The sequence below is a fragment of the Oratosquilla oratoria genome, chromosome 18, assembly GCF_046742065.1.
Source record: "Oratosquilla oratoria isolate Oo_2021 chromosome 18, ASM4674206v1, whole genome shotgun sequence".
In the NCBI taxonomy this organism is placed as follows: domain Eukaryota; kingdom Metazoa; phylum Arthropoda; class Malacostraca; order Stomatopoda; family Squillidae; genus Oratosquilla; species Oratosquilla oratoria.
Genome location: NC_134794.1, coordinates 7,647,741 through 7,719,829, shown reverse-complemented (window position 1 = coordinate 7,719,829; position 72,089 = coordinate 7,647,741). Strand labels below are relative to the sequence as shown.

The 72,089-nt window shown below is 41.2% G+C and overlaps 4 protein-coding genes across 9 annotated transcripts in view; 3 read left to right on the top strand and 1 right to left on the bottom strand.

The window, feature by feature from the left end:
• The window catches only part of neur (E3 ubiquitin-protein ligase neur), a 214,795-nt gene extending 201,974 nt beyond the window's left edge, over positions 1-12,821 (top strand). The window contains exons 1-3 of one of the 3 annotated variants that reach the window (XM_076201464.1): positions 4,617-4,743; positions 10,037-11,284; positions 11,416-12,821. In XM_076201464.1, coding sequence (XP_076057579.1) covers positions 4,740-4,743; positions 10,037-11,284; positions 11,416-11,954 — 1,791 coding nt within the window. In that variant the 5' untranslated portion in view covers positions 4,617-4,739 and the 3' untranslated portion in view covers positions 11,955-12,821. Of the gene's footprint in view, positions 1-4,616; positions 4,744-5,866; positions 6,375-10,036; positions 11,285-11,415 lie in introns of those variants that run through there. The other 2 variants (XM_076201462.1, XM_076201463.1) reach the window with 2 other exon arrangements.
• A 21,685-nt stretch (positions 12,822-34,506) lies between these two features.
• Positions 34,507-42,629, bottom strand: LOC143035035 (small ribosomal subunit protein eS28-like). Its single transcript, XM_076201450.1, has 3 exons — positions 42,494-42,629; positions 36,767-36,956; positions 34,507-34,556 (listed from the first exon to the last, which is right to left on the bottom strand). The coding sequence occupies exons 1-2, from the start codon at positions 42,614-42,616 to the stop codon at positions 36,786-36,788; spliced, it is 294 nt and encodes a 97-aa protein (XP_076057565.1). The 5' UTR covers positions 42,617-42,629; the 3' UTR covers positions 34,507-34,556; positions 36,767-36,785.
• Positions 42,630-51,101: 8,472 nt separating this feature from the next.
• On the top strand, positions 51,102-59,681 carry ATPsyndelta (ATP synthase, delta subunit). The gene is made up of 4 exons (XM_076201449.1): positions 51,102-51,228; positions 56,462-56,567; positions 57,030-57,222; positions 59,271-59,681. The coding sequence occupies exons 2-4, from the start codon at positions 56,463-56,465 to the stop codon at positions 59,447-59,449; spliced, it is 477 nt and encodes a 158-aa protein (XP_076057564.1). The 5' UTR covers positions 51,102-51,228; position 56,462; the 3' UTR covers positions 59,450-59,681.
• Positions 59,682-66,848: 7,167 nt separating this feature from the next.
• Positions 66,849-72,089, top strand: part of LOC143035032 (uncharacterized) — a 38,854-nt gene continuing 33,613 nt past the window's right edge. For 3 of the 4 annotated variants that reach the window (XM_076201447.1, XM_076201446.1, XM_076201445.1), the window contains exons 1-2: positions 68,844-69,336; positions 72,070-72,089. The exon at positions 72,070-72,089 is cut by the window's right edge and continues 113 nt beyond it. In XM_076201447.1, coding sequence (XP_076057562.1) covers positions 69,310-69,336; positions 72,070-72,089 — 47 coding nt within the window. In that variant the 5' untranslated portion in view covers positions 68,844-69,309. Of the gene's footprint in view, positions 68,574-68,843; positions 69,337-72,069 lie in introns of those variants that run through there. The other variant, XM_076201448.1, reaches the window with a different exon arrangement.

The following is a 72,089-nucleotide window of genomic DNA, read 5'->3' as shown; positions in this document are numbered from 1 at the left end:
GCGTGGCGGCAGCTAGAATAAATGCACAAGTTATAAGCACTGTAGAGATCTGAATTATACGTATATATTTTCCGCTGGATTATTGACATATATACATCAGTTTCTCTCTGTCCTCTCTCTCTCTCTCTCTCTCTCTCTCTCTCTCTCTCTCTCTCTCTCTCTCTCTCTCTCTCTCTCTCTCTCTTTAGAAAAAGGAAAAAAACAGCAACAACAACGGAAGATACGTGTGCCCATCGTTCTGGCACGTGATGGACGGGTGTCAGGATCAGGTGTCGACAGCGGTACGCTGCGTGCCAGTGAAGGTTACATGTAGCGGCCTCTTCCCGCTACTGCCAGTCTATTTCAATCACCTTCGTGGCGACCACTTCGGTAGAGATGGACGAGTTGACACATCGGACTGAATCGTGTTAGATGATGGTGATGATGATGATAATGATGATGATGATGATGATAACCCTCTCGATACGGTAAATAAACTCGCCCGGCATTAGCCATAAAAAAGTATTAAAGTACGTCGCTATGTCGAAGGAATTCATCTAAAATAATCATAGCACATCATTCCATTAATTAAATCGTTTGAATAGACAATGGCGAGGCCAGGGGTGACAAAAAAAACGGATAAATAAATAAATAAATTTATGTTCGAGAACAGATTGTGAATCTTATATGTCGAATACTTGTTTTACCCATGGTATCTGGAGAACTGGAAGAATGTGCAATTCTGCGTATAAAGTCTTCAGTAACATTTGCTTTACCTTGAACACAAGGTGGATTTTTTCGATTTTATTCACGGAGAAACTTTGTGACCACACCCTCACCCAATTGGTGTTCTGGCTGCGCCCGTGTATAGAACACATCACAGTTCATCGTGGTAGTTTGAACTCAAAACCGTACCGCCACTGAATGATCTCCTAATACAGTGTTTCCCGAACGTTTCCACTACGTTACCCCTTTCAGTAGTACCAAACCTACCATGATCCCCACCTTTATAAGCCTTCTGAAAAGATAGTATTTTTTTTATATTGCAGATACATTACTTTAAATTTTATTAATCACAGCAGAGAGAGAAATAACAATATACACTCGTATATATTATTGTTTATCAGTGTTTATTAACAAGGATTGATCTGGTAATATATTTTAATGAGAAAGATGGGATCTTTTCCATTTTACGACATGTAGTTGATGTCAACAACTTAAGAAAGGTAAGAAATAGATATTAATCTGAAACCTAACCTGACCTAACCTGACCTGACCTGCCCTGGCCTGACCTAACCTAACCTGACCTAACCTAACCTAACCTGACCTAACCTAACGTAACCTAACCTAAAAAGTCTGCATGCCATAAAATGGAAGAGACCCAAAGGATGTATTTGCTTTTTTTATCCAAGCAAATCAATACGAGGGTCTTTGTAGGTGAATATACATACAGTTTGACCTTCCATGACCCCTGAGATGAAAGGTTCATGACCCTTTTTGGGGTCGCGACCCACAGTTTGGGAACTCCCGACCGAATCCGAATGTGTGTCTCTGAAGGGAAGTGGACCTGTCGAACTCCCTCTCGAGCTGCCGAGTGCTGCTTGAGCTTATTCGGGAGAAGCTTTATTGATTTTCCTCTGGCTGACGCCGGACGATCCTGTTCAGCAGAGAGGAACAACCCGCAGGGTTGACATGGGTGGGGTGAGAGTGGTTCTCAGTCAGGAACGCCCTTGTGTCCCGTTTCACACATTTGTTGCAGAGTGTGGCGGACACCTGCAGAGAGAGAGAGAGAGAGAGAGAGAGAGAGAGAGAGAGAGAGAGAGAGAGATTGTGTTCAGGGGAAGAAAGCTCCTGAACTGGGTATCATTCCAACATAATTCGTTTAGACCCGCGTGGTACTTCGCAGACTTGTTTGTGCCCAATTCATGACCATTTCATTCACAAGGGGGACATCCCCCCCCTCCCCCTCTCCCCCTCCCCAAGGACGAGAGGGCCGTTCATCTACCAAGTTCCGACCATCTCCCCTGGCTGAGTATGCCAGGTCCACTCTCATTTACCCCGTCAGACAGCAGTAACGCTATACCAAATCGTGGGCGACAAAGCACGAATACCCCAATTACTTTTCCACAATTCCATACAGAAAACAGGACTATTAACCAGGCTAATTAAAAAAAAAACTCAGCCAATTAAACCTCAAGGATAGAAGCGTTGGTAAATAGCAGTTCATAACTACAGCAACATCAGCTTGCTAGTGCCTTCCTTCACCACCACTTCGGCCTTTCTCGTAATAGGTTCCTGCTTGAAGCCGCAGCAGAGTCTAGTTTTCAGTCGAATGAAATCGCTTGACGGCTTTTTCTAGGCCGTGGCTCCGTTTGTCTGGACCTGACACCCGGCCTGACCTCCTGAGCTGCAGTCAACTAACACGGATTCCTAAGCCAGTTTATGGATGACCACTGCTAAGAACCTGGTAAAAATAACAGTTTAGTGGGGGAGAGTTGGGGATTCCGTTGCCCGGCTGAAACCACCAGGAGGCCGCCCAGCGACAAACAAATATAATAAATAGATTAATAAATTACAAGATCAAAATCGTCACCACCTTCAGGTTGATTGAGGACTTAATTAACCCTAAAAAAAACAGCGGTGAGTAGGTTCCCCTTGATGGAATAAAATCGCCTGGCGACAACTGGGCGATTTAAAAGAAAAATAGATAATCGCCACTGTCTACAGATTATTCTTAACCTCTTCACTACGTCGACACACACTTTTTCTTAATTTCCTTATAGCGATTTCATTTGACTGTTGAGGAACCAGCTTGGGACAATGGTGTCTTGGTTGACGCCCATGTGTATGTGTGTGTGTGTGTGTGTGTGTGTGTGTGTGTGTGTTTGCGTGTATGTGTGTGTGTGTGTGTGTGTGTGTGTGTGTGTGTGTGTGTATGCATGTGATCGTCTAGCATTAGCCAGTTTGTACAACCAGAAGGTGTTGTCATACTGAAGCCGTAGAAAGACCAGCAGGAAGAAAAGGTGACCCAATTGCATAACCCCGTCCCTACCGAGTGCCACTTTCCCTTCTTCTCGTGGTTGGCCCTGTGCCACTCTGCTTTATTCATCTCCGTGGCACCCCCTCGATTGAGTTTAATTTTTGCAACATTTTTTTTTTTTTACTTGAGTCTTACGGAAGCCGACAATCCAAATATGGACGAATTAGTAGTGAATGCATGTAAGAACCATTTGCTGTTAATGAACAGTTTGATGTTTTGGATCAAAGGAACAAGGCACTAGCCTAAATAGAATCTCGCGCGGAGGACGCATAACTAGACCCAGATTCGATCCTCCCTAACGGCCACCGGTGACTGTCCTTTGCCGTGGCTATCTGAGCACATAGGGTAATACATACTGAGTCACGTGATGGAAATCCGGAATGTGATAAATGGATAACGCGATTTTTTTTGGACATTTCCCCCCTTGCCTACCTCTTTCAATGAAGCAACCTTGCTGTGGATGTGCTGTGTCCTGCTACATTGCTTCTGACCCACGGCAGTGGGCAAGATGCAGGTATGACAATTCATTCAGGAGGGGCCAAGGAAATAGGGAGAGGGGTAGTGAATGGAAGTGGAGTATGTGGGGATGAAATGGGTGGGAGTGGATTTATGCCTTTGAATTTGGCTGCCCCCCTTGTAAGGGGATAAAAGCCCTTGGTATGAGTATATGTACCTCTTTCAACATGGTGAGGCGTGTAACTAGTATTTACTTGTCACTCCAGTCTGCTCTTTTACCCAAACCAGATTGGATTGAAGGATATTGTGGAGGCGATATAGTAGCGGAAATTAAATTAGGCAGGGCAAGTAGCCAAAAGGAAAGGTATCAGAAGGAGCGTGTTACTGATTGGATGCCGTGACATGGGAAGCGGGGAAAAGACGAGGTAGAGAAGTTTGCAGGAGTGACGTGGCAGAGGTAGGGACCATCTCGGAAATCGTGAAAAGGTTGGGAGAACAGTAGAAAGATTGTGGTTTCAGAGTCGGGTAAATAAATTTCATCCACGCTGCCATCATCCTCATAAATAATTATGGTACTATAATAACTTATTTGTTGTTATTCAAAATGTTTCAGAACATAATACCAATGTTTCATGTAAGAATAACAAGTCAATGATATACTATTGAAAAGTTCACTTAATTTTACTGGACGTTGTGTATATACCGGTACCACCCCTTGTAAACATTGTATTACTTTTATTATTGTCAGATAGGTAAAAAATTGGGCACTAGAAAAATTACATGTGTTGCATCAGGATAAGACAAATATCAATTGGATTCTATCTGCAATTTAGGGTCTGGGACAACCCGAAAGAAACTGACAGAAATTTAACATGAACAGAAACATTGAGTTCAACGCATCCAATCACAACAGGGGTCTACGATTGCTCTTAACTCTTTTTCTTTTCTTTTTGTTTTGTTGTTTTTGCAGCTTAGGTTTAAATTCTTAAAGTGGTGCTGCAGTTAGGGATTACTGGTGTAGTTAGAATAAGTCTTGGAGCTTGAAAAGTTCTTTATTAGGAGGGAAATTTTTACCGTCAGCAGCAGCAGCAGAAGCGGTTCTCATGTCATCCTACCCACTCCCTCCCCCAGCACGAGCCATTCAAACAACCTTCATTGCCACCACGTACCACTCAGGCATACCGTCACTTCTATTCCATTGAGATTACGACCATTTATGTGCCTGTGAAGTAACTTCGTTTGATTTTCACTTGTGCATACAAATATGAGTACGTAAAAGTGAGTTTGGTATGGTATAAAAAGATTTTTTTTTATTAATTAGATGTTTGAATAGTCGGATGGATGGGTGCACTAGCATGGCCTTTCCCGCTACGCGGATACCGACATATAACCATAAGTGCTACACTTTTAACGTAAACGCAAATCATGTTATTCCTCAGTCTTACCCTTGCGCAATCTCCTTGGCTTAATATATATTTTTTTAGATACAACCAAATTAAGGTCAAAGTTAAGTTTAAAAATAACCATAATTGGAAACTGCACCTTGGACTCGTGCGGTACTGACTGAACATCTGTCTTTCTCCCCCGACCCTACCCTCACTGTTTACCCCTGGCTCAGCCCTCCCTCCTGCTCCCCCCCACCCCACACTCACACCGCCTTCCACTGCCATAACGCTTTCCGGTTTCAAACTTGGGTTTAGCATTTTCTTCAAGTTGGAATGTGCAAGATTTATCACTTGCACGAAGGGAAATTTTTCAGTGAGATATGTAAACAACTGTTTACGAAACAAAGTAGCAAAGCATTTTATCATAGATGTCGTCTGGAAACATTTGTCTTTGTTTACGCGTGTGCCCATGTAAGTAAAAAGATTGTTCATGACTTGTTCACTTTGAGCACATATATGTGCAAGTGACGTACATCTGTGGGGTTCAAGTGTTACACTACATATCTGTAGTGATAATAGCCTTCCCTCAGATTAATCGAATAATAAAATCTCGTATCATGAGATAATAGGCAAGTATGTAAACGTGTCACGCACTGACGCAGCTGTAAGCTTTGAACCGTTGCCGATTCTGCCATGCGCTCTGCAGTCTGCACTTGTGTTTAATTACCTTTGCCTTCACGAAGAGGTGAGGAGGAGGCGGGAAACAACTGAGGAAGAGGTGAAGTGGAAAGGGAGGGAGGGAGGATGAAGTGGGGGGTGTCGGTTTGCGGATGGCGTGTTTCCGTTCTCCTCCTCCCTTCTACCACCCTCCCCCACCTCACTTTACCTCCCACCTCCTTCCCCCATCCTCTTTCTTCCCTGCTCCCTCGTTTCCTACCGCCCTGCCGCGGGTTGGGGGGTTGGGGGGTACGGGGGTGTCGGTTGGGGAAGGAGAGGAGGAGGGAGGCAGCTGGTGTGGCGCGCCGATTCAGCCGCGACTGTCAGTATCCAGTCGAAGGCGGTAGGGGATTGCTGCCCGTCTTCCTGCTCGTTCTTGGTGACTAAGAGCGACCCATAATTGGGTCTTGCTACGATACGAACGTATAATTAGTGTTTACTATTGAACTAGAACAAGTCTATGTTATTGCATACAGATTTGTGCCTTTTACAAGTACTCGATAGCAATGAGTAATTATTGAGATAACCGATGAACAACACTTATCATCGTTTGTGTGTACGAGTGAAAGTGCGAACGAACGGAGGGCTTTTAGCTGAAGACCGCAGATCAGTTAGAAGCTGTTGTTAGACAAATCCACACGGAAGAAGTGGCAGTAGAAGGAAACTGGGGACGGTAATGCCGGCCCTGTTTATTGAAGACCTGCCAGCACCCGAGCCCACTGTCTCGTGTGTAACGGCTGGGCCCATCTTCAAGAAAATGAAAGTCCTCAAGAAGTTCAAGAGGCGGATGGGACTTGGTTAGTATTATTTTTTCAACTTAGCTTGATTTCGTTGGGTTGCTTAAAGGGGAACGTTTGGTTCTAACTTGGAAAGGGGGGCAGCAGACCACCTCAAGATGGTGTACCAGCCGATGGTGGCGTAGGTAATGTTGTGGGTGAATAGTGGTTTTATAGTCTCAACGTTACTGATGTGCCTGGTAAACTAGGCAGGCGCTGTAAGAATTTGTAATGTAACATGAAGGGGTGTTTGTCAATTTTTAAAGCGCTTAATAATAAATGCGAGATTCGGTCATTGTGATGTTGCCAAAAAAATGCGAATAGTTATGGCATCAAAGAAGGTCTTGATATTGAAATGATTATTTGTTTGTCTTAGCGTGGAAATACTTTGCATGAGAAATATTAATGGTATTGAAAGTACAAATATTCATAGGAAATTGTTCGTGTGCTGTTTGTAAAACTTTTAACAATTAGTGTAATTCATACTACTTCACGGTTGTCAGATTTTGTGAATAAATCATAAATGGTTGTTTACCATCGTAGTCCCCCCCCCCATTATAAATGTTGCAAGGGACATAATAGTATTTAATCTCGTTCCTTATTTAATGTTGGTGTACGTTAGTAGTTACAAGTTGCAAGCAAACCTTTCATGCAAGCTATTAAGAAAAAACTATTATTAAATTTGTGTTCTTTTGTTGGTAATGGTTTATATTACACATTGAACACGGTTTATTGACATAGTTTGCATACAAGTTTGCGTTTGAAGGTACTGAAAATGGTTTAACAAAGGAAATTGATGTGTTTGTTGGTGCTCGATGTTTTTAGTTAGTGGCCAAGTAGTTTACAATCCAAAGTCGAAGAGACACTGGGATATAATTACTGTTTTATATCCACATTCCCGTGATGAGCAGTTGACATAACGGGTCTGAATTTCAGGAACAAATTTAAAAGTTCAGCAACGGTTTTTTGTTTGACGTGGTTCTTATTTTCTCCTTTATTAAATGGAGTTTTCTCATCCGCAGATACTGTTCTTTGATACAAGTATATGTAGGTGGTATGTCTTGACGACATGTGTATTGAAACAAGTCTTATCCTTAAAGATGAAGTGTTAATTCCGTAGTGCATGTGACGTGCCACCAGAAGGATGCATGGTAGCATGTTCTGTTTGTCGATCTCACGGATTCCATTTCTGCTTTACTGTTTGAAGTGCACGACCTCGGTGCATGGGTGGGTGATATTGGAACCTTCCCAAGGAACCCTCCGTGACAGCTATCGATTGTATTGAGTAGAAGTCACGACCTTGTTTGTTTTTCCGCTTGAACCCCGTTCTCTCTCCTGCCGATACACACAATACATCGGGCTGTGGCATACCAGTGCATCTGTCAGTGTTGTGCAGATCGTGAACATCTGGTGGTGGAGATTAAAGGGGGGGGGGTGAAAATGCCATTATAGTGTGCTTGATTTTCACACGACTTCCAACAATGTGTTGGCAGTGACAACCAGGGAGTGTCACACAGTCTACCCGAGCAAATAGGTCAAAGGCTCCAGTTAACTGCCAAGCGTGGGCTTGCCATTTTTAGTTGCTAGAGGAGGGTCGGGGTATTTTTGTATTCCTGTGTTTTGTCGACTTCGTGCAAGTTGTATGTTGCACACGACCGGATTGGTTGTTCTTGCAAATGCGTCGAAGACTCGATTACCTCGAAATGTTGCGTTTCAACTATCGTCATGCCTGTAAAGTTTTAATTTGTTGAGCTGTCTCAGTTTTGCAATGTGTTGTCTACGCATTTCTGACGCGACTTATTTTGTAAACATGTTTAGACTGTCGCTTCAATGTTTCCCCGTTTGATCGTTCTCGAATCTATTGTCCCCATGGATGATGATCTTGTCATCGGGGAGTGCACATTAAAGTAGGAACCGTTGCTAATAGTTGCCATGGGTCGCCAGCGAAACGTTTATCTTTATATATTGTTCTTTGGTGTCCCTTGCATTTTTGTAGCAAGTCTTTTCAGAACTTCGTTATGGGGATTACTGGCCTTAGGAAACATCCTTGGTTATCGCATTTACATAATTTAAAGAATATATTAGAACGTTTAAGACAATTATATCCCCGCAGTTTCTAAAGGAGTTCATGTTTCACTAAGTGCCTGAAATTAAATCTGCCCTAACTGTTCAATCCGAATAAATGATTAAACTTGGTACAGACACTGTGAAAAGGTACGTCATAACAAGCTAGCGACATCTGCATCGGCTTCCATTGCCATATTGAATGTTTTGTACAAGGTATTGTTTCGAGTGCTCGCTTGCTAGGCGATTTTGAACGTCGCTGCTTGTGGGCAGGAAGATCGGAATAAAAAACGGAATCACCTATGCATTGTATTTTGTCACAGATAACCAGCACCTCCATCCTTGGGTACAGTATCACCCCAAAGTTTCCTTAGCAAAGGGAAAGATAGGGAATTAAACTACCACTATTAGTTAAGATGTCTTTAACTGTAAAGGAATGTTGTGCGACTGGCCCGTAATCACAAACGCCAGACGTTGAGTTGTGAAATATAAACAGCAGTTGAGTTGTGCTAATGGAATGCACAAATATCCCGTTGGAATTTTGATTGGTGTATTGTGAATAGAATAAGCGTATTGCGTTAGTCATGGAAGCGTTGCTGTAATGCCACCCCACCCCCACAGAACCATTAGTTAGGATTACCAGTAGGTTGTCAGCATCACACTACCTGGAGGATCTAAACTGTACAATGTTCTTAGAGGAACCTTGTCTTGTTATTGGGTTTCAAGCTTCCTTCTTAGCTACGTAGACTGCTCAACACCCCCCACCCACCCCTGGCTGTCGGTGATTACCACTCGCCCTGGCATTTAAAAAATGTGGCGGGGGGGGCGTGGTTCCCCGAAATATCCCCACCATAATCTAATCGACCCCCTCCCCTTGCTACTTACACGAGTCCAACTCGTGATCCAAAGACCAAGTGAATACACACACACACATGTATTTATGCCCACGGGATCCCCAACCCAGATAAAAGTCCGTCGGCGGCACAACGAGAGTGAATTGCAGGTAATGAATGGCAAGTTTTCAACAGATCGCGTGTCTCGTAGCGCGGTATGGGACTTGTTCGGGAGTGACATGACCTTGCTTATTTTCGTGGGTGTCACCGCCAGGTGGCTTTATTCAGCTGGGAGAAGCTCCTCATTCCAAAGTATTTATGAAGTAAAAAGGGTGGCGTTTGGTGTACGGGTTGTTTATATGCATGAACTCGTTAACCGTCTTTGTTGTTGTGTGTGGGCGGATGCCCAGTGAGAAGAGAGATTTTCTCAGTTCTGAAGGGTAAGAAAATTTTGTATCTATATGCCCAAAGACTCCTTCCCCCTTATAAGGGAGGCACCCAGCCAAGGCATGCACCCGCCCTCCACCCATTCCACACCCAATTGTTTACCTTTTATGAATTTCTTTATCTCCTTGTGGGTAAAGGGCCATCCTTGACCCCGCCCACTGCCTGGGTCAGAAGCATTGTGGCAAACAGCGCCACATAGGACTAGACATTCCATTTACATGATGCTCCTTCCCCTCGTATGTGTATGTACATACATTTACATAGGTTTCAGATTGAAGTTCAGATGTTTCCCCTCCCTCGTTTCTCCCAGACACTAACGTTCGATTTTTCTCCTTTCAGGTGTGCGGAGCTCGTGCACCAACAACCTTCCCCCGCTCCTCTTCAACAGCGTCTGCGGCGATAACGTCAGGATCAGCGCCGATGGCAAGATCGCGCGTCGAACTGAGAGTTTCTGCAAGGGCATCGCCTTCTCGAACAGGCCAGTGCGCGTGGGCGAGCGTGTGTGCCTTCGCCTAGTCGAAGTCTCCACGAACTGGTCCGGGGTTATACGGTTCGGGTTCACATCCCAAGACCCAGCAGGTCTCCGAGACGCCTTGCCCAAATACGCGTGCCCCGACCTGACCAACAAGCCCGGGTACTGGGCCAAAGCGCTCAGCGAGCGTTTTGCTGAACAGGACATAGTTATCTTTTATTACGTCACCCCCACCGGGGATGTCCACTTCGGCATCAACGGCGAGGAGCGCGGAGTTTTCTTCGGCGGCGTGGACACGCGGTCTCAGTTGTGGTGCTTGGTTGACGTGTACGGTAACAGCACAGCAGTAGAGCTCTTGGATCCGCTATCACAGCTCAACAATCGTGTTCGTATTGTGAACGACTTGAGCCCAGGTGGCACAGCGTCATCGCGCTCCGTCCAGCCACCACCACAGCAGCAGACGCAACAACAACAACAGCAACCGCAGCAGCAGCAGCAACAACAACGTGCTGATCAAGGCGTAGAGCGTCTTCAGCCGTCCCTAGCACAACTGGCCCTCACTCCTCGAGCCCCGGACTCCCTACCGCTTCGTTACCATGCCCACCACGCCTTCACGCCTTTGCCCCTTCACCGCGTACGAGGTCGCAACGTTCGCTTCAACAACGACCGCACGGTGGCCACAAGGAGCGAAACCGAATACGCACATGGCTACGTCTTCACGAGTCGACCTCTCCGTCCTGGCGAGAAACTGGTCGCCCAGGTACTCCATACGGAGGCGATGTATGTGGGCGCCCTTGCCTTCGGGCTGACGGCGGCCAACCCTGCAGGCCTCGAGCCCGCAGACCTTCCTGAGGACTGCGACATGTTGCTCGACCGCCCCGAGTACTGGGTCGTCAGCAAGGACGTGGCCTCCTCCCCGCAAGCAGGGGACGAACTCGCCTTCTCTCTCACGCACAACGGCGAGGTCACCTTCTCTCGCAACGGCGCCAACCCGCAGGTGTTCATGCACGTGGACCATACGTTGCAGCTGTGGGCTTTCTTCGACGTCTACGGCAACACGAGCAAGATCCGTTGCCTGGGCGTAACGCACGATCCCACGCCGCCACCCCAGCCTCGTAAGTATACTGACAACGGTTTTCCCGTCTCTGTACATTGCTTGCAAACATTCGAACAACGTCCGAGCTCCCGTGGCTCCGCGGAAGTTCGTGAGTAATTAGATGATGCTAACGTTGATTCTCTCTTGTAGCTACCTCCTCGTCACCGCCCCGCCGCCCGGAGCCGATCGGCCGTGCATCTCACGTTCCTCTCCCCCGAGCTGCTCCTCTGGTCGTCAACCTCCCACCACAGGATCCTCCTTCTCCTCCTGGTTCGCATCACCACACACCCCACCACGCCCCCGTGCCACCACCGCCGCCTCCTGCTCATCACGCACCGGCGCCTCCGCCTCGGGTGGTGACGCCCGTGCACCACCAGAGTGGCAGCGGAAGCTCCCCCTCGCCTCCCCCGATGAGCGGACACAACACGCTCTCCTCCGTCTACAGCGGCGCCTACGTGGAGCCTGTGTCGGGCACGTCGACCCTCTCTTTGCCCTTGTCGGACCAGCCCGGACAGCACCACGAGTGCACAGTGTGCTACGAGAAACCTGTGGATTCGGTGCTGTACATGTGCGGTCACATGTGTATGTGCTACGAGTGTGCTCTCCAGCAGTGGCGAGGACGGGGTGGCGGTCAGTGCCCCATCTGTCGCGCTGTCATCCGGGACGTTATTCGCACATACCGCTCCTGACGCGAGTCCCAGCCCTAACCTGCCCACGGGTTGGTGCTGGCCGCGCCTCGGCCCCATGACGACTACTTGCCTCCAGGGGCCTCCCTCGCCCCGCAGGCGGTTCGCAGTGATATTTGCTCTTACCAAAGTTGGTCTGGCGCCGGCCAGGGCCCAGTCTAGTCCCGCCCTGCCGCGCATAACCTGCGTATGTGCTGCGCCCCGACCCGACTTCCCCCCCCCGATGATCCGCGTCCTGGCCCAGCAGTTAGCGCCCCATCCCGTCAGCAGGAGGGAGAGGTGCCTGCTCGCTTGCTTGATGTGGAGAGCACTACTCCACACAAGGACCGCTGCACCGGTTACCTCCAGTCTAAGTCAGCTGTAGTCAGTTGCACGTATAGCAGCTGACTGCAGCAACATGATGAGCATATGTTACCATGACAACCGAAAGATCGGCTGTGAGATTGTATAGCCAGACACAACCCAATCAAAATGAACCATTGTTGCCCCCGATTTGCCTTCGAGGATGATTGCTTGTCGGGACGAGCGAGCGGGCGAGTGGGCAGGAAGGAGGAAAAAGGAAAGATAGGACCAGTGCTTGTATGCTTGCTTCTGGTCGACTCGCTCACTCGCGCTTGCCAGACAGACACTTGGCCTGGACCCTCGAGTCCTTCTAGTCAGGAGGTTCCCTCTGTATAAAGCCCTAATTTAAAGTTGTGTGCTCTTGTCCAAATCTTTATAGTCTTATTGTTTTTATACAGTTCTTACTCATCTATGTTGATGTAATAAATGTTTTAATCATTATCATAATGGATAAGGCTAAATGTCTCCTTCCAGCAATTTCATCTCATAATCCATTGTCTTCATATTTCAAATAAAACGAGAAAATTATGTAGACCTTTATTATCATTTTTTTGTAAGATGGATGATACTAGTTGTACAAGTGATTTTTATGCCCTCGCTTCCTCCTGCAGAGAGCTCTTTGTGCTTTGCCCTTCCTCTCATGGTTCCCAATTTTATTGGGATCAAACTAGTGGCTCTCATATATGGGTGATTAATCACATTTTGCAATAAAAATAATTTATCTGTAATTAATGCTACTCTGATCTATGTACATGCATACACATACCAAGGGCTTTTTTCCCCCCATACAAGGGTGGAAACCAGTCAAAGGTATAAATCCATCCCCACCCACTTCATCGTCACATACTCCACTCCCATTCATCACCCTCTATCCCTCTTTTTGTGGCTCCTGGATGACTGGTCATCTCTGCATTTTGCCCACTGCCTTGGATGAGAAGCAATGCAGCAAGACACGGCACATCCATAACAAGGCTGCTTCATTTAATTGGCGACATCCTCTCCATCCCCTCGTGCAGAAAAAGTGAAGACCAGAAGAAATCCCTTCAGACTGTCAAAATATCATTCACACATACTCCTCACCTCAACCACTCCCATGCTTCGCAGCATCATCCAAACAAAACCATTCTCCACTTCAACACATTCCCCTTATTCCAAATGCCCCTTTGACCCCATCCATCCATCTATACCTTGGTTGCCCCCTCATGTTCACTTCTACCTCTGCCTTCCACGCCTTTCTTTACATGTCCAAATCATCCCAATACTCTCGTCAACCTTATCTCCCAACTCCATTTCCAGTCCCGCTCTCCTCATTTCGCACTCTATTCAGCCTAGTAACTCTTACCATATTTTCAGACATTTCGCCTCAAACACATTTAAACTCTTCCTCTCTTATGTTTCATGTCTACCCCATACAGTGCTGTCAGCACAATCACCCCTTCATACAATCTCAACATCCATTCCCAAATGTATATTTCTCATTATACTTTTTAATCCAAGGCATTTACTTCTCTCAATCTACATTCTACCTCCACTCTCCGATTTTCTTGCCACATCTGCTCCCAAGAGTCTGAAGCTATCCACTTCCTCCAGTCTCTCTCCCTTTATACTCGCTTCCAACTTGCTGCCATCCTCTCCCCTTGTACACCTCACTTTTACCCACATTTATCTTTAACAACATAGCTATGAATTGTTTCAAGGTCTTGCAGCCTATTTTATCACCTAAGAGAAGGGAGGCAAGATTTCCCAACTACCTCACCATCTTCAAGTGGTGCTCTTGGATAATGCCAAGATTAAGGAAGTGAGAATGACATTCACTTAGTCTGTCCCATTAACTAACAATAACTTACTTCATATTTTCTATTAACAACTATAAGGGATGGAATGGGTGGGAATGATTTTATGCCTTTTTCTTTTTGGCTACCCCCCTTGTAAGGGGGAGAAGGCCTTAGTATATGTATGTAACAACTATAAGTCCTGGCGATGGTTTTTATATACCAAGGGGTTCTTCCCTCTTGTAAGGGAGGTGGTCAAGGCATGCACCCACTCCCATCTACCACCACTCTCCCCTTTACTTTTTGTCTTGGCTCCTCGTGGATGATGGGTCATCCTGGTCTCCCACCCACCACCCAGGTTAGAAGCATTGCAGCAAAACGTAGAACATCCACAGTAGGGCTGCTTCACTTAATGGTAACCCTCCCTCCCGGGAGAAATTACTTAGGTTGTGCCAAAATATCATTCATACACAACCATTCTCCACTCACCCCTATCCCCTGCCCTTTCCCTTTCCTGCTCAACAGACATTCCCCTCTTGCTTAAATTCCCTTTCAGCTCATCCATTCTTCTCATCCTCAGTCATCCCCTCAAGTTCACTCCACCATGGCTTTGCACATGCTTTTTGCCAATCTTTCTTCATCCCAGCAATCTTCCATCAGCCCTATCATCTAGCTCCCTGTCCACTCCAGCACTCCTCACCTCGTTTCTGGTGATGATGTGGACAGGAAATTGTGATCTCTGGGAGTACTTAGTCACAGACTATATGACAGACCTTGTAGTCCGAGTATTTCATCTGTGTAAGGGTGGGGAGTAGTGTAGCTTGGCAGCAGCCTACATAGCCCCATTCAATATCTGCTCTGTTCACACCACATGAGGAAGGGGTTAAAGAAGATATCCTAAGGGAGAAATTCGCTAGTAACAGCGACATCAATCCGATAATTTTTATGACAGTCACATGCAGGATTCGAACCTACTGCTATCGGCCTCCCGTAAGATCACCTTCGCAGAGCCTTAGACCACTACACCATCAGACACTTAAAAGCTTTGAAACCTGGAATCGAACTGATTCCCAAGGGTAGGAAAGATCACTAATCTGTGACCCCAATTCCTGTTTTACACAAGGCCCAAGTGCACCAGATAGTAAGGGGTAAGGGTCGGAACAAATCCCTTTCACGATTTTCGCCATTGTAACTGTGAGAGAAATTCGCTAGTAACAGAGACATCAATCCAATAATTTTTATGACAGTCTGATGGTGTAGTGGTCTAAGGCTCTGCGAAGGTAATCTTACGGGAGGCCGATAGCAGTAGGTTCAAATCCTGCATGCGACTGTCATAAAAATTATCGGATTGATGTCACTGTTACTAGCGAATTTCTCTCATAGTTACAATGGCGAAAAGCGTGAAAGGGATTTGTTCCGATCCTTACCCCTTACTATCGGGTGCACTTGGTCGTTGTGTAAAACAGGAATTGGGGTCGCAGATTAGTGATCTTTCCTACCCTCGGGAATCAGTTCGATTCCAGGTTTCAAGGCTTTTAAGTGTCTGATGGTGTAGTGGTCTAAGGCTCTGCAAAGGAAATCTTACGGGAGGCCGATAGCAGTAGGTTCGAATCCTGCATGCAACTGTCATAAAAATTATCGAAGATATCCTAAATATAGCCTCCCCATACCTAACCAGGTTGGAGGATCACCCCAGCATGTTCACCCATAATGTGCCATGAATATTAATAATGATAAACAAAATGACAATGGAGTAACATCCCTCCCAAATCTTAAGTCCCTCAGTTACACTCCTGACTTGCCCTGCAATATTTCACAATGAATGAAGCAGACCTACCCTGAAATGGTAACACAAGCGCATTTACTTGCCCTTATTAGATAGGGTAATATTTGTTGCCACCTGCGATATCAACAGACTCCAGTACCACAATGAACTATTATAATCTTGATCCCATTAAGCGATACTGCACTACCAAGTTTACAAATAAGTCAATCGTTGCCTTGTGTTTCATTAAATGGATGTGTGGTTGGCATTGGTCCTCATAATCTCCCACAGACCTAGAAAGTAACATTGTACTTTGTCTTGTATCAGTCTGGGACTTTGTCACCAGCTGAATGTTGTAGAGAAAGAAGAGCAGTTGCTAGCTGTCAGTTCTTCACATGTGCAAAAGTGTAAAGCCGGGTCCACAGTTGTTGCATTTCCACGTATCATATCATCTTTGCGTACCACCTAGTGATACGATACGGTGCAACAGCGTATTGTACCCACTTGTTGCGTATCTGTACACAGCAGGCAGATACACAACAAGTGGGTACAATACCCTGTTGCACCGTATCGTATCACTATGTGGTATGCAAAGATGATACGATACGTGGAAATGCAACAAGTGTGGACCCAGCTTAAGACAGCCGAAGTTGATGAGAGATCTTGGGGCTCAGTCCAGAGACTGTCCGCTCCTCAGAGTTGCACCTCCTGATGGAGTTGAGGGGATTGACAGGGTTAGCAAACTTGCAGCTCTGCTGTCCATCTTGTAGGACCACCATATACAGGTATCATTGGTCCCCCAAGCACACACAGCCCTGCTAATCAACTTGACCCATACCAAGAGAGTGGACCCTGACTTGACTACCAAGATTCATGGCACTGAAGTCTAATAACAATGAAATGATAAATGCCCTACAATTACAACAAATTTTAGAATAAATTTAGAATTCCCCAAGGAGAACTCTTATAGAACTAAAATCAAAAGCTCTATATGAGAAACGTTCTTGCGTGACTAACTTACTCAAATTCTACAACACAGTTATCTCGAATTATGACAAAAGAAACAATATAGATTTAATATATCTAGACTTTGCAAAAGCTTTTGATACCGTCCCACACAAAAGACTACTTACTAAACTAGCTTTGCATGGAATAAGTGGTAGCCTATTAGGTTGGACTAGTAATTGGTTGAATGGTCGAAAACAGAGTTGTTTTAAATGGAAAAACTTCTGGATGGAAAAGTGTTGCAAGTGGAGTTCCTCAGGGTTCCGTTCTTGGGCCACTTCTATTCATAGTATATATAAATGATATAGACCAGGGACTAAAATCTACTGTTTCCAAATTTGCTGATGATACAAAACTGTGCGGAGTGGCAAATGATCACTCAAACCAATTAGATATTCAAGAAGATTTAGATCAATTACAGCAATGGTCTGAAAAGTGGCTAATGAAATTTAACACAAGTAAATGCAAGGTAATGCACATAGGTAAAAATAACTAAGTACGATTACAAGTTATTTGGAAATTTGTTAACAAAAGTGGATAGTGAAAAAGATCTCGGCATAATTATCAGTAACGACCTCAAATCATCCAAGCAATGTATTTCAGCCTCTGAGAAAGCAAATAAGATTCTAGGACTGATTGCGCGATCTTTTGATTTCAAAAGTCCATCACTCATTAACAAGCTATATAAATCGTTAGTTCGTCCACATTTGGAATATGCTGTTTCCGTATGGTCACTGAATCTCATTAAAGACATTGACAGACTGGAAAAAGTACAACGGCGAGCCACAAAACTGATTCCAAATATCAAAAATAAATCATACGAAAATCGACTAAAGCACATGAATCTGTTTTCCCTAAAAAAGCGTAGACTCAGAGGTGACTTGATACAGGTCTTTAAGATTTTAAAGGGAATTGACAACATCAAAAGTGACAAAATTTTCACATTGAATGAGAATCCGACAAGAAACAATGGTCTCAAAGTGTCCGGAAATAGATTCAATTTGGAAGTAGGTAGAAACAACTTTGCCAACCGTGTAGTTAATGAATGGAATAAACTTCCTGCACAGGTAGTGCAATGTAGTTCAGTTCGAAGCTTTAAGAATCATTTAGATAAATACTTAAGTAAGATGCTGTAATGATTATAATTTATCTTATATTATTTGTTTTTGTTTTGTTATCATTTGTCTGTCTGATTTTCATTTATTATTAGTTATATGTTAATTTATTATTTACTATTTACCTGTTTATTATTTTAACTATACCTATGCATTTATTTATGTATTTTATTTGTTATTTACATTATTATTTTATTATTAATATAATTTTTTTTTTTTTTGCATCCGACCTAGATATGGATCAAAAGGTCTCCTGTCGGCATGCTCCGCCTTTGTAATCCTTTGTAAGACTCAATCCTGGCAGATACCCTATTTCGAATGTCACAAAACATTTAACACCACTTTACACCTCTTAAGATACCACAGAAAAATAATGGGAGGAATAGTGAGACAAAGTGATAGAAATACTGTACAAAGATTGGTACCTCAACAATGATAGTGCCTTTCAATCAACTGTGACATCCAGCCTGCTTGACTAGGTTATAAGACATGAAGTAGAGAAGTGCTACCCATACCTTAATTGTTGTTTCAACTGCCAGTGCTTAGGGCACACTAGATAATGATGTTCTTAGGTGTTAAGTAAACATTCCTCAGCCTCTGTATACTGTATTGATAGCCTTGGAGCATAATTTGCTTAGTTAAGCATTAAATGCAGCTTTTTATGAATCGGAAACGATGTGGAATGTAATTTTTCCATAATTCCTGTGGTGGGTGTTCATAAAGATGTGAACTTCTCTCCTGTAAAGTTTGGTGACGGATCTCCACTGGTTAGTTACGCTAATCAACGGATAAGTAAGCCGAGACAATTCTGCCACTATGCTCCGAGGCTATCATTATGGTACCTCATGCTCAAATTCATCCAAATGTATATACTGCAATCAAGACCACCCTGCTTCATCCTCAGATTGCACAGTATACCAGTATGAAAAGGAAGTCAGAGACTGAAGACATCAATTTCAGAGAGAAACCTAAAAATGAGTGCAATCCAGGATGATCATACCAGACATATCAGAAGTACTAGTCTGTCAGATAACCCATCTCCCCAATGGGTCCACTCAGTTACACCAAGAGAGAGAGACCAACCATACACTATAACAACCCCCTGCACAAACCCTAAATCTGTCACCAATGTTGCAAGAGCCTGTAATCCAACCCCTCACTTTGAACCTACTTGAAGTACAGGAACCTCCTTTACAACCCCAAACTATCCAGCCAACTAAAATCCACACTCTGAAACCCATTTGTCACCTCCTGTCATCCACCCTAACAGCCACAGTCCCTTCACCCCAAGAAAAGTGTACAAGAACAGTCTACAAACTCCATCCTTCTCCATTCCACTACAAGTCCCCATAAGAAACTATAGTAGATGTAATGGAGTACAGTACAGATGTAATGGAGTACAGTACATCAATAGTGATGTTAGTAAATTTGCGGACAACACTAAAATAGGACGCCTAATTAGGTCAGGAGATGACAGAGATTCTGCAGGATGATCTTAACAAATTGTTCACATGGTCAGTGAAATGGTAAATGAGCTTCAATATCTCTAAGTGTATCATGTTAAATGTAGGGCTACACAACCCTGAAAATAGATACAGCTTAGATAACATGCTTTTAGAGAAAACTGGGTGCGAGACAGACTTGGGAGTTCTAGTGAGTCCAGACCTTAAAACCAGGAAACAGTGCATTAGCACCAGGAATAAACCTAACAAAGCATTAGGTTTCATTGCTAGGATGGTAACGAATAGAAGTGCAGAGGTAATTATTAAACTCTATCTAGCTATAGTTAGACCCATCCTTGACTATGCGGTACAGTTTTGGTCTCAGTCCTACAGAATGGACATCAATTCACCAGAATCAGTACAGAGAAGAATGACCAAAACAATACATGGACTCAGAAATTTGCCTTACGAAGAGAGGGTTGGGCACCTTAACTTATACTCTCTGGAAAGATGCAGAGTGCAGAGTGATCTAATAGAGGTGTTCAAGTGGATCAAAGGTTTTAACAAGGGTGATGCAAACAAGGTCATCATATTAAAACAACAGGACAGGACTCGCAGTAATGGTTATAAACTGGACAAATTTAGATTTCAGAAGGAAATAGGCAAGAATTGGTTTACTAATAGGGTGGTTGATGAATGGAATAAACTTCAGTAACCATGTAGTAAGTGCTGAAACTGTCAGTTGCTTTAAGAAATGATTAGACAACTTTATGGATGGGGATGACAGGTGGTGATGGTTACATGTATATGTAACCATGTAGTAAGCGCTGAAACTATCAGTTGTTTTAAGAAATTATTAGACAACTTTATGGATGGGGATGACAGGTGGTGATGGATAAGGAGCTGCCTAGTGTAGGTCTTATGTTCTCTTGCCGTCTCCTTCATTCTTATGTAATTGTACCACATCAATGAATTTTCCACCCCAGACATGTCAATTAACCATTCCCTCTACAAATATCAAATAAATCTCCCCCATGCACATACCCTCTAGAGCATGGGTTCTCAGCCTTACTCGGCCCATTCACCCCTTTCACCATTTGTCTGAATGTCATTCCCCCCTCCTTTCCAAGATTGCCTGTTTCAAAAAGTGCATTCTAAATAATATGCAAATATTACTAAAAACCCTTTTACTTTTTCCAAATTAGTATATATTTTTCCCATATTAGTATAATTCCAGCCCAGGTGACAGGCCAAAACCTATAATTGCTTTCCTCACCGCGTAAACTGACTGTGGTCACAAATCACCCCCCAGAAAACCCAAAATTCCCCCCTGGGGGTGAATTTCACCCCTAATGAGAACCCCTGCTCTAGAGCACTTGCAGCTTCTAAACCAGTGTTTCCCAACCTGGAGTGCTGAAATAAATTATAAGGAGTGCAGGGAAGTGATGCATACCTACACTTTCCTATATCCTTCAAGTAATGAAATAGTAATTAGTGGGTGCTGGACTGCTTAGATCTGGCTACAGGGGGTGCTAGTGTTGGAAAAGGTTGGGAGATGCTGCTAAAAGAACAAGCTGAAATCCATCCTATCTCCAGACACTACACACACCAAACTCTATGCAAGTCTCAGACCTTACAATGTCCCCACATGACCCAACCAGAATAAATGTGTACTTTAAGTTCTCACTCAAATGAACCCCCAACCATGCATAAACAATGCCCAAGTACATTGGAAATATCCCAAATGTAGTGACCAACAAATCTTTCACCAGTCCACAAGGGAGCATGACTAAAAACAACCACCACATCGCATGAGACCAAACAATAATGCACTCCTTATACGGTAGGTAGCAAAGTCAAAAGGCATGTACCCACTTCCATCCACCACCCTCTCCTCCCTCTTTGTTCCTCATAGATGACAGGTCATCCCTGTATCCTGCCCACTGCCCTGGGTCAGAAACAATGCAGCAAAACAAAGTACATCCATAGCAAGGCTGCTTCACTTAATTGGTGACCCCTACCTCTCTGTTGTCACATCATGCAGAAAAAGAGAAGACTGGGATATATACCGGTGGGTTGCATCAAAATATCACTCACAAATAACCAATCCCTACTAATCCGCACAGGCAACAAATCAACACTGACAATAGTTAACATGTACACCCCCCCAATCATCCCCCACAGTTCCAAACACCTTCAAGCCTCAATTTAGCCAACTAGCCTCAATCCCCAACCTGATCATGGGTGGTGACTTCAACGCCAAGTTGTCTGCCTGGTATGTCGACAACCCTGACACAGACAGAAGGCTTGATATACAGACTCAGTTTGACTCATTGACTATGAACAACACACATAATCATACACATATCCCACACCAAGCCCTCTACACTCCCTCCTCTCCTGATATCACCTTCTGCTCCCCCTGCCTAACCCCAACAACATCATGGAGAGTGGTTGGAACCCTTGGTTCTGACCACCTTCCAATCATCATCACCACCAAAACAAGATGCACCCCAGTTGGCCACAGACACACATATACCAATTACAAGAGAGCTAACTGGGAAGCTTTTACTGAAGAGACAAAACAACATTTTGAAACACTTAACAGTACACCAATCACAAACATAAACAATGCTGTGCACACTTTCAATACAATCATACAAAACGCAGACAAGAGATACATCCCTAGAGGCAACAGAAAATCACACAACCCCAACTTCACACAAGAAATCCAAGACCTCATCAGACAACGTGACACACTTAAACACAATACCCCCACACCTATCCCTCAAAACATAGCAGACCAAATACAAACACTAAACACTGTGATTGTTAATAAAATACACGAACAAAAAACACAAAATTGGCAAAACTTTATCAATACACTAGATCACAAAACAAACACCAGCAAATTGTACAAAACACTCAACAGCATCACACTATCCAACAGTAACACTACACGCTCTCACGCAGCAATAATCACAACAACAGATAATCTACCCTCAAAGAGACAACAAGCAAACGCATTCATACGTCATTTTGCACAGACAAGCCATCTCACTTCTCACCCTGACGACCGACGCACCATTCGATGTAAGAAAGACTTCCCCACAGACTCAGACTATTCACCCTTCATAGACAGTCAGACAAAACTCATAATACATAATCTAAAGCACTCATCTGCCTGTGGCCCTGATAACATAAGCAACATCCACCTAAAACACATTGGACCACAAGGTATACATGCACTCACAAACATTGCAAACTACAGCTATTCACACAACACTATACCCGACATCTGGAAGCATGGTAAAATAATCACCATTCCAAAACCGAACAATCCCAACATCGCACCTCCCAATCACACTTCTCTGCACCCCCTCTAGTCATTGAATGCCTAATACTTAAACTTGTCACACCACATATTCCCCTTGCTGACTCACAACACGGTTTTAGGCCACTACACTCCACAAACACTCTTCTGATAAACCTCACACAAAGAATTTTAGATGGCATCAATTCAAATAGGCCCCACCACAGAACACTTCTCATGACATTAGACATTAATAAAGCTTTTGATGCTATCCCCCGCCACAACCTAACAAATAAAATATATAACACAGACATGCACAATAACACCAAAAGATGGCTGGCCAATTATCTGGCAGGTAGGAATGCTTACGTGTCATGTAATGGCCAATCATCGCAAATCAGAAACATTAAGAATGGAGTACCACAGGGCTCAGTTCTATCCCCCACACTATTTAATCTATACATGCATGACTTACCCACGCCAGACACCTCAGAAATACAAATCTCTTCCTACGCAGACGACATAACAATCACATGCACACTTCGTAACACAAAGCTGCAGAAATAATCCAGCCATACCTTGATACACTCAACACATGGTTCATCACAAACAGACTCAAAATAGCTCCAACCAATTCTACAGCAACACTTCTCACCAACTGGACAATAGAACACAAATACATACCTCATCTCTACATCAACAACACTATTACCACACACAAACACACCGAAAATTCTTGGTGTAACATACGATACATCCATGTCTTTCAAACAACACATCACAAACATAAAAAACAAATACACACCTAGACTTAAGGGGGTACGCGACACCTGGAGGTCATTTTCTAAAATATTTAGAGTAAAGAGCTGAAACTTCTCAGGTAAATAGGTATCCATATTGCCTACATTTTAGGTGAAGCAGAATGATGTATGTACATATGTACACATGTACGTATACCAGTAGCGACATTTAAAAGTGCACAGCACCATAATACGTGGACCAATTTGTTTTATATTTTGGCTATGATTAGTCAGTAGGCACACCTAGGGCCGGTCATTGAGTAATTGAACAATTTCCTTTATACTTTTGCATACAGGCATTTCAATTTTAATGGCTGGCAAAAATCATGAAAAATACAATTTTTTTGCTCGTTTCCATTATTACTCCGAACTCTTTCATCCTATTCAAAATATTCGAACGATCGGCCCTAGCAGTTACTAAAAGTAATATTCCCTGTAAGTTTCATTTAAATCTAATGTATATTAGATTTTTTATGATTAAAAAAAAGTAGAAAAATATCGAACGGAGATATGGCAACTTGAAATATGAATATATCTGTAACTTGCTTATAGTTTCACCAATTTGACTGATTTTTTCATGGCTTAATTCTTATTATATAATAAGTAAGTACAGTAAAAATTATCAACATATTTTAATTATAAGTACTTTAAATACTGAAAAACTAAAGTATAAGTATGTCACAGTAGTGACGACGCACAGACGACAACATCATATAATTTGCTTTTTTGCACCTTTGGCGGTTTCTTCATATGAAACCTCTCTGCTGGGGGTCTTCAGGGTATCTAAATCATTGGAAAGAGGTTTATTTTCCAGTAGTGGGCACCTTCTCTTTCCTCATCAGATTCCCCTCGCCAATCTATGTTGGTAGGGCACCCCCTCCAGCATCATATGATGTCCCTTCTTCTTTCTTCTTCCTGTATAGCCTTGATCTTTTTCCTCTTGCTTTCTTCTTTGGATTTAATCTTCCTCTTTGAATTGTTTAGTCTAATGTTGTCCTTTACCTCTGTCACCGTCACAGAGGTGCAGGTGAGGGCGGTGGTGGAGTGAGAGGTGGTGAGATCTTTAGTCGTCTTTGACTGCTTGCCATCTTTAACTGCTGTTTTTTGTCATTGTGATGTTCTTTTGTTCTTTTTGCTACCCATGATGACTGTACTAAAGAGTAATATGTACTAGCTAAAGTAATAGATTGCAATGAGAGCTCATGAGACATGCGTACTTCCCTTTTCGGAGTTAGCCGGTAACTAACGCTTAGTTTCGCACAAAGTTGGCAAAATATTCTCCCTCCACCTTCCTCCCTTCCCCTCCACAATCGTATTGGCCGTTGATACACTGGGCGAGTGTAAATTCAATCAAATTTCAACGTTATTCGCTGCGCCTGAAGGTCCTAAGTGGCACGCCTCCTTCTAGTGTGGGTTGCGCCTTTAAATCTGTCCCTTTAATCCTCACCCAGGACCTTTAAATTGCGCGCGGCTGGAAAATTATTTGTCGGGATTTATTTCTAAGTGGTATACGAACATTTTGAACACAGTTTTGAAAAATGCCATATCTTGACCAAATTCACCCCCCAGGTGTCGCGTACCCCCTTAAGTCAATCACTGGAACGACATTTGGACAAAACAAAAAAACTAATATAACAATATACAAACAATGCATACGCTCAGTGATGACTTATGCAAGTCCTTAATGGGCTCTTAATCTCAGTGAGACACCACAACACCCTTCAAATCATACAAAACAAAGCCCTAAAAACAATTACAGGCTGCACAAATACAACACCAACAGACCATTTACACCATGAAACAAAAGTCCTCAAAGTCAAGGACCACCTCGACATGAGAGCCACACAAACACTTGCCGCAGCCACCACAAACACATCACACCTGCTACACTACATAGCAGAACACCCACTCACACCAAGAAACATTAAAACAACACCCAAAGACCTTTATTATGCACAAATACTCTCTTCTCTTCCTCCACAACCACCAAATACCAGCCTCCGGAAACATATTCATAATCATATCACTCACCGCTCCATTAACACACTGAAAGACAACACACTGCTGCATGCCAGACCCCCTGATATCCACCCTTCTGAATCCTCTCTCCCACGAAAGGACAGAGTCCACTTGGCCAGACTGCGGTGCGGCCACCACCCAGCACTTCTAAGTTACCAGAAGAGGCTGGATGACCACATTGTGAACAGCTGCCCAGGATGTAACACTTCACCCCATACCATACAACACATAATGGAAGACTGCATTATACACAATCATGCACGCAAACAACACAACATACACTCTATAAAGGATTTGTGGGAAAACCCAGTTTCGGCTGTGGCATTCCTTGGGGAGACGGGACTGCTTGGACAGACAGTCTAGGGAACAGGAACAACAACAACCAATCCCTACTTACCCATCCCATCCTTGCATCAGTTTCATCAATACACAGCCATTCTCCACTCACCCCATCTCCTGCCTCCTCCCTTCCCTGCTCAACAGCCATTCCTCTCTTGCTCAAAGCACCTTTTGCCCCATCTATCCATCTCATCCTTGGTTGTCCCCTCAAGTTCACTCCATCCACCTCTGCCTTCCCCACCTCTTTTACTAGTCTTTTTCATTCTTTCCATGTGTCTAAACCATCTCTAATAGTCATCCTAAATTAGGAAAATGTACAGTACTCATCAAAAGTATGTGGACCATACCCCATGAGGCTGCATGGTTATGACAAAAATAGGATGGCATTTTCTGAGGTAAAATGATGTAGATAAAAATTACTTGGTAACTCCTTCCTGTCATGCTGGACCAGTAGTCTGTGAGGGAGAACCCAGCCAGTTACTCTCACACTGCCGTGGGAAGGGGATGCACAGTAACCCCTCTCTTCGGGACTGCCTTTTATCACACTGGTTTTCTTCATTTCTCTAGGAAAGGAAATTGTAACCCCCTTGATACTCAAAGGGGGTTGTCCAATTACTGCGTACATGATTTTACCATGAGAGGGACCTGTGCCGAGGCAGCCACAAAAGTGTACAGGTTCTAGCATTTGAAGGGTTGCAAGTGTAGCAGATGTAGGTCTGACACCCACATCATCTACTCCCCATCTTATATGGGATTGTAGTTTCAGATCACAGGATACATTCTGGGCTATACACAATCTAATACATTATATTTCATATGCTGGTTCAGTTAGTTGAGGATATTTATCTGTCTGGAAGGTAAATTGAGAGTGAAGGATAGACCGAGAAAGAGGAAAAGGACAGAAGGTAGGGAGGTGCTTAGAGTGAACTGCTTAAATGAGAAAGAAAAGGAAAAGGAGCACAAGAAGAAGCTGAGGAGTGGGAGGGAGTGAAAGATAGAGTAGAACTAGGAGTGGAGGAGGAATGGGGATGGTTCAAGGAGGGAGTCACAAGGTGTGCAAAGATGGTGTGTGGAACAAGGAGGACAGGAGGAAGTAGAAGGAAGGGTAGTGAGTGGTGGGATGAGGAAGCAAAAAGGTTGTAGAAGAGAAGCGAGCTTCTACAGATTGGTTACAAAATAGGATGAGAGAATCATATAAGAGGTACAAAGAAAAGAGAAGTAAAGTATTAGAGAAAGGAGGCAAAGAGGAGAGCAGATGTGAAATGGGGTAAGAGTATGACAAATTTATGAAAGTAATAAAAAGAGAGGAAGAGGATCAAGTAGAAGAAAAGGTAAATGGTGCAGATGGAGAGATGATAATGGAAGAGAAGGCAGTAAGAGGAAAATGGGCAGAGTATTTTAGGGAGTTGCTAAATGTGAAGGAGGATAAGGAGGAAAAGTTGTTGCAGTGGGATGTGCTTAGAAAATTACCATGATAAGCGAGGAAAACAGAGGAGAAAGAAGGAAAGATGAAGTTAAGGCAGTGATGATGGGAGCAGGTAAGGCATCTGGATTGGATGGAAGTCATGCAGAATGTCAGAAAAAAGGAGGAACAGTAATGGTGGACTGGCTGGTAAGGTTATTTAATGTTTGTTTCAGCGAGGGTAGAGTGCCAGAGGACTGGAGGAGTACCTGTATAGTTCAACTTTACAAAGGAAAAGGGAACAAGTGAGAGTGTAGTAGTTTCAGAGGATCAGCTTGTCAAGTGTAATTGGGAAGACTTATGGGAGGGTCTTGATTGAGAGGATTAGGAGAGGAACAGAGGGTGTAATTGGTGAGGAACACTGGATTTAGGACAAGTAGGGATTGTGTTGTTCAGATTTTTGTGGTAAGATAGATGTGTGAAAGCTTTGGGAAAAGGCAAGGATGTTTTTTGGGCTTTTATGGATTTGGAGGTTTATGACAGGGTAGACAGGAAGGCACTGTGGGAGGTATTGCAGATATATGGGATAGGGGGGAAACTGTTAAGATCAGTCAAGAGCTTTTACAAGAGTAGTAGAGCTTGTGTTAGGATTAGAAATGGAGAGCGAGTGGTTTGAGGTGAAGGTGGACTTCATCTGGGATGTGTTATGTCACCTTGGCTGTTCAATTTATACATGGGTGGGGTGGTGTGAGAGGTAAATGGAAGGGTAGAGTCGGAGATTGGATATGGTTAATGAAAATGGAGAAAAGTGGGAGATATGCCAGTTGTTGTTTGTTGAAGACACTGCACTTGTAGCAGGATCAGAGGAGGGACTGAAGAACTTAGAGTTTGGGAAGGTGTGCGAAAGAAGTCGAAGATAAATGTGGGTGAAAGTAAGGTGATGAGATGTACAAGGGGAGAGTGTCAGCAGACTGGAAGGGAGTATTAAGGGAGAGAGACTGGAAGTGGATAGTTTTAGATATTTGGGTGCCAATGTGGCAGGAAAGGAAGGTGGAGGTAGAATGTAGATTAAGAGAAGCAGGTAAATGCCTTGGGGGATTAAAAAGTGTAACAAGAAATAGACATTTGGGAATGGATTCTAAGAGGAGATTGTGTGAAGGAGTGATTGTACAGACAGCACTGTATGGGGCAGAAACATGGAATATTAAGAGAGGAGTTTGAATGTATTCAAGATGAGGTGTCTGAGAAATATGATAGGAGTTACTATGCTGGATAGAGAAACAAGGCCAGGAGGTGAATGGGGTTGGAAAGGGAGTTGTTGTTGTTGTTCCCTAGACTGTCTGTCCGAGCAGTCCCGTCTCCCCAAGGAATGCCACAGCCAAAATTGGGTTCTCCCACAAATCCTTTATAGAGTGTATGTTGTGTTGTTTGCGTGCATGATTGTGTATAATGCAGTCTTCCATTATGTGTTGTATGGTATGGGGTGAAGTGTTACATCCTGGGCAGCTGGAAAGGGAGTTGGTAGGTAGGGTTGATGAAAGAGCATTGGGATGGTTTGGACACATGGAAAGAATGAGTGAGGAAAGATTAGTAAAAGAGGTGTGGAAGGCAGAGGTGGAAGGAGTCAACATGAGGGGGCGACCTAGGATGAGATGGATGAATGGGGTAAAAGGGGCATTAGGAAAGAGAGGAATGTCTGTTGAGGAAGGATTGGAGAGGACAGAAGATAGGGGTGAATAGAGAATGGTTGTGTATGGATGATGCTGTGATGCATGTGGGGGAATGGGTTGGGGTTGGGGGTACGTGTGAAAAATAAATTAAAAGCCTGAAAGAATTTCTCCCTGCCTTCTCCTCTTCTACATGAGGGGACTGAGAGGTTTTTTTTTTTTTTTTTGCCGATTTAATGAAGCAGCCTTGCTGTGAATGTGCTGTATCTTTCAACACTGCTTCTGACCCAAGACAGTAGGCAAAATGCAGGGATGACCCATCATCCAGGAGGTGCCAAGCTAAGAGGGAGGGAAGGGGGTGGATGGGAGTGGAGTATGTTGGGGATGGAATGAGTGGGAGTGTTTTTTATGCCTTTGTTTTTTGGCTACCACCCTTGTAAGGAAGGAAAAACCTTTGGTATATGTATATACCAAGGAAGAAATAGCAGTAAAAGGAAGATGGCTAGTGTTTTAAGGAGTTGCTAAATGTGAAGGAGGATGGGGAGGGAAAGGTAGTTGCAGTGGGATACACTAAGAGAATGACAGTGATGAATGAGGAAAATGAAGAAGCAAGAGATGAGGTGAAACCAGATATTAAAGTGAAGAGAGCAGGTAAGGCACCTGGGTTAGATGGGTGTCATGCAGTGTCTAAAAAAGGGAGGGACAGTGATAGTGAACTTGCTGGTGAGGTTGTTTAATGTTCATCTGAAAGAGGATAGTGCTGGAGGAATGCCTGTATAGTTCCGCTTTACAAGGGAAAAGGGGACAAGTGTGAATGTACTAGTTTCAGAGGGAGCAGTTTGTTGAGTAATTGGGAAGGCTTATGGGAGGGTTTTGATTGAGAGGATTATAAGTGAGGAACAGAGGGAATAATTGGTGTGGATCAGTGTGGGTTTAGGGCAGGTAGAAGTTGTATGGATCAGTTTTGTGGTAAGGCAGATATGTGAGAAAGCTTTAGGAAATGGTAAGGATGTTTTTTGCTTGGGCCTTTAACCCCTTGAGTACCGTTTGTGTGTTTTGCGACACCTGCGTGTCACGGATGAGTGCACCCGCCAGGAGCCGAGCGTGCTCCCTGTGACACGCACGTGTCACAGTTATAAGCTGTGTGTATTGAGGGCTCTCAAGGCCTCGGTTTCTGGGTTATTTCTACCCACATGGTGGCAAGTGTCTGTTTACAAACATAAGGCTCCAGCCATTCGTGGGACGGTTTGAAACATTTGTTTACGTACGTTTGACGGGTCGGTAACGAAGGGGTTAAGGATTTGGAAAAGGCTTATGACAGGATACATAGGCACTGTGGGAGATACTGCAGATATATGAGATAGGAGGAAAGCTGTTAAGAGCAGTCAAGAGTTTTTACGAGAGTAGTAGAGCCTGTGTTAAGGCCTGTCTACACGAGCGGGCCTGATCGGCGGGTTTGCCCGTTAACGGGCAAATTCTCGCGGGCCTGCCCGTGAATGTTGTCCACACGACCGAAGTGATGAACAGCTGGGCCTGCCCGATGTTGCCAGTAGCGGGTGGAGTGCTGTACGAGAACCATGGTGCCTAGCATTGTCAAGAAAAAGATTTTGTGCTCTATCCTGGGCTGCCATCGTTAAATGTTCACTGTGCTACTATGCCGTGGAATGTGGGATGAAGGCCCGCTGTGGGTTCACGATATTATCTTGCGTCTGGCAGGGTAGAAACTCCAGCTACCGGGCACCAGCTCAGTGATTTCGCTCGGCAGCCTTTCGGGCAATTTGATCGTTTGCCCATCAAATATGCCCGTTAACGGGCAAGCCCGCCGATCAGGCCCGCTCGTGTAGACAGGCCTTTAGAACTAGAAATAGAGTGTGGTTTGAGGTGAAGGTGGGACTTCACCAGGGATGTGTCATGCTGCCATAGATGTTCAATTTATACATGGATGGGGTGGTGCAAGGGTAATGGGGCAGGGATTGGAGACAGTTTTAGAAAATGAAGAAAAATGAGAGATAAGCATGTTGTATTTTGCACTTGTAGCAGGATCAGAGGAAGGATTAACCACTTCCATACGGTAACGCCTACGTAGGCAGCATGAGGAGCAAGTGGGTACTCGATGATGCTGACGTCGGCATTTTGATATTTATTGTTGTCGTACCTACGTAACCTCCATTCTCTCTAAACTGGCTTCATCATATTTCCTATGGTTATCAAAATACACGGGTGAAAGAGAACGAACGATTGAGCACTGACTTTATTTTTTATAATGCGATTGTGACGCAACATCGCACAGCTGCTGCTGCCAGACGTGCGATGTGCCCCGGAGTGAAGAGGTTAAGGAATTTAGTAGTGGAGTTTGGGAAAGGTAGGCAAAAGGTGAATATATGTACAAAGGGAGATGATGACAGCAAATTGGGAGTATTAACCCCTTCCATACGATGATGCCTAAGTAGGCGTCATGAGGAGCAAGTGGGTACGCGATGATGCCAATGTCGGCGTCTTGATTATATTTATTTTAGTTGTACCTACGTGACCCCCATACTCTGTAAACTGGCTTCATCATATTTTCTATGGTTATCAAAATTCACGGGTGAAAGAGAGAACGAGCAATACAGCGGTGAATTTATTTTTTATAATGCAAGTATTATGTTGCAACATCGCACGTCTGGCAGCTAATGCTGCCCGCGAGATTTTGGCCTAGAGTGAAGGGGTTAAGGGGACTGGAGGAAGTGGATAGCTTTGGATACTTAGGAGCGAACATGGCAGGAAAGGGAAAAGTGGTGGTGGAGATAGAATACAGATCAAGAGAAGCAAGTATATGACTTGGGAGATTAAAAATGGTAACAAGAAACAGACATTTGGCAATGGATACTAACAGGAGATTGTATGAAGGGATGATAGTGCCGGCATCACTGTATGGGGCAGAAACATGGAGTATAAGAGAGGAGTTACTATGCTGGATAGAGTGAGAAATGAGGTAAGGAGAGCAGAGGTGGAAAGGTAGTTGGGAGATAGGGTTGATGAGTTTTGAGATGGTTTGAACACATGCAAAGAATGAAGATTAATAAAAGAGGTGCAGAAGGCAGAGGTGGAGGTGGTGAACATGAGGGGGCGACCATGGACAAGACGGATGAATGGGGTAAAAAGGGAATTAGGGAAAAGGGGAATCTGTTGAAGAAGACAGAATATATGGGTGAGTGGAGAATGGTTGTGTATGGATAATGCTATGATGCATAGGAGTGGGTGGGGGATGGGGGAATACTTGCGAATGATATTTTGACACAGCCTAAAGGGGGGTGAGGTAGAATGTGTGAGCAAAATTTGACGCAGCCCAAAGGAATTTCTCCCCGTCTTCTCCTTTTATGCATGGGGGGACGGAGAGGGGGGTCGCCGATTTAATGAAGCGGCCTTGCTGTGGATGTGCTGTGCCTTGCAACACTGCTTCCGACCCAGGGCAGTAGACAAGGTGCAGGGATGACCCGTCATCCAGGAGGTGCTAAGATGGGAGGGAGGGTGGAGGGGAGTGGAGTGTATTTAGGGATGGAATGGGTGAGAATGATTTTATCCCTTTTTCTTTTTGGCTACCTCCCTTATATGGGGGAAAAAGCCTTGTTATATGTATATGTATGCTAAAGGGATCTCCCTAACTTCTCTTTTTATGCACGAGGGGATAGATGTAGGAAGGACACCAATTGAACAAAGTTGCCTTGCTGCATTGCTTCTGACCCAAGGCAGTGGGTGAGATACAGGGATGACCCACTATCCAGGAGCCAAGAAAAATGGGAAGGAAAGGTGGTGAATGGGAGTGGAGTACAAGGATGAAATGGGTGACAGTGGATTTATACCCTTGATTTTGGCTACCTCCCTTGTATGGGAATAAAAGCCCTTGGTATTTATATCAGAGCTGGGCACATTCCTTGATACATTCTGCTTTACTTTGGCCACGTTTAGTGCTCCCAAACTATTAAAGCTTAAGAGACAGATGCATACTAAAATAAAAAGTCTGGTAGGCCACGTACTATTCCAATGAAAAATTTTGTAGGCCACATACTATACCAACACCTATATCGATTTAATAATTCAGGAGCACTAACCGTGGCCAAACTATAGAGGAATGCACTGAGGAATGTGCCCAGCTCCGATATATATGTATATACATACATATACCAAAGGCTTTTTCCCCCTTACAAGGGAGGTAGCCAGAAAGAAAAAGGCATTAATACCATTCCCACCCATTCCATCCCTAAATACACTCCACTCCCCTCCCCTCCACCCTCTACCAAGGGCATTTTTCACCCTAATAAGGGAGGTAAAGTCAAAAGGCAGGAACCCACTCCCACTCCTCATAAATGGGTCACCCACACTTCCCACCCACTGCTCTGGGTCAGATGCAATGCAGCAAGACAGTACATTTGGCTATCCCCATTTTCTGTTGGAATATGTGACGAGATAATGAGAAATTAGCGCTGTGCTGCCCAGGATTTGTTACAAATCAGTGCTGCTTGAGAGATGAATCAGTAGGTCATTGTTGGTCCAAATAACTTCAAAACGAGTTAAAAGATAAAAAGGAAACAAATAGGTGCATACATTGCCTAGTTACCTTCCTTAGTAGCAAGGTAGGTGGTTAGCAAATTCAACTTGATATTGTACATGACCTTACAAAACCACATGGGTAGTTTCCAGTCATGAAATGGTCATCCAGTCATGGTCAGTGCAAGATAGGAACATCTTGTTCTTAGGCATAATAGTCAATCATCTATATGCCATAAGGCTTTTTCCCCACCTAGCCCATTCTCATCTCATCTTAGCTCCTTATGGATGAAGGGTTGTGCCTGCAAACATGTGGCAAGGACACTGAACTAGGTAATAATCTGCTACTGGTAGTTTTTCATGTGCCATGGCTTAGCAGCACTCCTCTCCTCACGAACAACCAAGTGTCACACATTATATTTCCTATGATGTTGTCAAATAATCCAGTTTTTCTGTAGGAAGTTCTGGAACAGTGACGAGGTATTAGAGTTTAGTTGCCTAGGGTTTGGTGCAGTCACTGCCACCCTGCCCCATTCATGAAGTGTTGTGGGGTAGGGTGGGGGGGGGATGTAACAGGACTGGTTTTAAAAGGGCCACTGTCCCCTCATTTTATTATTCATATCACATGTGTGACCATGATGGGGGGGTAAGCTCCTCAACCTGGTTTGATTCAAGGATGTCTATATTTAAGGTACTTTCTCTAGCTCTTTCCCCATGTGGAGTGAGCGAGTGAATCCATAAGATTAAGTTATATAGGCTGCTGCAAAGTTGTACTGCTAAAGAGAGAAAGAGAAAAAACAGGATGGATGGAAACAGGGCTTTGGATACATGTGAATATTCTGACAAGTTATTAAAGAGTGGAGAGAAAAAAAACTGGCCATTTTTTATAAAACAATGAAGGAAAATTAGCTCTAGTTCAGGCCTTAATGATACCTCTTCAGTTCTTGTAACATCCTCTACGATTTTACCATTTTCTCACAATAACATTTCAAATATACCTTCAAAACATAGATCACATTTCAGCATCAGGTACAAAGCAAAGACAAGTGATTACGACCTCATTTTATTGATCTTATACGGAGTCGCCAAAATCACACCTGAAAAGAAAAACAAGTCTAAATACCACGAAAGACAAATTCACATTAGGGTTGTTGTTATGGACTATAGTTTACCAGCACTTGTATCTTTTTTCACATTACTGCAAGAATACAAGGTCTGTCCAAAAATTATCCAGCCATTATGAATATTTACAAAACAGGTAGTGGAAAAGGTGCAGGGATGACCCGTCATCCAGGAGGTGCTAAGATAAGAGGGAGGGTGGAGGGGAGTGGAGTGTATTCAGGGATGGAATGGGTGGGAATGATTTTATGCCTTTCTCTTTTTGGCTACCTCCCTTGTAAGGGGGAAAAAGCCTTAGTATATATATGTACAAAATAGGTTGCGAGATTCCAACAGAACTTGACAGACACTGACGGGAGACCCTACTGCACATGCATGAGCAACTATACTCCCATGTAACACTTCAATTACCTGCCAGACATTGCTGAGTGAAGGTGTGTGCTATTTGACCATTGTATTTATAATGAGCGAGTAGATCACCGAATCAAGTTTAGTTGCAAACTTCAACATTTGTCAGCAGAAATTATTTGAAAGATTAAGGCAGCATTCCAGGATGATTCCATGAGCAAAGCACATAAAAATGTGGTACAAACACTTCAAAGAAGGCAAAAAATCTGTCGTAACTCATCCACGATCTGGAGGGCCTTAACCACTTCAGTACGGGACTTAAATCTCGCGGGCAGCAGCCAATGCCAGCCATATGACGTGTCGTAATAATACTCGCATCATAAAATATAGTCACCGCTTATATCGATCGTTCTCTCTTTCACCCGCGAATTTTGAAAACCACAGAGAATGGGATTCAGGGCGCATTTGGGAGAATGTAAAAACACGGGCGACTACAATAAATATAATCAAGACGCCGATATGGCAGTGTCGCAAATCCACTTGCTCCTTATGCCGCCTACGTGTGCGGCACCGTATGGAAGGGGTTAAACAAGAACAACTAAAAATGTTAGATGTGTAAAGACTGCAACCAGTGAAAATCGGCAATTGACAATCCACGAATTAAAAGATGAACTTGGTATCACGTGGACAAGAGTTTCAAAGATTTTGATGCAAGATCTTGTCATGACACATGGCTGTACAATTTGTCCCACATCTCCTGACCTGTGAGCAAAATTAATTTCATGCTGAATATTCATGCAAAATTAATTTCATGATGAATATTCACAGGCCTTAAGCTGCTATTAATGACTAAAATTTCCTAAAACAAGTTATAACTGGAGTCATGGATCGCTTATAACCCAGAAACAAAACCCCAGCCTAACCAATAGAAGTCACCTGTTTCTCCACATCCAAAATCAGCAAGGGAGAGTCAAAGCAGTGTCAAAGTCACGTTAATGGTGTTTTTGATTATCAGGGTGTTATCCACCACAAGTATACTCCTCAAGGCCAAACAATAATGGAGCATTAAGTTTTTCACAGTCTGAAGGATGCAGAGAAGAAACAACAGCAGTTGTGGGCTAGTGAAAAATAGATCTTTCATGTTAATACACCTGCCCATTTTTCATGTGTCATGCAGGTATTTTTGGCAAAATATCCCATCACTCAGCCCCAATACAGTCCAGATCTAGTCCCCTACAACTTCTGGATTTTCACAAAGCTAAAATAGTCATTAAAAGGGAGATTTCATTACATCGATGAGATTAAGAAGAATGTGATGAACCAGCTGATGAAGATCCCAAAAGAGGAATTTGCAAATTGTTTTCAAATGTGGAAGAGGTGCTGATAGAAGTGCAAGAGGTCCAAAGGAGGTTACATTAACCCCTTCCATACGGTGCCGCACACGTAGGCGTCATGGGGAGCGAGTGTATTCGCGAGGCTGCCATATCGGCGTCTTGATTATATTTATTGTAGTCGCCCCTCCATAATGACATTCTTTCTAATTCTTTTGTAATCGCATTTTCTATGGTTATCAAAATTCACGGGTGAAGAGAGAACGATCGATATAAGCGGTGACTATATTTTATGATGCGAGTATTATTACGACACGTCGTACGGCTGGCATTGGCTGCTGCCACCGAGATCTAAGTCCATGACGCCTACGTGTGCGGCACCGTATGGAAGGGGTTAAGGAGTAGGGCACTATTGGGTTAGTAGCATTTCTTGAAATCATAAATGGCTGGATACTTTCCAGATAACCCTTGTATGTCATCATGGACACCTTAACTGCATTAAAACTTACCATCATTAAAATAAGGCCATCACCTAAGTCTTCTTGCTTCACGTTCAGATTCTAGTAGAGTGAGGATATCTCCTTCTCTGACAGGTCCTTTTACATTGCGAATAATTGAACGCTGCGACTCGTCCAAGAACTCAACTCGCACCTGCGTACACTGTCCCTGGGATCCAGTGCGGCCCAAAACCTTGGTAACCTGAAATTCACGTTAACTTAAGAAAACAGCCAATCTATACATGTACATTGGTACTTATCAATCAACCATGTATAAAAATTTCTAAACTACATATAAATTATATCAACTAATCAAGTAAATGCCCATACAGTAATTTCCTTTCAATACTTAAGCTTGTAGTTTGTTATGGAACCCCTTACAAGGTAATCTTCTTATACCAAAGAGCTACACTAACATTGCCATGTTATACAGATATCTCACCACGAATATCTGCACCACACTAGCGTTCACTGTATGCACAGTCATAATAGAATACCTTATCCCATCTAAATGGCTCATGATGATTGCTTACTACCAGCTCTTCATCAGTGACAACATATGCCAGTGTAGAACTGAATGAATTTCAACTGTGAGGCAAGTTACCATCATCTCGAGCAGAAATAATGAATGAAAATGTCTTCACAAAGGAAAGCAATAAAATGGGTTTGAAAAGATATAAACATAGAAGTGGGGGAATCCTTTGGGACCACTGGAAGTGAGAGAAGCTTCAGAGCATGATGGTCATCTCAAAATGGATAATCATAAATTATGGAGAGCACACGACTTGAAAAGAGCCACCACAGTACCAATTCATGGTTAGAAGTAAAAAGAAACCACTGAAGTACTGGCTGGTGTCTGACCAGCACAACTGAGAAAATATGAGAAAAGATTGTGAAAGACTTATTGGTTACACATCTTAAGATGAACATTTTGATAGTTTGGAGCCAAGAATGGAAAATTAATTAATTAATTAATAAATAAATAAATAAATAAAAAAGTACTGGAAATGGACAACAGCTCAAGAAGACCATCACTAAATTATTCCCTTTGGAGACAATTTAAATGCAAAAAAAGGTCTAGAAGTGTTGATGAAAGACAACTTAACACCTGAAATGTGTCAGTAGGTTTTTGAGACATACGGAGACTGCTGCAGAATTGCAAGATCATCAATACATGGAGATGATGAAATAACTCATAGAAACCCTAATCCATTTATGACTGGTCCCCAGAGTCAAAGATACATGCAAGAGCATAGGATACCAAGAACAGCAACTAAAATGTTTCCTGATCTGGAAAAAAACTCACAATGCATGACTAAAACAATTTCATCAGCCCACACTGAAAACTTACAGACACAGAAATGACTGTTCAGGTTAATAATGTGGGGTGGACTACACTTGCATACCTTAATTCAGGATACAAGGGCTTCACAAGGTTACAATAATAAAATGAAGATCTGATGCAGATTCTAGTTTTGCATTTGCTCTACCCCTTTCTCATATCGTGAAACCTACACAACCCCTAGCTACCAGTATTTCTAAATCTTTTGAATATTACATCTGACTTTTTTTTTCCAAGCAATCAGAAAATGACTGACGCTCCCCAACCTAAAAACCTAAATTTTCCAATAGCACCCCATTCACAAATGATCAAAGGTAGCTGCAGCCAAAGCCATCACCTTTGCCCAGCAAGCATGTATTGAGGACCACAATGGAAATAAGCTTACATGCTTTTTTGTGTTATCCTCAGCAATTGTAATTGTTACTTTGAACTATGCGTTCTTTTCATTATCTGCACTTCTTGTACATTGATTAAATGCCAAAGAACCTTACTTATATTGTTGAGGCAGATAAGAGTCTGATAGGAATCTGAGGAGTGTGGGATATGAACCCACAATTAAGCACATGCATGACCAGCAAGTTTTTGATTATGCCCAGTGTGCGTGGGTGGGCTCGAAACACTTATTGTAATTACACCAAAGGCCACTAGACAATTCCTTGTCTAATAGTCAACTGCCTTGAGGCTAAGTTTCCCATTCTCTATCTCAGTGTTAGGAATGAAATTCTTATATTATAAATATATATAAACACGTATAAAAAATCAAATTAAGACAAATGTTACTCATTCATCCCCCAAAAATCTGTAAAATTTTAGAAATAAACACCTACACAATACAGCAATAGAAAATAAAATAATTTTGCAAATTGTATTACATCAATGTAATACATGTTATTCTTGTCAGAAATCAATAAAAGAAAGTTGCCAAAACCTATAATCAAATAAATATAGGTGCTTTGATTGCTTAAGACACCTTTGTTTTGGTAGAAGCTAAGACCAAAGAAATTAAAGTATGATCCAATTCGTCTATTCTAACCTAACCTACCAACCTAACCTGCATTAAGTAATGCAGTACCTGTAATTCTAGAGGTCATCGGGGTTGTTGTCTCCGACCTCCGAATCTATCAAAACAAAGATGGCGTCTAAAGGAGTCAAAGCGACCATTCATTTCTGTATAGGTTTTAGCAACATTTTCTGGTATTTATTTCTGCCAAGAAAAAATTTATTATATTGATGTATTATAATTTACAAAATTAAGTAAACCAAATATGTGAAGACTACATTTTTTATAAAGAAAATTTTCCCAAGATGAGGGGAAGTAAGGATAAATTTTTAGCACATGTACACGATATAGCAATAGAAAATTAATTAATTTTCTAAACTAAATACATAAACATAATATGCAATTTTCTTGGCAGAAATCAATAACAAAAAATTTACTAAAACTGATTTACTAATGAAGTCGTGGCAGTTGAGTGATACACCATATTTTGAAAGTTGCCGAGATTGAAGAAATGAAAGGATAAATTCATCTATTCTAACCTAAGTCCTAACCTATATTTCATAATTTGGTACCTCAAATTCTGAAGATCATCCGGATTGCCGCCACAGATGCTGATGGCCTGATTATTATTGTACCTCAGACAATTAATAAATGACGGCAGAACCCCATGTTCTCTCAAAGTCCAAGGAAGCCCTATTGTCTATGTAACTGCTTATTACCATTACCTGAGTTGGAGTACACCCTGTCCACAACATGAAAGCCATCATCTAATTGAGTTTCTGGACCTTATCCTAGCTGCTTCATTCATTAGATTTGCTTGTAGCAAAGTTTTTTTTATAATTTCCGCCAACAAAATTGTAATTAAGTTCAGGTTTTATAGTTTACAAAATTAGTATTCAATTTTCCAATGCTTTATCATGTAGGTGTGCACAACTAAAATACCTAAACAAGGTTTAGATCAGAATTCCTGTATGATCATTATGATTTGACAGGAAAAGTTTTTGCTGCACTGTGTTACATATATCATCATGCATTGCACCAGCTATACTATGAAGCTCAATACAGACATATTAGTAGATATTAATGTGAGGCCTGTTCAAGGTTCACCTAAAAACATCGATCACATAAGGATTAAAATAATTAAACGCAACTTAGCTGATAGTATTTTAGATACAATGCTTAAATGACGTACCAAAACACTACCACCGAAAAAAAAGCATGCAGGACAAAACAGATATTTCCCACCTCCAATCCATCCTCCTTCAACATTTATTATTTGAAACCTAAAAACACTGATCACATAAGGATTAAAATAATTAAAGACTTAGTTGATGGTATTTTAGATACAATTCTTGAAAGACGTACCAAAACACGTGATCAGAAAAAAAGCCTGCAGGATAAACAAGTTATTTCCCACCTCTAATTCATCCGTCCTATCAGTATCACTGCTTCACATTATTAACATTAATTCTGACAACCATGTATGAAGAATACATTTCATGCAAATCCTCAGAACCATTCACAACTGGGTAAAATTCCAGAATCATGCATGTCCAGTAGCTCCTAAACTAGCTAGGTCAACATGAAAATGGAATTCATGATATTTGAGCTGAAGTAGTTCTCATGGGATGCAAAAAGTCGCTATGAGTATAATGCAATTTGAATTATCCATCTAGCTGTCCTTGTTCTCGAGATATTGCATTTTGAATGGAATTAAATCGGGCCTATTTTCTCCCCGGAAATCGGGCCGAAACGTGCGGTCTGACGAATCGACGATCGAACGTAAACAATGACGGTTTTTGTTGACAGGCACAATTTTATATAAAAAAATAGCATATTGTTGCATTATTTGACATATTTTCTTTAAGATGTGTGATTTCCATGTAACTTGATCATAAAATTACGTTTTTATCCTCTGCAAAATTACCCACCACAGCTACGAATACCTTCAAATTACATGAAAATCACACATTTTAAAGAAAATAGTTTGAATAATTCAACTATATGCAAGCTATTACACTAATAACACAATAGTAACAAACTTAATAGTGTAGTTTGATCCATACCACCAGTGATCATAGATAGCGGGCAGGACGAATCGTAGCTGTGGTCCGTAACATTACGGAGGATAAAAACGTAACTTCTCTTTGATCAAATTACATGAAAATCACACATTTTAAAGAAAATAGTTCAAATAATTCAACTATAAGTCTATTACGCTAATAACATAATAGTAAGAAACTTAATAGAGTGAAGTTTGATAAGATGGCGGGTTGATGTTGATGTTGTTATCCGATAATCCGACCCGATAGAAAAAAAAAACTAATTAATACCTCCGATTTCTCAGCTCTACCGTAACACGCTGCCTTTATTTTGGTATTAGAATAATCCGCGATACTAGTAGTTTTTCATTATTATAGTCAATTGCCACAACCGTAAATATGTTAGCTCATCTTTTACGTTGAAACATATGCCAATTTTCGATTTACTGCTGAATGCAGGCCGCCATGTTTATCTTATGTTTTTATTGACCGACATGTAACTGATGATGTGAATGTTTGAAATTTACTACGATCGTAGTAAATACACTCACACAACATTTTTATTAATTAACTTTCCCGCGGTATATAAATTTGGCCGTTTGAATGGCGTGCGCATAAAATGACGCGCTATTGTGCTCGTCATCGACGGTGGCGCCTCTGGTGGTGTTTGACCTACCTACATTATTAACATTAATTCTGACAACCATGTATGAAGAATACATTTCATGCAAATCCTCAGAACCATTCACAACTGGGTAAAATTCCAGAATCATGCATGTCCAGTAGCTCCTAAACTAACCATTCCATAGGATCAATTAGATCTTTCCAGTGCAAACCTGACAAAAAAGTGAAAGTTCCATTTGGGTTTACTGGAACAGTACCGGCACGTGAGTATACACTGCCAGAATCAAGATTATCAGGAAACGCTTGCAATCTATGCTGTTTAGCGAAGGATCATAACTTGAAGGAACAAACACAAGTATCATAGTATGGTTCCCTCCTAAACTACACATGATTAGCCGATTAGGGGCGATAAAGGCATAACGTCTTAGCTGCAACTAGCTTAATGCTTATTTCAAACAAAACACCTGAAAATTATAAGAATAATGCAATTTATTGTAGCAAGGTACAACCCAACATCAATAACCGCTCCTCTCCCTCCAATGTTTACTAAGGCCTCGTTCCGCACATGCATGCTTTGCCGTCACTAACATTTACGGTTCGTATATTCCCTTTCATTCTAATTAAAGACAACAGATAACATTTAGCATATTGAGAAAAATGCTAACTACTACTCCCCACCCTTTGTTTTCTTGTATTTATATCTAGATTAACGTAAAATAAACAAAACTTACACGAGCGAGCTTGACTGGCTTGTCCATGGTGCCTATCACAACGAAGAGAGAATAGTTGTAAACACATGAAGAAATATTTCTGTTCAGTAAATATGTAAGTAAATCATATACATTTTTATTCATAAATCTTAATATAGAAAATAATATAAATTACATAAATTAAAATAATATATTTTTCATTTCTTGCAAAACTATTACAGATAACAATATTTTTTCATTTTATAGATGCACTAGCAACAGTGTATCAAATCTAATGACAGAGTAAAAGTTGATACTGCAAAACTATGACCACAACTATAATGATACATGTATTATACTGTACTGCAATGTATCTGGAACAAAGATGAACAAAAGAATACGATGAAATGTATCCTATAGTCCGTGGGTCAGGTATGCCCACATGCACCCCTCCATCATCAGATGTGTCCATCATTCATCAAAAAAAAATTCCAGTCCAAAGGTTTCTTGGTTGCTGGATCTCTTTGTAGGAGTTTCTCTGATACCCCTTGTCTTTCTTTCCTTGGACTTCACAGAGTTTTCCACGTAGTCATTGCTAAAGACAACGTCACCTTTAATCATGATAAATACCTTACTAGCTAGGGAGTTTCTTGGGTTATCTCCTAGGCTGTGGGCTGTTGCATTTCTATCATAGATGTTAACTGTCTCACTGACCAGCATTCCATACGGCATCGGCCTTCCTGGACACTTTATGAAGACTGGCGAAGCCAAGCTTTTCAACAAGCTGCGTGGTGGTATTGATGATGCAGGTACATTACCAGTCAATGTCAATGTTGTATGCTTTATGAAAATTTATGAAGAACTCTAGAGCAATATGAGGTTAAGGTGAACTATATCAGGAGGCAATATGGAAAAGATTGCACATTCCTAATCCAAAATCCCCAAGCCCCACCAATCATGGATGATTGGTTGAAGATCTACTATAACCACACTGGTTTGATGGAAACGAGTTGCTTGATCACTTGGTAGATAGAAACCAGAAACGAAAAAGATGGCGAGGAAAATGCTGAATCTAATGTTGAGTTGGATGCAATCTGATGTGAATACTTAATAGCTTAACTTCCTGAAGATTTGTGTCGACAAATTTGGTGTCAAAAGAAGCGTCTTGGGTTCCATAATGCATTAAAAGACTCTAACAGCAGATATATTCACCACAGTTAAAAAAAAAAACATAGAATAAGAATTTTTCCTGTTATTTTTCTTATCCTTTTTATTTTTTGAGTAGTGTTGTCACATGACATGAGATAGTAAACTAATGATAATTCTTACTACCCATTTGTATTACTTTTCAAATGATAGATTAAAATATCTTTCAGATGATACCTTATTTGTTATGGTTCCTCATGGTTAAGCACATAAAAAATGAAATATGCTCAAATATATGCTCGGTGTCAGTCGAAAATTGGCTTCAAATGGTTTATACTCATAAATAGGGTGAGAACACCCTGTGTATCCCAGTTTATTTGTTACCTCTCCATTTCATTATCCAGATATAATAAGTGTCCAGAAAAATATAGTGAAGTCAAATTGTAGCGGGACGGGGGTGCATGCGGAGCATACCAAGCCCACTGACCACTATGATAAGCAGCAAATGCACAACTACTAAGATATGCTTTATATACGAAAAACAGATGTTTAGTAATGCAGACCATTACATCCTGATAGCAAATTTCACGACAACAACTAGAGACCTGAGAAAATACGAGAATGGGAAACAGTTTAAAAATAGAACGGATGATGCTGTTTTGCAAGATTGTGCGGCAGAGTTAGAATAAAAAAAAATATCAAAAAGAACTATAGCATATAGGATTTAAATAATGCTACACTTAATGCCATGTGAGATTTAAGAAAGATTTCGAGGAGAAAGTTATTCTGGGAAAGGAAGGAGCTAATGAAATAATCTTGGATGGCAAGTGTCATGACATTAAATAAAAACAAGAAGAGCGCTAAATAGATATAGATGAAATGTACTAATAGAAGAGAAATACAAAATGCATGAGCATTACGTGACAGAAACATTGTACAAAACATTACTGTTAGGCTATACTCTTGCTCCACGTTGAGCGCCAAATGTTTGGCTGGTAATCTTGCCGCACCTTGGACAACTAAATGTTAGGCTGGTTTGAAGGCAAAATATGATGGAGAGAAAGTTTGTTTATTTAAAAAAGGAATGTTGGGCGCCAGTAATGATAGCTCGCTCTAAATGCGAGAAAATATGGGGGAGACGGTGAGAGAGGTGACGATTGTGTGTATCGTGTAGCAATTGTTCTGCTTGCGGGGGAGAGGGATGTTAAAAAGCAAGGAGACAGCGATCCAGGCTCATTGTGTGATGCTCCGAGGCGATCTGAATCTTCGCCGTTCGTCCAGTCTTTACATACACGGGTCGGGTCATGACCCGTGCTCCTAATTGGCGCGAGGTCAAATTCAATGCTTGGGAAGTAGGACGCAAAACGTTCTTACGCTGCTGACTCACGAAGAGGGTATGCATTCCTCAATGAATCCACTGTTTATCATCACGTTGGGACTGATGCTGCACGTGAGTTTCTCAAGAGGGGTTTGTCCCACCCGTGGGCCTCAAGGAAGCTTTGGTCGATCCGAAGCAGCCGGGTGGCACATGAGTCACACGGCTGGCCCCACGAGCGATTGCCTTAGGGGGCCTTGGGGCTCAAAGGTCGTTGGACGGTGAGGTTAGGGAGGAGGACCGAGGAGTGAAGACTAGAAGCGAGGACAACTTCCTGACACGCCGCTACGGAAGTCGAGAATAAGAGTGAGGTCGTGTGGAGCCTCGACAAGAAATTGTCAAGGGAGTTATCCTCACAACGGGGCCGGAACTTGAAGACGGGGGTAGATCTGGTCATCAGACTGCAGGGGCAGCAGCAGGCGACAGTCCGTTTGCCACAGGGTAGCAAACATCGGGCGTTTGGCTACTCCCGTGGGATCGGAGTCGTCCTGTATGTCTTGAAGAAGTTGGTGTATCTCGGGAGGCTGCTCAGGGGATCTTGTACTTGGAACATCTCCCTGAAAAGATAGACACTTGGGAATGGTCGTCATGAGCGGGTTGGGCGTTAGGCCACCAAGGGTGTCGTGGACTTGACAGTCGAGGTTGCCAGTCATTAGCTTTACCGGAGCAGAAGTACGGGACCTTGTGATCTCCGTTGAGCGTGTGGGTGGGTCAAGGTGGGGACACTCACAGCTCTAGTTTGCTAAATGATCTAGTGGCGGTGGTGGTAAGCCACGAGTATACCTGTGGTAGGAGAGTGTAGGCAGTTGAACGGGCAGTCTATCTGGAAGACAAGTGACGGCAGTCGATTTGACAGACTAGTGGCGGCAGTCGAGCGACGGCAGATACCTGTGGTAGGCGGAAGGCAAGCTGGGTGCAGATGGCTGACGCACTATGCAGGCGAGCAGTGCCTGCTGCCTTCCGTTTCTCTGGGCAAGCGTCGGAGATGGCATTGTCCTTCCATCCCTAACCCCACAGAGGAGACACTTGTCCTCGTCGGCCTTGCATGATCCTACGGGCAGGAACGGGAAGAGTGATCAACAGGGTAACAGACCAGACACTGCCTAATATTCGAGATGTTTCACCTGTTATGAGAAGGGAGCCACCCGACCCAAAGGTTGTTCTCCAATTTGGACTTCGACCCATGTATATATGTAAGGACGACCTATTTCGGGAAGTGGTAGGTATTGACGAAGTCACGACGCCCCTGTTCTTCTGCCTCAGGTAGCCCTCCTTGCCTCCAAGAGCGCCAAGAAACAAACCTCCCTACATGCAGGGTCATCCCCACACGCTCGGAGGCCGGGACGACCTTCTAGGAAGTGAACTCCAGATCTCCAGTCTCAGCAAGAGGCCCGTGCAGAGGCGGGGGTGGGGTGCCCGAGCACCCGCCCCTTTGCCCTGTGCCCCCAAAGTGCCCTTCACAAAAATATATAAAAATGAATGAAAAACTATTTCTCACAGGCTTTTTCCATTTTCTTACCATTCAGAAATTATAATGTGGAAAATGGTGTTGCACCCTACTGGATAGTTGCCAAATACGAATAATACAAAAGAGTGAAGTGCCCAATTTCCTGCCCAAAGCACCTGTCCCTTGCAATGTCTGTTCACGTTACTGCTCAGCAAATGGAACAGGACGTTGTCCCGTCCCGTTTGGGCAAAGTGTTCCATTGCACGACCGATTACGCAGCTGCTATATATACATACATATATATATATATATATATATATATATATATATATATATATATATATATATATATATATATATATATATATATATATATATATATATATATATATATATATATATATATATATATTCCGTGGGTGTCGTCCAGAAGAGTAATACCATAAGGAAGCGATGCTCTTTTCAAGTTAGTCTTCATTTTGAGGGTGCTTATCAAATAATAATAATAATAATAATAATAACAATAATAATAATGATGATGATGATAATGATGATGATGATGATGATGGGGGGAAGCGGCGGCAAGAACGACAGAATCACGAACACCGTGTACTTTGCAGTGTACCTAACTTGAGAATAGTGTACTCCCATTCGCTTGTTAAGTGTATTTCTACTTCAGCATAAAGTAGGTGCAATTGTGTGATAGAGTTTTTATATAATTCTTCAAAACACAACTCAGAAACCAGAGGATTATTATGCATTTCGGAAATGTATGTGTGTGCGCGTCCGTGCGATTCTCTACGGTCTTTGATTACGTGTTGGGTTTGTGATCGACAGCTGTTACCCTTTCGGATGAAAACTCAGGGCTCATATGTGGCCCAATCTGTGGGTAATGTTGTGACCTTACACACACATACACAACTTGCCCACTAGAGTTGGAGTGCCGGTTTGCAGTGTAGTGATGCTGATTTTTTTTCAGTCTTCGGTGGGACTCGAACTGTGTTTGCTGAGTTCACTGTCGAGATCAGTACCACTGCACCGTCGTGTGTGTGTGTGTGTTTATAGTTGTATTATACGGGGAGGGAGCTATGCTCGTGGTAACCCGTCTTTGTATGTCTCTGCACCAAGTTTTTTCTTAAAATCTTGTATAGTGTTTGCACACACTGTTTTGTTGTCTAATTTATTCCATGTATCTATCACTTTGTGTGGGAAGCTGTTCCTATTTTAATTTCTTCTGTAACTATCTTTTTTTAGTTTCTTTTCGTGTCCTCTCGTTTGACCGTTGTCCCATATTTACAAGTCATCCCGATTATCTAAAACTTACATTCCTTTAATTATTCTGTAGATAGTCAGCAGGTCACCTCTTTCTTTTCTCTATTCCAAAGTTGGTAGTTCTAATTTGGACAGTCTTTGCTCATATGTTAGTTCGGGAAGAGTTGGTGCTAGTTTGGTTGTTGCTCTTTGTAGCCTTTTTAATTTTTTAATGTTCTTTTTGGAACTGGATGTTCAGAGTGCTGCTGCGTACTCGAGTTTTGGTCTTATTAGTGTAGTTAGGATTTTCTTTGTCATTTCTTCGTCCAAATAGGTAAACGCCACTTTGATTGATCTCAATAAATTGTAGGTTTCTCCGAATATTTTGTTAATATGCTTATCTGGTGTCATGTCCTTGCCAATCATCACTCCAAGATCTTTCTCTGAGTTTACTTTTTTAACCTTTTCTTCACCAATTTTGTAATCTTTTGATATTCTGTTTTTATTCTTTCCAAACTCCATTATACTACATTTCTTTATACTGAATTTTACTTCCCACTTTTGGGTCCAATTCCAGATCTTGTCCAAATCTTGTTGCAATGAGTTGCAGTCTTCCTCCGTTTTTACCTTCTTTAGTATCTTTGCATCGTCTGCAAAGAAATTCACATAACACTCTACACCTTCATCCATGTCATTAATGTATATGGCAAACATGATCGGGGCCAGTACTGATCCCTGCGTGTGTGTGTTTACCTAGTTGTATTTTGTGGGAGGAGAGCAATGCTCGTAGTAACCCGCTGTTTTATCTTTCCGCATCTAGTTTTTTCTTAAAGTCATGTATAGTTTTAGCACTCACTGTTTCCCCTTTCAGTTTGTTCCAGATATCTATTACTCTGTGTGGACAACTGTTCTTTTTCAGATCTCTTTTGTATCTGTATATCTTAAGTTTCTTCTCGTGGCCTCTCGTATTTCTTCTGTCCCATTTTAGTAGGTCATCCCTATCAAGAATCTCCATCCCTTTCATAATTCTGTAAATGGTTATCAAATCACCTCTTTCTCTTCTTTGTTCTAGGGTTGGTAAATTTAGTTTGTACAGTCTTTGTTCGTATGTTAAATGTGTGTGTGAGTATATAATTATCCTTCTTTGTTGACGTATGCATATGAAAACAGGGTATAAGTACTTCGTATCACTCACGGATGCCTTGGGAATCTGTAATCTTCTTACCAATTACATAATTGTGTGATGTTGCGGAGAATGATAATGGAGAGCAAAGTATTGGATTGAGTAGAATTTTAGGTTTTGCTCGAATAAAATCTTGTAACAGTTGATAGTGAACTTAATTTTGAAGGACACATTTCAGAGTAAGTCAACCTTGCAAATAGAATAGTTAGTCTCGTTCGCCCATAACAACATTCCTAATTCTAGATGTTGTTAGGGACTGAAATTTACAAGCGCTTATATCTTCTAACTTCATATATATATATATATATATATATATATATATATATATATATTATATATATATATATATATATATATATATATATATTCACTGTTGTTCATGGCCTTAGTTACAAAGGATTACAAAGGCGGAGCATGCCGACAGGAGACCTTTTGATCCATATCTAGGTCGGATGCGAAAAAAAAATCACATTAATAATAAAATAATAAATAAAAACTATGATAATGTAAATAACAAATAAAATACATAAATAAATGCATATGTATAGATAAATAATAAACAAACAGGTAAATAGTAAATAATAATAAATTTACATATAACTAATTATAAATGAAAATCAGACAGACAAATTATAACAAAACAAAAACAAATAATATAAGATAAATCATAATCATTACAGCATCTTAATTAGGTATTTATCTAAATGATTCTTAAGCTTCGAACTGAACTACATTGCACTACCTCTGCAGGAAGTTTATTCCATTCATTAACTACACGGTTGGCAAAGTTGTTTCTACCTACTTCCAAATTGAATCTATTTCCGGACAGTTTGAGACCATTGTTTCTTGTCTGATTCTCATTCAATGTAAAAATTTGGTCACTTTTGATGTTGTCAATTCCCTTTAGAATTTTAAAGACCTGTATCAAGTCACCTCTGAGTCTACGCTTTTTTAGGGAAAACAGATTCATATGTTTTAGTCGATTTTCGTATGATTTATTTTTGATATTTGGAATCAGTTTTGTGGCTCGCCGTTGTACTTTTTCCAGTCTGTCAATGTCTTTAATGAGATTCGGTGACCATACGGAAACAGCATATTCCAAATGTGGACGAACTAACGATTTATATAGCTTGTTAATGAGTGATGGACTTTTGAAATCAAAAGATCGCGCAATCAGTCCTAGAATCTTATTTGCTTTCTCAGAGGCTGAAATACACTGCTTGGATGATTTAAGGTCGTTACTGATAATTACGCCGAGATCTTTTTCACTATCCACTTTTAACGAATTTCCAAATAACTTGTAATCGTACTTACTGTTATTTTTACCTATGTGCATTACCTTGCATTTACTTGTGTTAAATTTCATTAGCCACTTTTCAGACCATTGCTGTAATTGATCTAAATCTTCTTGAATATCTAATTGGTTTGAGTGATCATTTGCCACTCCGCACAGTTTTGTATCATCAGCAAATTTGGAAACAGTAGATTTTAGTCCATGGTCTATATCAACACTTTTCCATCCAGAAGTTTTTCCATTTAAAACAACTCTCTGTTTTCGACCCTTCAACCAATTACTAGTCCAACCTAATAGGCTACCACTTATTCCATGCAAAGCTAATTTAGTAAGTAGTCTTTCGTGTGGGACGGTATCAAAAGCTTTTGCAAAGTCTAGATATATTAAAGTACGACCCAACCTGGAATATGAATGTCAATTCAGGAACTCATACAGAATGGAAGATGGACTACCTAGGTCGGAAAGCCCGCTTTTGATGTTGCTATTGAAAACGAGATCGGCAGGTTGGGGGTTGCAAGATGGCGCTCGTCTGCTTCAATTCGAGAGGGCTGCAAGTTATGCATTGTATCAAGGGCACATACAGATATATAATTCGGGGAGGAGGTAGCACAGTGACTCCCCGTGAATAAAATTGAATATTTATCTCGCACCTAGTCATAAAAAGTATTTGTGTACAAAGGGCTTTCTACTCAGAATTGCACACTTTCATTTCTTAGAAATGGATGAAACTATTATTCAACATAGAAGATTCCCAATTTATTCAGCAATACATATAAAAAATAAGAATGTGTGGGGGGGCTAGGCCCCATATCCCGCCGGCTCTGCCACTACGTAAACGATTAGCAAAAAGAAAAAAAAAGGGGGGCATTTAATAATTTCGTTTGGTGTACGGTTATTCATGTATATGATCACTTCTTTCTAAGTATGTATATATAATTCAAATGAGTAATATGACTAACTATTTACATGCAATGATGTAACAAGTCAATTTTCGCAAGTCGGTATACTTTTGTTTCCTACCAAAAACCTCTTGGATACCAGCTTCTGCACCTTTCGGTGTTGGTACACTAGAGGAGTACAAGTAAGTGACCAGCAAAATTCGGGTCAGCAGAATAGAACCGAAATTCATAGCAGGTTAACCGTGTAGGTTTTGCAATAGGAAGTATAATTCATCACGCCCTAATATGAATTGTCTGAAATTTGGACAATATGTTAGAAAGAAATAATTCTGAATTAGATTTGCGGATCGTAGACACCGGTTGTATAATAACATTACTTTCAGGGTTAATGTTTCTTCTGAAGTGGTTGTGATGCACTCTAAAGAGTACCGTTAACTTTATAGTATACTGACATAGAGTTAGCTAAGCAAATATTTTTTTTCTCCACGGAATCTTGTTGGATAAAGATCACTAACTACTATTCTCGAGCGTAGTATTTACATTATCAAACGGGTTACGGAACTGCCAAGCAGAAATTCTCTGCAGTACATTTATATTCGAAGAATATGGCACATACTGTGGACTATTTCTTTGGTAAATACTTGTAGGTAACTGATACCTCAAGGACATCCAATGACCAATGTTCTATGCCCTTCTTTTGGTCTGGAGAGCTCTTGAGTACATACATTTATTACATACATATAGTGATATACCAAGGCTTTTTCCACCTTACAAGGGAGGTAGCCAAAAAGGAAAAGGCATAAAATCATTCCCACCCATTCCATCCTTGTTCAAGTGAACTTGGATTTTTGAAGCAAGCATATTTTGGATCGACCTTTTGGTAAAATTACAAAATCACTGAAGGAGGGATAGTTAACATGAAACTTATGTTGCCCAATACTCGTAACATTATTTAATGTAACCATTTTATAGAAAAATAGAGCATTCCAATGCAAAAAAGAAAATTAATTTTGTTTGCACAACATACCCTTTAATTTCAATGGTTTATTTACACGTATATTAATTTTTTCATAGGGGGCGTGGCAGTGAAACGTCTGAACTTGTGCCCTTTCTATGACAAAAGCTAAACTTTAGTTTATCAGTCTTTACATGATGTTGGTTAAATGAAGTTTATGTATTTATAGCTACCAGTTTTTAATTTTATTCCTCATCTCATAATATTTGTAGTTTTGTGCTTGGTGAAAAACATCCCTTCAAAAAGGGGAGTTCAATCTTTTATCTTGTATGTTAGATTTATATGTTTACTACATTTCCAGAATTACACACACCCATATTTAACATTTGTTATCCAATAGCACCAAACTTAATGTAACTATTCCATAGAAAAAAAGAGCTTTGAAATGCAAAAATGAACAGTTAAATATTTGCATGTTGTAGTAATACCATTCTCCATATGTATGTCAAATGATTAGTTTTCAAGAAAATTATGGATTTGTGTATCACTAGAAATATTAAAGTTTTCTAAGGTTTCCTATTGTCAATGCAGATAAATTATGAACTACACATTCACGTAAATGTTCACAATTCACCCACAACATCCATTCTGGTAAATGTTTTGGATGTGAATCTCTCACCATGTACAACATTCTTAATTTTTTCTAAGGAAAAGAATAGTTACAAAAATTCATCAGAAACTAAGAATGAAAGTGGTATTAAATTTTGAAACTAATAAATTCGGTGCATAAGTACAGTGCAATAATATTTTTTATACAAAAAAGTAAAATAATTGAAATGTATATTTCTGGCTGTAATCTTTTCCAACCTAACATGAACTTGGAAATACCTTATTGGAGAATTGTCATGTCAGTCCTTGCTTTTGCCCTCTTTTTATAGGCATGGAACATGTTGGCAGGAATTATTAATTTGGGAAGATCACATTACATGGCAAACCTGAATTTTGAAGTTTTTTTTATTTTTTTTTTATCCTTAATAGTTCAATTATTTTGTATGGAACAGGATTACAACCTCTGTAGGTAGAAACTAGAAATCATCTCTAAAATCTAGTTAAATTCTAAGTTATTAGTTTTTGACATTATTTAGGATAATCTTGAAAGAAAAGAAATCAAGGTCAAAATGTATGGAGGGTGTGATTGATGTCCAAAACCCTATGAATACCATCAAACCTTATCCAACATAGGAAATGTGTTATATTGGATAAATGTTAATCTTTCTTTCCTTACTTGCTACCTAAGGAGGAAAGGCCCCAAAATGGGATTTGAAAACATGGAAAACAAACCAAACCATGCTATCACTAATTGGTGCCTTTAGGTAACAGTGAGGAAGAAGTAACTGAAACTGACAGTAATTTAATCTATCTCCCACTAGCACAGACTTAATTCTTCCCACTAACAACCACAAGACCTTTGGCAATGGTGCATGTAAGTGGGGGCAGGAGATATGTGGAAGGCCTTAGAACACTGGTTCCCAACCTTTTCTGGCTTGAGGCACCCTTGCCAAACCTTTCAGAAGTCCCCGGCACCCTTATTAGAAAGTCTAAATTCTAGTTTGTCAGTATTTTGTTGATTCAATATCAGTGTAACAAAATTTTGTTCCTGGATATGAAAATACTCATCTTTACACTGATGCTGCTTTAATGAACAAAAATGGATGACAGTCGGTAATACGAAAATTATTTTTGCCCTGAATTTTGGCGGCACCCTCAGTTGATCTCACGGCACTCTTTGGTGCTGCGGCACACCGGTTGGGAACCACTGCCTTAGAGCTTGCATAGCAGGCAGCAGTGTAGGACCAGTGGCCTAGTGCAAATATGGGAAGTAATGTAGAGCCTGTGTTAGAATTGAGAAATGGAAGAGCAAGTGGTTTAAGGTAAAGCTGGGGCTGAATCAGGGCTGTTCAGTGTGTGTATGGATGGGGTGGTATGGGAATGTAATGGGCAGGGGATTGTAGATGGAAAGAAAATGGGAGTGGTAGGTGACCCAGTTGTTTGTGGGTGACACGACACTTGTCAGGGTTAGAGGGGGGATTAAAGCAGTAATGGAGTTTGGGAAGGTATGCGATAGAGTTAAAGGTAAATGTTCGTAAAGGAAGGTGATAAGATGTACAGGGAGAGAGAATGGCAGCGAGCTGAAGGGAAGTCTTAATGGAGAGAGGCTAGAGGAAATAGATAGTTTTAAGTACTGAGGGTTGCTTGTGGCAGGAAATGGAGGAGCAGGGTTAGAGGTAAATTGTAATGTCTTGGTGAATTAAAGTGTCATGAGAAGAGGCATCTGGGAATGGATGCAAAAATATATGTATGAAGGGGTGGTTGTGCTAATGACACTGTATGGGGTGGAGACTTGGAGTTTGAGGCAGAAAGAAGTTTAAATGTTTGAGATGAAGTGCCTGAGAAGTATGGTAGGGGTTATAATGTTAAATGGAGTGAGAAATGAAGAGATGGGGGTAGAGAAGGAGATGGCAGATAGGGATGGTTTGGACACGGAAAGAATGAGCAAAGAAAGATTAGCAAAAGAGGTGTGGAAGGCAGAGGTTGATGGATTGAACTTGAAGGGAAGAGCAAGGATGAGATGGATGGATGGGGTAAAAGAGGCTTTTGAGCAAGAGGGGAATGACTTAAACAAGGAAGGGAGAAGGCAGAGGATAGGGTTGAGTGGAGAATGGCTGTGTGTGGTGCATGAAGTGACTTCTCAATTTTCTGCATCAGGGGACAGAAAGCAGGGGTCGCTGATTAAATGAAGTGGCCTTGCTCTGGATGTACTGTGTCTTGCTGCATTGCTGCTGACCCAGGCAGTGGGAAGGAAATGGGGATTACCCTCCATTCATGAGGGGGAAATGAGTGGTGTATGGGAGAGGAATGGGTGTGTGCCTTTGACTTGACTAACTTCTTTAAAAGAGGGGAAAGCCTGGACTATAGTCAAATAGAATAACAACAGGGAGGAAGGAGGAACATTACTCCCAAAATGGAAGACCTTCTGTTGTATTCTCACCTTGCCCTGCAAAGGGCTGTGTCATGTCACCATGGCTGTTTAATGTGTACATAGATGGGGGTGGTGTGAAAGGTGGTTAAAGAAAATGGAGAGAAGTGGGAGGTGAGCTAGTTGTTGTTTGCTGATGACACTGCATTTGTGGGAGGGTCAGAGGAGGGATTAAGGGAGTTAGTGACAGAGTTTGGAAAGGTATGCGATAGGAGAAAGTTGAAGATAAATATGAATAAAAACAAGATGATGGGATGTATAAGGATAGAGGATGGCAATAAGCTGGAAGAAAGTCTAAAAGGAGAGAGGCTGGAGGAAGTGGATAGCTTTAGGTATTTGGGGTCACATGTGGCAGGAAAGGGAGGAATGGGGGTGGAGGTAAATTGTAGATTGAGAGAAGCAAGTGTACATGGATGGGTTGGTGCGGGAGGTTGGGGGTTAAAAAGTGTTATGAATAATGGGCAACTGGGAATGGATACAAAGAGGAGATTGTATGAAGGGGTGATTGTGACAAGACAGCATTGTATGGGGCAAAGACTTGGAATTAAGACAAGCAGAGAGGAAAAGTTTAAATGTGTTTGAGATGAAATGTCAGAAAAGTATGGTAGGAATTACTAGGTTAGAATGAGAAACGAGGAGAGTGGGAGAGGAAAATGGGATGGCAGATAGGGCTGATTAAAGGTTATTAGGATTGTTTGGACACATGGAAAAAATGAGTGATGAAGATTAGTAAAAGAGGTGGGGAAGGCAGAGGTGGAGGGAGTGAACTTGAGGGGATGACCGAGGATGAGATGGATGGATGGGGTGAAGGGGGCATTGAGCAAGAGGGGAATGTCTGTTGAGTAAGGAAGGGAGAAGGCAGGAGATAGGATGAGTGGAGAACGTGTATGGATGATACTGTTATGCAAGGAAGGGAGGGATGGGGGAATAGGGGTGCTCATGTGTGAATAATTTGACACGTCCCAAAGGGATTTCACCCCATCTTCTCTTGTTTTGCATGAGAGTGATGGAGAGGGTGGTGCTGATTAAGTGAAGTTCCTTTGGTGTGGATGTACTGTGTCTTGCTGCATTGCGTTTGACCCAGGGCAGTTGGTGAGATGCAGGGATGACCCGTCATCCATGAGGAGCTGAGAGGGGAGTAAAATGGGTGGGAATAGATATGTGCTTCTGACTTAGCTACCTCCCTTATAAGGGGGAAAAACTATTGGTATATAGACTCCAAACTTAATGCATTCGCTTTGGCTACTCCATGATCTCTTTAAAATCTGCTGCATCCATCTTTTGACCAGATAACCAATCTTACCAAATGTCCAATGGCTCATTGAAGTTATCTTCATTTGGTATTTTCTTACCCTCACATGTTTTTGTGTGTGTGGGTGGAGTAAGTTCTATGTAATTTAATTGTGGTTTTTGTTGGTTGCAGAATGTTTGCTCGTGCTACTTCCCAGCTTGTGCGCCATGCCCCCAGGGTAGGCATGCGTACCTACGCAGATGCTCCCATGGCTTTTACCATGGCATCCCAGGCACAGGTACAAAATCTAATTTTTATTTATTATCATATAGATTTTTCAAGTAAATGGATAGGGTGGTAAGGGAGGTAGATGTGAGAGTGCCTGCATGGGTTGTTCATCAGTGAGGGCAGAGGAAAATAAATGAGCCAGATGTTTGCAGATGACACAACACTCTTAGCTGAGGCTAAGGGTAGACAGAAGTTGGTGACACAGTTTAGAAGGATTTGTGGGAAGAGGGCTGAAAGTAAGCCCCCCTCCCCCCCTCCCCAAATCTTTTAAGTGTTATCAGCATTAACACTATTATTGACACTTGTATAGGTTATCTTTATTCAATCATAAGACACTAGACTAGTGTGGAGTATCAGGGATTTGTAGTATTTGATCATACCTAGTTCATCATATTGTTAGTTTAGATAATCATCTTAGAGCACCTAATTATTGTATTAGTTAAGGTTTATTAAATTTTTATCACTGTGACAGGTCTTCTACAAAGATGCCAATGTACGTCAAGTTGATGTCCCTTCATTCTCTGGAAGCTTTGGTATCTTGCCAAACCATGTGCCTTCTCTAGCAGTGCTTAAGCCTGGTGTGATTACTGTCTTTGAGAGTGATGGTTCAGCCAAAAAATATTTTGTCAGCTCTGGCACCATTACCATCAATGAAGATTCTTCAGGTGAGAAAGCAAGTTCTTTACTGTATATTGGTGTTGAGAAAAAGCATGTACAAAGGTCTTGATTCCCCCTTATTAGCAGGGAGAAAAAGCATGTACAAAGGTCTTGATTCCCCCTTATTAGCAGGATGGCAGTGAAGGCAGTGAAACCAGACTATTTTCCCTGACTGCATGATAAAAGAAATATGGAAAGAGGTAGTCCCTTGCATCCTTGTTCTTTCATATTATCAAATTTTACAGCATGAATAGGATCATGGACTTGTTGGCAACTGCCACTTTCATACAAATTGCATTTTTGTTCCCTACCACAGGATGTGGAAAGGTGAAGTGGGTTAATAAATTTGGAAATGGAGAGATATATGCAGGGTACCAGAAAGGTATAAAGATTAAAGTCATTATTCTTTGAGTGAACATTGATCATCAAACATTGAAAAGGCATAATTTGTATGCAGAAATAGGTCTAAGGATAGCATAAACAAGACAACAGTAATGCAAAAGCATGTCATCATTCCTTAGTTCAGAAATAAATGATAATGTGGCTCTAGTCTGTAGGGGTTCCCCAAAAATGGTCTTGAAAGTACCGATTGCATGTTGCCATGAAATCTGTACACCAGTTCAGTACTGGATGAGGGAAGAAGGTAAGGGTCATCATATAATGAAGTGATGAAGCTCTGATGTGGAAGTAGTCTTGGTATTCTCTCCAATCCAATCAGTTTGACAGTAGTAGAGATGACCCTTCATCCATAAGTTGCCAAGATGGGAGGGATAGTGGATTAGTTAGGTGTGGAATGGGTGTGAGGTGGGTGAGTGGTTTCATGTTACCTCCCCTCATAAGGAGGAAGAGGCCTTTTGGTATATGAGTGGTCAGATTAAAAAAAATTAACAAGTTCTCTCACTAGGCCAGTAGCGTGCAGATGTCATGGACTGTATTAGCCTGTATATGCAAATTTTTGATAATCAGTTTACAGAGCTTGTGAAATTCCAAGAACAGGTTTGTAAAAACTGGCTGAATCCTACTGCTGGAGGTGTCCCAAAACAGTATCATGCTGTATCTAAGAAATGTACACTATTCACTGCTAAGGTGTTGTGCTTTTGATGTAATCATGTGTAATACATATACCAACTGTTTTTTTCCTTACAAGGAAGGTAGCCAAAGTCGAAGGGATCCACTTGCACCCATTTCATTCCCACATACTCAACTCCCATTCACCACCCCTCCCTCCCTCTTTTCTTGGCTCCTCCCAGATGACTGGTTATCCCTGCATCTTACCCACTGCCCTGGGTCAGAAGCAGACACCTTGAAAGTAGTAGTATTATTGACCTGCTTTGACTACATATGTAATTACTTGGTTAGGGATGAGATATGTCAGGGCCTATAACTTTGGAAAGATTTGGATGATTAGCAATCTGGAAAAGGTTACATGCCAATTAATTAGGATCTTTGAAACTATTTTCTAAGACAAGAAGTGATGAGATGGTTATAAATGGAAGTTTTAGCTAGCACATGAGGTCACTAGTGAAAACATGTTATTTTAAGTGAAATATTAAAAAAAGAATTAATGTTATTCTACTCAGACATGTAAAGCAATCTACCCACAGTATCTCAAACATTTCATACAAAAACCCACAACAAGCACTTCTTAGTAGACCAAAACTCTTCCACTAAACCCAGCAGAGAAATTGTTCCCAAAATAATCAAGAAAGAATTGCAAATTTGTGCCTTTGTTTAGGTCATCACCTCGCATGGATGTGGTACCAGCACTGAAATAGCATGGGAACAGACCAATTGTCCCAGGTCTAGCCACCACACAGACACGGATCATTTTATACTAGTGTCCTATACTTCCACTTTCCAGACTAGGGGAGGTGGGAGGGGATCTACAAGTGATGTAATTGGCTACTGGGTTACAAGAGAACTGGGTCCATGAGTTGATTGATTGAAGTAGTCAGATCAAGGTAGATTTAACATTTGGACTTTAGATTTCTCAGTTTGTAGGAGTACCTTATCTTTGTAATTTCTTCCTATAACTTTTGTATATCTTGTATTACAGTTCAGGTATTAGCTGAGGAAGCTGCAGAATTGGAACATCTGGACCTTGGTGCTGCACGAGAAGCTCTATCAAAAGCGCAGTCAGAGGCAAATGCTGCCACTACAGAAACCGCCAAGGCGGAAGCCCTCATTGCTGTGGAAGTAGCAGAAGAGGTGGTCAAAGCAGCAGAATCTGGTTAATCTGAAATTAAGTGAAAATGTCATGTTGGGATTTTCATTTCTTATGGACCCTTCCTAGGATTTACATTTTAAGTATTGAAGGGATGTGTAAAGAATAAAATGTAATGCAGATATTTGTATTTAACAAAAAAAATTCCATTAATGTAGTTGTAGTCGTTCATATGGAAGACTAAACTACAGGAAAAGAATATAGGATATTGTACAGTGTTGTATAAATAAAAGTAAATATAAAGTTTCTATAATTGTCATATGTCTAATGACTTTTTATGAACATGAAAGTAATTGGTTCCACAAAGCACTTTCACAATTTGATCTATTTCTACGAGTATAGGTTCCAAGTAAGGAAAAAGCATTTACATGCATATGGTGGGGGGAGGTAGGCTTTCTTTACTCGCAAGGAATTCTGCTTTAATGTCTGCCCTCTCCATCCTATCTCCTATCTAAAACCCATAAGGAATACTACCTGCCACCTCACCCCTTCAAAGTGGTGCCATTGAGTAATGTTGAAAGTGATGGAGACAGTATAATACACAAACTTCTTCCCCCTTGTAAGGGAGGTGGCCAACAAAGGCATACACCCATCCCTATCTATACCACTCTTATGCATTACCTATGTTTCCCTTTTATCATAGCTCATTGTGGATGAAAGGATAGAAATTGGGTAACTGAAAAAAAAATGTACATTTTTCCTAACCAACAATGGTGCATGTAGATGATCTCTGGAAGACCTTGGTCACACCCCAGATGGCAGGCAGTGTAGTCCCAGTACAAGGATGGGGAGTAGCACAGCTGAGCAGCCCTCTTCAGGATCCACTGTGGTCACTTAACAGGTGAACAGGTGGATCAAGCTTCCCTTACCTCCCATGAATCTAATTTTAAGGTCTTGCAGACCTCTCATTCTGATCTCTTACAAGGAGAGGCAAGGACCCAAAGCTGGAAGGAAAACAAATCAAGAATGAGGAAATCGTACTGACAGTACGAGTATATTCAGTCATTGCCATCCCCACTGATAATTTTTTTCCTAATAAACCACAAATCCCCAGGGCTTGTTTTTGGATCCCCTTTTGTTCATTATGTTTGTTGACTGAATAGATCATACTGTTATGCAAGGAAAGAAGGGATGGGGAGTAGAGGGTGCTTGTGTGTGAATGATATTTTGATGCAGCCCAAAGGGGTTTTCCCTGTCTTTTTCTGTACAAGGGGAGGGAGAGGGTGTGGTTGCCAATTGAGTGAAGCAGCCTTGCTGTGGATGTAGTGTATCTTGCTCCATTGCTTCTGACCCTGGGCAATGGGCAGGATATAGGGATAACCAGTCATCCATGAGGAGCTAAGTTGAGAGGGGGGAATGGATGGGAGTAGTTATAAGGGAGAAAAAGCTCTGTGTATAAATAGTCGGCCCACCCACTAAGAAAATTTTTCCCTACAAAACCACATATTCCCAGGGCTTGTGTTTTGGGTCCTTATCATTCATTATTCATATAAACAACTTGGACAATAGGATTAATAGTGATATTCCTAAGTATGCAGGCAACACAAAAATAGGACGCCATATTAGGTTCAGGGAAGGTGCTGGGATAATGCTGGAAGATCTGAACAAATTGTTTGGTCAGAGAATGGCAAATGAACTTCAATATCTCAAAGTGCAATGTGTTAAACATTGGTTTACTATCAATCTATATACCAAGGGCTTTTTCCCCCTAACAAGGGAGGTAGCCAAGTCAAAATGTAAGTACCAGTTTCACTCCCATTCACCTCCCTTTCATCTTAGCTCTGCATGGATGATGGGTCTTCCCTGTATCCCACCCACTGCCCTGGGTCAGAAGCAATGCACCTAGATACAGCACATCCACAGCAAAGCCACTTCACTTAATTGGCAACCCTTCCTCTCTGTCCCCTCATGCAGAAAGAGAGAAGACTGGGAAAAATCCCTTTGGGCTACGTCATAATATTATTCATACGAGTACATAACCACTCCCTACCCCCACCCTCTCCTTCACTTGCATCAGAGTATCATCTATACACAGCCATTCTCCACTCGCCCCTATTTCTTGCCTACTCCCTTACTTGCTCAACAGACATTCCTCTCTTGCTCAATGCCCCTTTTGCCCCAGCTATTTGTCTCATCCTTGGTTGTCCTCTCAAGTTCAGGATCTAGACACAATTTTTGAATGGAGCCAAGAACGGCAAATGAAGTTCAATACTAAAATATACAAAGTACTGGAAATGGGCAATAGTGGCAAAAGACCATCCTTAACCTCATGAATATGATGGCACCTATGTATGCGTCACGAGCCACAAATGGGATATACGATGATGCTGGTGTTGGCTTCCTGATTATATTTATTTTGTAGTTGTAGCCGAGTGACCCCTGTATTCTGTGAAGAGGCTTGATCATGTTTTCTGTGGTTATTAATATTCAGGGTGAAAGAGAACGAGTATAATAACATTAACTTTATATATTGTATTGTGTGTATTGTGATGTATCATTATACATCAGGCAACCTGATGCAAGTGCAAATACAGTACTACCTCTCATTTATGGACGTTAATTTGCGGTGTTTTCGGTGCTGTTTTTTAGTGCTGTGCAATCACTATGCCACCCAGAAACCACTCCAAATCAATGGATTATTCACATCAACAGACAGCGTTATCCCCCTTTTAGTCCATTAATGAGAGGTAGTACTGTATTTGACTCCTACTGAAGAGGTTAAACTATTCCTTGGGAAGTGAACCCATTACAAAAGCAAAAGAGGAGAAAGATTTGGGAATCTTGATAAAAGACAACCTGTCACCTGACAGACATATCAGAAGATTGTGGGAGAGGTATATGGATTACTACAAAAGATCAAAGTAGTGTTTCACTATATGGATGAAGAGATGATGAAAAAAATAATCGAAGCCCTGATCCGTCCAAGACTGGAATGTGCATCAGTAGTATGGTCCCCATACGTAGTGAAGCATATAATCAAGATTGAGAGAATTAAAGGTTAGCAACCAAACTGGTCCACAGCTTGGCAGATAAACTATATAAGAAAAAACTAAAAGCACTGAATCTGCCAATTTTGAAAGATCAAAGAGAAAATTATATGATTACAGTATTAAGGTCATTTAAGAGGATTGCATTGACAGAGGAGATCTCATGATTAAAGATGGGAGGGCTTTAAGAGGTCATGGAAGCAAATTAAGAAAGACCACATGTCTAAAGGATATGAAGAAATACAGTTTTCCATATGGATGCATAAATACTTGGAATAGCTTAGGAAGTGATATAGCCCAAGCTCAAACTATGCACGAGTTCAAACTGAAATATGATACTCGGAAATCAAGGATATGGAATAAGTTGGAACTGTACATGAATTTGAGTCTAGGTATGATAAAGAAAAAAATTAGAGAATAGGAGATGGGACCCAACAAGTAATGCTCCTTTCCTGTATTGTACAATCACGTAAATACTCCCTCCACCTCTGCCTTCCACACCTTACACAACCCAGAAAACAGGTACAACTTGAATAACATAATTTTAGAGAAAACAATGTGAAAAAGACTTGGTAGCATTGGTGAATCCTGACTAGAAAATAGTGTATTACTACCAAGAACAACTAAAAGAGCATTAAGATTTATTGCTCGGGGAGTTACAAACAAAAGTGTAGATGTAGTTATTAAACTATCTGGTGATAGACCCATACTTGACTATGAGGTACAGTTTTGGTCTCCATCCCAGAGAATGAATATTAATTCCGTAGAATCAGAACAGAGGAGAATGACCAAAATGATACATGGGTTCAGAACTTTATCTTATGAATACAAGCTTAGGTACCTTAATGCACTCTCTGGAAAGATGTAGAATGTGGGACGATCTAATCAAGGTATTCATATGGGTCAAGGGCTTTAACAAGGGTGATGCTGACATGGTCATAATATTAAGACAGCAGGGCAGGACTTGTAGTAAGATTTAAATTGGACAAATTTAGATAAGGAAATAGGCAAAAACTGGTTTACCAATAGAATGGTTAATGAATGGAATAGACTTAGTAACCATGTAGTGAATCCTGAAACTATTGGTTGTTTTAAAAGAAAATACAAATTTATAGGTATAGATGATAGGTGGCAATGGACACAGAACTGCATAGTGTAGGCTTTATAGTCCCTTGCAGTCTCCTTTCTTATATCCTCCAATGATTATGGAACAGGAGATGATCTTTGGAAGCCCTAGTTACAACACACATGGCAAGCAGTATAGACTGGTCACCCTGTATGAAGACGGGGAAGAGCACAGCTCAGTACCCTAATGCAGGATCTGTGCTGCTCACTCCACATGCAGAAGGGGCAAGAAAAGTTGGCCTAAACAGAGCCTCCCCAAACCTAACCAGATTGGGGAGCAGTCCTCCAGCATGGTCCTTCATAATGTATGAATAATAACAAAAGAGTGGGAAACCTTCCAAAACCAGTGTCTCTGTTGCACATCCACATTACTGAGCAACACTAAGTGAAGGCATTTGGTGGATGACTGGATTGCTGCCAAAGGTCTCCTGCAGTGAGCAGGGGGACATGAATGACCTTTCATCCATGAGGAGCAAAGAGGAAAGGGAAATGGGTGATGGGTTGGAGTGGGTGTATACCTTGACTACCTACCTCCCTTATAAGGGGTAAGAAGCCTATTGGTATATAGATTGATGAGGCAAATACCTCATGATACAAAGTAAAGGTTTTAACTGCAGAATTTCAATAGAAAAACTTAACATGTTAAATCATGGGGAAATTTCATTTCTACACTAATGGAACATTCCTAACAAGGATGCCATTGCTCTTCTCTATTTTCTTCTATGCTGTCTGTCCAAGCAGGTTACAATGTTACTTGTGGTAAAGTTTGAAGTGAAGGGGGTTCAAACTCTGCCACCAGCAAGTTGAACCAAGGGGACAGTTAATTAAATTTTACACTACAAAGTTTATGATGTTGAACCAAATCATCATCATTTATTTTTTCTAAATGGCTCCACCAATTCTCTTTTGACATTGAAACTGAATTGTGTCCACAAATATTTAGTACATAAATTAGGTACAACTAACAAAAAGTGTATGGAAGGTAGAGGTGGATGGAATGAACGTGAGAAGACCAAGAATGAGATTGGTGGATGGGGTGAGGGAGGCCTTGAGTAAAAGGGGAATGTCTATGGAATGGCAAAGGGAGAAAGTAAGAGATTGGTGTGAATGGACTTTAAATTGATGCAGTCCAAAGGGATTTCTCCTCATCTTATTTCCACACGAGGGGATGAAGAGTAAAGGTCACCATGTAAATGAAGTGATGGGGTCCTGTTGTGGATATGTTGTCTTGCTATATTGCTTCTGACCCAGGCAGCAGACAGGAGATGGGTATGATCTTTATTCATGAGAAGCTGAAATAAAAAGGAAACAACTGAGTGATGGATGGGAGTGGCATGGCTGCATGCTTTGGCTGGCTAACTCCAAAGGGGAAGAAACTATTGGTATATGATGATATGGTTTAACGTCACAAACTCCCCCCTCTCGAAAGGCTAGGACGGTGCCCCTCACAGAGGACTTTGTAGCGTGGAATTTAATGAACCATGCCCTTGGTTTAACTTCACCAGTGGCAGGGTTCGAACTGCCATCCCCATGACCTTCGCCGCAAGTAACAACACCCTAACCTGCTTGGCCGACGAGCTTCCCATTGGTATATAGATAGATATTCTGCACAACATTACTGGTTATGAGAATATGATGTAGTGCAACATAGGTTCACATTTTTCTTAGAAGACTTGACGGCAGTGCAGGGTCAAGGTGTGAATGATGAAAACTTATAAAAATCATAAAAGGATGTGATGGGATGATGACTGGGAAAATGCCCAACAGCATTTCAATATGACATCCCACAACAATGACTTGGAATATATTTATTTTGGAAAGACGTTACCTTTTGTGCTTGGTTATGTGTACTGCTCACTCAAGTGGTTCATGAAACAGAAAATACTGCTTCTCCTCTCACTGTGATGGAACCCTCATAGTTGGATATGAATGACGCAAAGAACCATGCTATGTGTACCGACATTCTGCAAAACTTGTCTACAAAATGAAAAAAAGTCTCAAATATTCATTAAATGAATGTGGACACAGGTCAACCACTGGAAAAAAAATAAATGGGGAGTCATGGAGATGTTCCAATATATGATTCTGTATATGTATATATTACAGCCTTTCAGATATATATAATACACATTTGACAATTATACAGAGGAAACATTGGTATAAATATTGGCAGCCATGGAACTTGGAGACTCAAATCTCAGGGAGCATCTCGATAAAGGGTGGTACCTCAATGCCATCCTTGTTAGAGATATTCCACTATAATCTATGACTGGGCAGCATGTTTCTCTAGCTCTTTTATGCTAGAGACCCATGACCCCAAGGAAACCAGTCGTGGCCGCTGGTTCAGCCCATAAACCATTCACTCATTTACCGTACATGATTGTGGTAGATTTTTGCATTAAAGAAAAAAAATTGTACATTTTATTGTCGAATCCATACCTGAAACACAAAATTCCATTATACACACACTGCCATCAATCAATTCCTGTTCCAACAATGGATCCAATGAAAGGTCAGAGCAATTAATTGATACTTATATGCCCAGCCTATATTCTTCCATCCTTTGCAATTTTTTCTTACATATTTGTATATTGCTACATCTAGGTACATTTATACAGCCAATTCATCCTTGTGCTTATTTCTTAATTTCTTTTTTGAGAGAAGAAAATATTAGCTTCAATCATCCTCAATCCCTCATAATGTTTATCTTATGACACACATTCAGGGACAAAGAATAAAACATCCTTGAGATTGTAATGGGGATATTTAAGAAGGATAGCCAAAAAGGCATACATACATATACCAAGGGCTTTTTCCCCCTTACAAGGGAGGTAGCCAAAGTCAAAGGCATAAATCTATTCCCATCCATTTCATTCACACATACTCCTCTCCCTCCCTCTTTTCTTGGCTCCTCTTGGAAGATGGGTCATCCCTGCATCTCACCCACTGTCCTGGATCAGAACCAATGTAGCAAGAAACAGCACATCCACAACAAGACTACGTCATTTAATTGGTGACCCCCCTCTCCATCCCCTCATGCAGATAAAGAGAAGATGGGGAGAAATCCCTTTGTGTGGCATCAGAATATCATTCACACACTCCCTAAACCTCCCCCTCTACCACCCACTCCCTTTCATGTATCAGCATCATCCACACACAACCATTCTCCACTCACCATTATCTTTTGTCTTCTTCCTCAACAGACATACCTCTGTTTCCCAATGCCCCCTTTACCCCATTCATCCACCTCATCCTTGGTCACTCCCTCATGTTCACTCCAACCACCTCTGCCTTCTACACTTCTTTTACAGACATGTAATAAAGTGGTTGGAGATTCCTCATTGGTTGGAAATGGTCTCCAATCATAAATGAAAATTGTGTGACTGGTTTATCTAGGCACCAATAAAGTCCTAAAAAGCAGGGCTACATTTTGTTGCCAAAAGTGTGTGGAGTTGGAGACAGGTAATCTGTATATCTGCATGTGACAAGGTCCTTGTATCATAGATAAGAAAAAGAATGAAACAGATGCCAAATTTATGCTCCTAGTAATTTTATTATATACAAATGATATTGATTACATCTTAATAAAATCAACTAGTGTTCTAACGGCTATGGCAGTTTATATAAAAAAACATGGATACTCACAGATACTTACAAATGTTGTTCTGAAAGGGGGTCACGCCTGTGACTCCAGCACAATACAGGTTGTCATCAGTACTCTGGACATGAGTGGTGGTATACTTTCGGTAATTTTGTCTGTTAATGACATGGCTGAAGTCAGCTTCCGTACATTCCAATTGGTCCAACTATCTTCTCTCTCTCTTGGTTCTGTATTGCTTCTGGCAGGGTGTTGTGGTGGCTGTAGGGGTAGCCTGGTATTGGTGGATGGTCTGGTAGCCCATCCAGCCATTTTTCCAGCTTTCTCTTGAAGGTTTCCAGGCTAGTATCAGTCTGGTCTTGGAGATTTCTGGGGAGGCAGTTGAACAAATGGGGTCCATTGTGAGTGAAGGAGTTGTGTTTTAGTGTTCTCACTCGTTGTATGGAGCCTACAGTACCCTTTATGAAGCAGTCTTCCTTTTCTAGGATGATAGTTTGACAGTATCCCCGCATTTGGCTCTCTGCCCTCTAGGATTTTTCCACACATAAATAATTATGTAACATTCCCTCCTCCTCTGCAAGGAGTACAGTTTTAACTGGCTTAGTCTTTCCCAATAGTTTAGGTGCTGTACTCCCTGAATTTTTGCAGTGAAAGAATGCTGGATAGCTTCTAGGTTGGCTATTTCGGTGGTGAGGATATTTGTGCCTTATAATGATTTTTTGTTATTCTAGCCATTCCATACTTTATCTAAGTTTGACTCAAATTTTACTACTGATTCCGCATTGACCACAAACTCCGGCAAGTCGTTCTAGTTGTTAATAACCTGATTTGAAAATGTATACTTTTGTTGAACATTGATCACGTCTTTGAAATCTTCTTTTAATTTCCTCTAGTCGCGTTACCTTCCCTAATCTTGAAAATTCCTTTCATACAATCCGGGTCATACCTCTGTGTCATGACCTTATACACCTCAATCTGATCGCCTCTTGATCTTCTGTAGGCCAGTGTGGGCAGTTCTAGTTTCTTGAGTCTTTCTTTATAGATAGTGGAATCCCTTCAGTTGTGGTACTATTCTTGTTACACGACATTGCACATTCTCTATTGCCTCTACATCGTTGACCAGGTGAGCTTGGGTATAGCATTGTGTGTACAATAATGATAAATTTCACATTGACTGCAAACTAAGTCTTTGTCCAAAAGTATGGACTGCTTATTGCTCGTGTTGTAGTTACCCTACACGGATAGAACTAAAGTCGTTCATTCGAAATCAACCGTAGAAAATGCATCGGTTTATGAAAGAAAACGTTAGTGCTTGTGACGTCACGAAGCTATTTGGCTTTGTAGATCGTCGGCAGCTAAAATTTAGTTCTGCTAAATGATAGTGTAAATCTGTGTTTAGGTTGTTAATCGAAATCAAATTCAAAGGTAAGGCATATTCAATGTTTTCTCAATATTTCATGTGAACATATCCATATAATTCGTTGCACGGTAAGATGTACTGACAGAAATAATATCAAAATTTGGGAAGATTGAAGGGATCTTATTTTGGCCCAATATGGCGTCGTACACAGGAAGTTTGGCTTGATGTATTTTTTTACGCAATTGTTCTGTTTAGTCTAGTATATTTTGTTTTATTGAGCGTATGTAAAATAATTTTTATTAAATATACTATATGAAATATGAGAGCTTCATAATGAATAGTTGTGAATGTCCGTCCTTTGATTTTAGCGAATCAAATGTACACGTCAAAAGATCTGCACTCTCCTGTCGCGAATGTTAAGTACTGCACACAGAAATTAATTTTCGCTGGCATTTAGCTTCATCAACATTACCTCCCACTGGACTTAAGTAATATGAACTTATGAATAGCGGTATAATACTTGTTAATTAAAGGCGATATTTCTGGTGTACAATGTAACTGAAGGGCGTGGGAAATTAATATTCCTCAAATTCGCCAAAGGAACGACAATTTTGTGGAGTCTTAATATTAAACAAAAGTTTGTTTACTTCCTCTCACACTGACAGGTGACCACGTGACTAGTAGCTGGTCGTACGAACCAAATTATTTTGGCACAAATTATGATGAAAACACCCATGACTGACCTCTGTGTTAAGAGGACATTTTACGATAGAGGGAAGCGTCCAGGCGATATTTGTTAATATGGGTTTCGGAAGCACAAGAACGAAGGTATAATTGTGGTCGACTAAAGTCGAGTTGTCAAAACATCCCATTAAATAAGTAAAATTTTCTTTTCCTTTACGAACTTGGAGAGTAAAGCTATTGAAGGACGATTTGACGATGTTAAGGTTAACTAGGTGTTCAAGAACGAGTATTACCCTAGCATTAGAGGATTTTAGATCCTAAGTTGTATAACTTCAGTGGAGCACACAATTTCCATAGTAACATAGTTCTTTTATGAGCAGGATGAGAATTTAGGTGTTTCCACAGAGAGAAGCTGATTTATCAGAAAGATGAGACAAGTATGAACATACAATAGGTTAGGCAGTGTTTATGGTCTGTGGGGTCAAACAACAGGATAATTTCTTCCATTTTCTTGTAGTTGGAGACAGAAAACACCCAACAGACCATCTCAAAATGCCCTACAGACATCCATGGTTGCCTCACATATAGATATACCATAGCCATCACATGACAATCTTCTCATTTGCCAATTGCTCAGTACCACATACTACTAGAATGTCTGAGCTACCCAATACTCCACAACAATCTCTTCTAACAGTAATGACTGCAACAAATCCTGGTCAACAAAACACCAATGCCTCTATCATTTCTCCACAACTTCATGAAAAAAATGAATAAATGAAAAATAAATAATGGAATATCAACAAAAACTACTTTTGACTAACTAGACCATCATATAAGATATAGAATAATATATGATAACATGAAATGTCAAGCAATATCAAGCCAGTAGCATAGATTGTCCACAAGGATAGATATGCCTATAATTCAGAGACCATGATAACAATAACAAGGAAATGGCCTAACCCAAGATATCATATAAATGGCTTGCCTGTCAGGTAATTTATCTTGCATTTCCTTGAGTCATTAACATGCAAATGCTTGGGTAAGAATAACCTATTTTCTATTGACTATCTTTGATGATTATTTTTCTCTTTTTCTTATAATTTTTTCAGTTGGCTCAAGTGTCTGATTCCCCCCTCCCCCAATAGTTGGGAGACCTATGAAGATCATGGGGAATGTGGGGTTAAAAAGTTAATAATTGAAGTTAGATAGGTGCCTAGAAACCAACTTAACAAAAAAATAACCAAACCTAGCCTAACAAGAGTAACGTAAAATATACGAAAAGTATAACCTAACATAACCTAGCCCCACAAAAAAAAAGAGTAAACCAAACCAAACCTAGCTCATGAAAATTGAAAATATTGATTAAGAATTGAAAAAAGTGAATTTGCAGTAAGATTGAAAAATAGAAATATGCATTCTATGGTGCCTCAAATCTACTGTATAGCAAAATTGTCTACTGAAGAAATAGGTACTTATTTTTGTCATGAGAACTATTGAAATGGTGATGAGATAATGTGTGGGTTTGTTGCGAATTGTCTTGTGCTTGGGAGGGCCCTAAGGTCATCTGCTTGTATATTTAGATTTGGGCTCAACTCTTTAATGTATAGTGGTTCTAAGATTGGGAGGTGTCTATCATCTTAGAAGCATTATACATTAAAGAGTTGAGCCCAAATCTAAATATACAAGCAGATGACCTTAGGGCCCTCCCAAGCATGAGACAAATTGCCACAAACCCTAGCATGAGACATAATCCCACAAATCCAAGCCTGAGACAAAAATGCCACAGGCCCAATCATAAGACATTTGATCACAGTGCAAAGTAGGAGGCTTCCCCTAGCACGTGACATTTCATCACTACCTGATTTACCAGGTAACCTTTCCCAGGTGACCTCCCCCAGTGAAGAGCAGGTATAGAAATTTAAGTATATAAAGTAATATAATTAAGTATAGTACCAGTACCAAAATAATTCTTATCCTGACCGTATAGAATATTCCTAAGAGCTACTAAAGGGGGGCCTTGAACATGAAATTGTGATATACCAAACATGACCACCTATAGTGAAGTCATAAACCTCCTTTCAAAGGAACATAAGTCCATAGTAAGACATATGGAAAATACATTTTAAGAAAATAATAAATGCACAATTAGCCTTCACTTTCAATGAAGCATGTATAAGAGAAAATATCCTGCCCTTATATACTATTGATATATATATATATAAAGTGGGTGGGGGATAGGGGGTTAGGGAGTGGTTATATGTAAATAATATTTTGACAAAGTCTGAAGGGATTTCTTCCCATCTGCTATTTTTCTGCTTGAGGGGGTGCAGAGAGGGGTGGGTCACCAATTAAGTGAAGTGGCTTTTCTGTGGATATGCTGTGTTTTGCTGCATTGCCTCTGACCCAGGACAGTATGGGTGGGAAACAGGGATGACATGTCATCCATGAGGAGCTAAGATGAGAGGGAGGAAAGGGTGGTGGATGGGAGTGAAATGGGTTGTGGTGGGTATATGCCTTTTGACTTTGACTACCTCCCTGGTAAGGGAGGGAAAAGTTCTTTGTGTGTGTGTGTGTATTTAACTAATTGTAGTATACAGGAAAGGAGAAATACTCGTTGGGTCTTGTCTCCTATTCTCTAATTTCCTAACATACCTAGACTCAAATTAATGTACGGCTCCAACTTAATCTATATCTTTGATTTCCAATTATCTTATTTATATAAGTTCTAGTTTTACAACCATGTTTAGAACACCAAAAACATTTACCGCAACACACTTGATATACAGAAGAACACTGACTACTATCAAAAGAACACTACTTTTAAAATCATTTTTAAGTGCTCTACATAAATGTTTAATATATTTGTTGCAGATGGAGGGTGAGGGTGAGAC

Bases quoted from the DNA above. Each gene is read 5' to 3' on its own strand.
- ATPsyndelta (XM_076201449.1), top strand. From the start codon at position 56,463: ATGTTTGCTCGTGCTACTTCCCAGCTTGTGCGCCATGCCCCCAGGGTA. The intron at 56,568-57,029 runs GTACAAAATCTA...TCACTGTGACAG, and splicing joins CCATGGCATCCCAGGCACAG to GTCTTCTACAAAGATGCCAA. The intron at 57,223-59,270 runs GTGAGAAAGCAA...CTTGTATTACAG, and splicing joins CATCAATGAAGATTCTTCAG to TTCAGGTATTAGCTGAGGAA.
- LOC143035035 (XM_076201450.1), bottom strand. From the start codon at position 42,616: ATGAATAAAAATGTATATGATTTACTTACATATTTACTGAACAGAAAT. The intron at 36,957-42,493 runs GTAAGTTTTGTT...CGTGAATTTCAG, and splicing joins AGCCAGTCAAGCTCGCTCGT to GTTACCAAGGTTTTGGGCCG.